The 69,919-nt window shown below is 57.1% G+C and overlaps 1 protein-coding gene across 1 annotated transcript; it reads right to left on the minus strand.

The window, feature by feature from the left end:
* Positions 1-6,440: 6,440 nt before the first annotated feature.
* SRRM3 (serine/arginine repetitive matrix 3) lies at positions 6,441-37,295 on the minus strand. The gene is given in 15 exon segments (XM_045543082.1): positions 6,441-6,669; positions 8,434-8,571; positions 8,676-8,900; positions 9,434-9,795; positions 20,012-20,189; positions 20,552-20,656; positions 21,186-21,236; positions 22,572-22,607; positions 22,731-22,793; positions 23,232-23,261; positions 23,922-24,002; positions 24,084-24,212; positions 31,065-31,166; positions 37,062-37,252; positions 37,254-37,295. Coding segments are annotated over 15 exon segments (1,962 nt in total).
* Between the last annotated feature and the right edge of the window lie 32,624 nt (positions 37,296-69,919).

The raw sequence follows: 69,919 nt of genomic DNA on the forward strand, positions 1-69,919 counted from the left end.
GCCTTGGCCACGCCAGCCACACCCTTGGCAGGCGGCTGCCAACTGCAGCTGAGCCAGCCCCGCCCTCGCTGGCCCAGTCTCAAAGAAAGCGCGAGAGCCTTCTGGCAGCTGCCCGAGCTCCCTGGAGAGGATTGACAGCTGATGGATTGCGCCAGCCCCCAGGCCTGCTGGGAACTGAAAATGTAGGCAGCCTTAATTAGAGAGAATGGGGTGGGGGGCACTGAGTCTTTCTGGAAACGTCTAGACACTGCCTCTCTGGGAGTCCATTTCTAAAAACCCATGTCCAGCCTGCCCCACTCCCTAGGCCTCTGGTTTCTGGCTGGTCTTGGGGGTCACCCCACCCCCATCACCGCTGAAAGGGGGCCATCCCCCACCCCTCCTGCCCTGGCTGTCCAGCAGAAGGAATCTGTCTTGTTCAGGAGTCTGGGGACCTGGATGTCTTTGAGTCTGCAACCCTGGCCAGGGGCTGGCTCCTGTGAGTCATTTTCTGTATCTGCACAATGAGACCATTGGACTGGATGTTCTGTAAGACTCCTTCCAGGGCCATGAATCAACAGTTCTTCCTTCTCTCCTCCCCTCCTCCCCACGGCCCCTGCATCACCCATCCCGACCCTAAACGCTGCAGTCGGGGAGTAGTGACAGACATTCTCTGCTTGACCAAACTTTAGTCAGCCTCCGGGACCTCTTCCTAGGCTCCTCTGTGTTTCCTTGTGAAATCCAGTTTTAGCAGGAAGTCTGCTGAGCTGGTTTTGCAAGAACCCCTCTGTTGTTCCTAAAAAATATTGATTTATGGAAATGCCCCCTATAATGTTAGAGACAGAAATGATTTCAGGAGTTTTGCAGGGCTTTGCCCTGAAGGAATATATGAACGTGTTAGTTCGCATATCAAAAGCTGCCTGGCCTCAGGAGGGCGGCTCAATGGTCAGTAGCAGCTGCATTCCAAGGTGACTCAGTCTCAAACTTGTGGTTTTTGCCTGCTTTGAACCACAAAGCAGGTTTGCATGGAGCCACAGGATGGGAGCTGATCAAAGAAGTGCCGCTGGAGAGACAGACACCTGTGGCTAACAGCACTTAGCCCAAGGGACAGCTTCTGCTGGACTCCTGAATACCTGTCTCAATTCACAATAACTAGATAAAGAAATATGGAGCCACTATGTCTCTGTTCAGCATTTCTGCTAAAGTGATAGTTTTATCTTAGAATTTAGAAGATTGGCCTAGAAAGATTTTGTAATTGTCTGTTCATGTAGACAGAGTTAATTAAGGAATCTATGGAAGACTTTTGGGAGACTTTGAACCTAAAACTTTTGAACTACCTGTTATTATGTAAATCTGTTACCCCTGGCGACCGATCACTGCAGCCATAAATACTGATGTAAAACTTCATTCGGGGCTCCGCAATTTATTGGGATATTATGGGGACTCCTGAGCCCCTTCCTTTTTTTATAAATCTATTCTTTATGAACTGTACCTTCATCTATGTGTATTCTTTTATTTGTATATTCTATTATTTTCTATTTTCTATTATTTCCTCATCCTTTGCGACAACCCATGCCTGAGGGACCCGATTCTTTGCTGGGAGTGTAGCTAACTCCCCGCACCCATTACCCTTGAGACCTGACCACCCTGGAGATCTGATGGGGCTCCTTATCCTCCTCCATCCCCCGGGGGATGTGTGGTCACCCTGGCTGCCTTCAGCTAGAATCCTGCCAGGTGGGTTTAGCCAGAACCCCCCTTGGCCCTGATGTCCCCTCTTAATCATTTTCTACCCACTGACCCCCCTGCTCCTTGGCTGTAAATTCCCAGCTGCCCATGCTACATCTGGAGTTGAGTCCAATCTCTTTCCCCCACTGCAAAATCCCATCGCAGTGGTCCCTGTGCCTATCGTGCTGGTCCTGTCCTTACCATGCTTTAACAAGTGTCATCGAGTAATTGTTTTCTTTAACAGTGGAGGCAGAGGGGAGGGGAGGATGTGGGGACACTCACCAGGCCTGAGAAGTGGACATCTCCTTCCTCTTGGCCCGCTAAGCCTGGGCGTGACTTGGGGCTGCTTTAAAAATCAGAGTAAGATGAAGAAAAGGGGTAGGCAGGTACAGAAGTCCCCCCAAACCTGCCGGAGATAGGGGTTCCTGTCCTGAGATGGATTTGGGAGCCCTAGAAAGTGGGTGCTGGTGGTGGAAGTGCACGGCCCTGAGGCTGGGGCACCCTATGTCCTGGGTCTCCTGAGAGGACATGCAGGTGCCTGGTCCTAGCGCCCGGTTTGCTGAATACTCCCTCAGGTGAGGGAGGCAGGCGGGAGGCCAGGGGGCTTCCAGAAGCATCTCAGAGAGGCGGGGGATGGGGGACACTGGCTGGGACACCCAAACTGGGCATGTGCATGTGGCTTGTTGCCCTGGGTCTGGGGCTGTAGGAAACTGATTGCGGAGAAAGGGGAAAATACAGCCAGGAAAACAGGAAACGAGAAAGCCCTGTCCGGCCTCCCAGCTGCTATGTGTTGGGAGCATGGGGGTGCTCCTGGGGGGGGGTGTCCTCTGAGGAGTGAGAGACCAGGAGAGGACCTGCTACATCCCCAAACCAGAGGAGCATGCCCCAGGCTCCTTGGGTGAGAAATGCCCCCATCCCCCGTCCTTGGTCCCAAGCTCCAATCGTGATTGGAGTTTCCTGTTTTCCTGGCTGCCTTCCTGGTAGTACTTTTCCCTTTCTCGGGCAGAGTTCAAGCTGAGCCCTCAGTCTGTGCGAGGGCCAGGGGCCTGGTACTCTCCCCACCCTTCTCTGGGGAACAGGCACCCCTTCCTCAAATAACAAGGAGGGCGCTGAGGACGAGGGCTTGGGGCTTCTAGGCTGGGACGGACTCTACCCGGGGAGCTAGGCTCAGTCCAGGCCTGTTGGTCCCGGCAGTGTCGTCTTCCTCACTCTCTGTCGCCCTCTCGTGTCTTCTTGCTGCCACCACACCTCGCCTCAGGTCTCAAGCCTCTCCCAAGGTTTCAGGGTTCATCCCCTGGTTCATCCCCTGCCTCCCTCATTCACTCGTTTACTCATTCAACAAACATTTCACAGGGGCCTATTTGGGGGACACAGAGATAAAGCAGGCATGGCCTGGCCTCCAGAAGCTCCGAGCTTTAGGGAGACAGAGACATGCTAATAATGAAATGGCTGGAACACAGGCTGCAGCCCCAAACACAGGCTCCCAGAGGGGCCCAGTGATGGGGTTCAGCACAGCGGGGGGATCAGGAAGCCTCCTTGGAAAAGGAGGTAGCTGGGCTGGGCCTCAACCTGTGAGTGCACCTGAGCCCGTGGAGGTGGCAAGGACATGAACGGGGTACAGCTGGGCTGGGATGTGCTGGAGTCAAGGGCAGTGACGAGAGAAACAGGAGCCAGGATGGCAAATTCCAGGTGGAGCCAACTTGGAGAGCCTTCCAAGGCCCACGAGCTGGTGGACATGGTCACAGGACGCAGGGTCCACAGGCAGGGGTTTCTGTTTCATTCATTGATTACTGTGTCCTCTGAGCCAGGAACCGTGCTGGGCACATAGTAGGTGCTCAGTTAAGTATTTGTGGGATGAGTGAATGAATGGTCAGGTTCATAATTTAGAGCTAGCGGGAAGGACTAGAGAGGGCAAGATGGAGGCAGCCACCAGCGGGGGCGACAGTGGGGACAGGAGCTGAGCTGGGAGGGGAAGGAAGCCCTGTCTTGGGGTAGCCTGGCTGTGGGGTGTGGAAGAGGAAGCCCATTGGGCTGGGCAGTGAGGGAAGGGGCTGGGGCGTGGGGGACAGCGCAGTAGGCAGCAGGGCCCCAAGGCCAATGCTGAGACAGGCTGAACTGTGTGCCGCCAGCCTTTGGGTATGTTTCGTGGCCCCCGGAGATGGCATCTCCAGAGCAAGGCCAAGTGTGCCCTTCTGTAGCCCCAACCCCTTGCCTGGGTCCAGTTTTGCTGAACTTGTCTAAAGAGTTAAAGAGATCACCAGGGCTTCTTTGAACAGCTTCCTCAGGTCAGAAACAGAGCCACTGGCCAAAGGCCATCTCAGGTGCCCCTTCTAGTTGGGGGGAAGACGAACCGGAAGCGGGTTGTGTGCAGGCACAGCCCCAGGCTCTGGGGACTGGACGGAGGACACCTCCCATGTCATGGCTCCCATAGAGAGGGGAGCCTGGGCCATGTCGGCCGCACCCTCAGCAGAGGTGGAACCCCCAAGGGCCCCAGAGGGCTTCAGAGGGTCCATGAGATCCCAAGTCACATGCCAAATCGTGGGCATGTGCACATTCTTTTGGTGAAGGGTTCTCAGCCTTCATCAGATTCTCAAAGGACATGATTTAAAACAAAACAAGGAAAAAAGAAACCAAGGCTATAATCCACCACTCTAAGAAAGGGAAAGGAATAAGGAGGAGGAAGAGAAGGAAAGAAGAAAGAAGGGGAGGAAGAGGAGAATTTGTGTATTTCTTTGGATCTGATAAAAGAAATACAATGGGAAGCTGGGTACAGTGGCTTGAGCCTGTAGTCCCAGCTACTCAGGAGGTGGAAGCAGGAGGATCACTTAAGGCCAGGAGTTCAAGACCAGCCTGGGTGATACAGTGAGACTCTAAAAAACTAAAAGAGGGAGTGCAGTGCTGTAGGCCAGTTCCTCTCCTCGAGCCTAGCCAGGGCCAGGCACTCAGTGTTGTCCCTAAGTGGCCATCTTGAATCCTGGCCTTTGCCAGCCGCCATGCTGATATTTCACTTCCCCTTCAACCAACCCTGTGTGTCACACAGCCAAGTGCTGCTCGGAGCTGTGTTCCGACCACTCTGGAACAGGCCACCTTGTAGGGAGGACCTCTGTGGGTCTGTCTTGTCCCCGAGACACTGCTGAAGCTGGGCTGGGAGGAAGGTCTCCTTGGGTCCCTGTTTTCCTCCCCACTCCAGCCACAGGAAGGTTCTACAGACTCATGTTCAGGATGGGGGACAGACATGCTGGGCCCTGGTTCCTCGGTGCCAGCTCTTCTCTTCGGGGTCCCAAGGAGGTGTCTGAGCCCCTCTCATTCCTCAGACGGAAGAACCCCGGACCCCCGCCCTCTGGAGTCTCCCCGGGTGCCACATTCACAGAGGCCTGGTCTCACCACCCGCCATCCGGGCACCGAGGGTTTTATTAGAGTTCAATTTGTATCCGCACCGCGGAGAAAGAGGAGGGGGAAATAGAGAGAGGGGAACCCGGACCAGACCCCAGCCCCCCTCCCCCCAGAGCCCAGGGCATCTGCCCAGTTGGGCCAAGGAAGACTTTGAGAGATCCCTGAGGGCCCCAGGAGGAGGGGGCTGGGAGCAGCAGAAGAGGAGGGGGCACTGCTTGCCTGTCGATGCCCCGGGCCAACGCCCTCCCTCCCTTCCAAGGGCTATACCACCCCTTCCCTGGGGAGCCTGGGCTGACCATGGCCCCCCCAACCCCCGGAGGAGGTGCTCCCTCGGCAAGCCCAGAGGCGCACGTTATCCTACGCCTGTGACCCTGGGCTGTCATCAGGCCCATGTCCCAGACCCCAGCACAGGCTGCTCTACTCTCTGGTGGGGCTGGGGTGCTGCTGACCTGTCCCCCTCTCCCTGCTCCCCTGGGCCTGCTTGGTCATTGGACTGCGTTGTTTTTTCTCTTTCTCACAGACGCCACCTCCATCTACCCACCTCCTCTTCCACCTCCTGACCTCAGGGTCCGATGCAGCTGTGGCCTGTATCCCTCACCTCTTGCCATGCAGAAGGCCTGGCTGGTGTGGCCTTGGCCCAGGGCATGTGGTGAGGACTGGAGGGGACAGCCTGGCCTGGAGAGGTGGGACCAAAAGTCAGCTCCCCTGCTCCCCAGGCTGGGGCTCTGGGGGCCACCCCGTCTGGGTACTCCTGGGCCAGAGGAAGGGCTTGGGGATGCTGTGGGGCCGGCCACCAGCCCTCAGCCAGGGTCCTCCTGCAGCCAGCTCAGAAGGACACAGCTCCCCAGTGTGGATGGCGGTGCACCAGGGTTTGGCCATCCTTCCGTCTAGTGTAGATCCTGCCTGCCGTACCACCTCCTCACCCTCCCAGTGATAGGAGTGGAGAGTCCCAGGTTTGGCACCTTTTGAGGTGTCCCTGGGTGCACTGAACTGAGGTGAAATGACAGCAGACCGTGGACTCTTGTGCCAACCACCAGCAGCAGTCCCCAGCCTGGAGAGCTGGCATCAAGCAGGAAGGGGGACATGGCGTTCCCTGTGTTCGCAGCGGCTCTTTGTTCCCTGGGTGTGGTGGGCAGGCAGGAGGGAGGGGTGGGCACCCTCGAGAAGCAGCACAATCTGGCTGCTCCTTGCCGCAGGGCGCCCACACTCAAAGTCTTCCCTGGTCCCATCTGCCCACGCGCTGGCCCCTGGGCCTCTTTGTAGCCAAGCGGACCTCCACGTTGTGGTCCTGGGGCCTGCCCCTCGCCTGTCCCTGTGCCAGGGGGCACCAAGCTGGGTCTGTGGGCTCAGAAGCCCCCACTCTCAGAGCTGCTCCGGCTGTGGTCGCTGGGACTGGGGGTCCGGGAGGGGCTGCGCGTATGGCTGCGGGTCTCACGACTGCGACTGCTGTAGCTTCTGTGGCTGTGGCCGGGGCTGGGGCTGCGGCTGTGGCTCCGGCTGGAGTAGTCGCTGCTCAAGCAGCTGGAAGAGGAGGAGGGGCTGGGCCGGTAGTACGGGATGGGACGCTTGCGGGCACTGTGGGAGGAAAAGCACGTTACAGGCCATCGGGGCCTTCATTCAGGCCCCGAGCCCCATCCCAGCAGTGACCAGGGCTTCCTGCCTCAGTTTCCCCTGAGCCCTGGCCTTAGAGACCCCCACCCGCTAAACAGAATTTGAGTCAGTGGTCACTTGCCAGTTCCATGTTGATCATTTTGTTTTCTCATCCGTTTGCAGGGAAAGGAGCCCAGAACGCTCCTAATCTGACTATGTACTGGTAAGTGTTTGTTGAATGAATGAAACTTACACATATGGCCGCCTCACATCAACCAAGCTAAGCAGTGGCTTCTTTGAATGGAGGTGTCTGGGAATATGGCCCAGCCCTGCGTCTCTGTTTGCCTGTCCCCTGTGCAATCAAGGATTTTGGTTTTCTAGGTCTCTGGAAGGGAGCAAGGAAGGGACCCCTGGCCACTGCTGCTGGTGCCCGAGGCCCGTCCAGTCCTTCTGGCCCCACTCCACACTCAGCTACCTCCCGCTGGCCCGGAGTTAGTGTGAAGCCAGGAGGCTACGACCCAGAGGAAAGAGAAGACGGTGGTTAAGGGGGCAACAGTGCCCCACCTCAGGGTTAATTCTGAGGAAGAAAACAGGTGTGCGTTAGTGGGAGGAGGAGGCAGCTTGGGAGAGGGGCTGAGTAGGTGTCAGGTGGAAGGTGTGGGGGGTGTCTGGCCATCTTAGGACCCCCAGCCTATGGCTGGGGTGTGTGACCTGCCTAGGGGTGTGTCCCAAGCCTGGTGGTCTGGCCTCGAGCTTTGGGGTGAGGGGAGGAGGCAGGGCCTTCCCCTCCCTCGGCTGCCTGGATCACCAAGGACTAGGAAGGACGACTTTGAGAATCATGCCCTGCTGGAGCTGAAAAGATGCTCAGGGCACCTGCTTATCATATGGATGTGGCAATCAGGACCCAGAGAGACACACAGATCTTCCAAGGCTGCCCAGCAAGGTGGTGGCAGAGCTGGGCTCAGAACTTGGTGGCCCTCCACTCCCTGCCAGGGTAATGTAGGACTTCAGGGTGATTCCCAGGAAGGCAGACCATAATCTCACCTGGAGACCCAGGCCCAGACCCCTCCAGTCCTAGCAGAGAAGCCCTGATCATGAATTTTGCCACATCGGGTGCACCCTGGGCTGTGTGGGGCAAGTGGGGGGACAGCTTCCTCTGACTGCTGCCCCAGAGACCACACTGCTGTGCCCCCTCCTCCAATTCCCGGGGTTAGTGAGAAAAGGAGAGGCAGACAGACGACAGCTGACCGGAGCCAGACCAGCTCACATGGGCATCTCCCCGGCAGCCTGTGCACAGGGGTCCACCTGGCCCCCAGGCTGGCCACAGGCCACTCAGCAGGCTGGACCTTGAGATGAAGGAGAAAAGGAGACATCATTGTCTGGTGATGGATGTGTGGGGAAGGGCGGGGCTTCGGAGGGGTGGCTGGAATCTTCCAGAGCTGAACTCCGTGCCTGCTGCTGCCCACCCAGACCCAAGTACAGACCCCCGTCCCCTCCATGGGCCCCTCCATGGGCCCCTCCACTTGATGAGGCCCCCCCACCTCTGTCTCTGACCCCCCCACTCTGGCCCCCTCCTCAGTGAGGGAGGCCTCAGGCCTGCGCTGGGCAGGGAACCCACCTGCCCCCCTTCAGCTCCCCGCTCCCTTTGCCGACGCCCCCTCCCCTCCCCGCGCCAGCTTCAGTCGGTCCTCTGAGAAGGGCCCCGGGCCCGAGGCCTTGGTCACCGAGCCGGCCAGCGGCCCTCCATACCTGGTGATGCGCCGCGGCTCCATGAAGCTGGGCGAGTCCCGGCGCCGCTTGCGGATGGGCGAGTAGCTGCGGGAGCGGCGCCGGGCGCGGGCGGCCTCGGCCTCGGCGTGCCTCGCGCGGCCTTCGCCGTCCTTGTCCCTGCGGGGGCGGCCCCAGGTGAGCACGCGGCCTGGCCACCCAGCCCCGCAGCCCGCCCCTCCGCGCGGTCCCGGGGTCGGCTGGGCGGGCGAGCGAGCACTCACCGGCCGAGGGTTTTCTTGGGTGACGGCGAGCGGCTGGCGCTGCGGGTCCTCTGCTCCGCCGAGCGCGAGCGCGATTTGGAGGGCGAGCGGCTGGAGCTCCACGAGCGCGGGGTGGGGCCCGGGCTGCGCGACGAGCTCTTCCCCTCCGGGCCGCCGCGCCTGCCGTGCGCGCCCGGGGACGGCGAGGTGCTGGCGGGCCGCGCGCGCGGGGGCCGCTCCTTCGCCCTGGAGGAGGGCAGGGCACGGGGGTGGGGGTCAGCGACGCGGAAAGTGGGCTTGGGGACGGGAGGGGTCTATGGGGTAGGAGCTAATGGGGGGGTGTCAGGGAGGGACTCCGGTGTGTGTTGGTGGGGACAGTGATCAGTGAGGGGGCAGCGCACAGACGGGGGATCCGTGTAGGGGGCTCAGTAAGGGGAGGGTGTTGGGGGTGGGGGGTGGGGGAGAGTGATCAATGAAGGGGGAGTTCAGGAGGGGAGAGGGAGTCCCGTCGCGGGGGTGACCTGTGGGGGAAGGGGATCAATGGGGGAGAACCCCATGGGGTGTGGCGGATGCTCCGTGGCGGGGTGGGGGTCAGTGAGGGGAAGTGGAACTGGGGGGGGCGTGTCGGGACCAGTAGGGGAAGGAGCCCCACGGGGAGATCGGTGGAGGAAGAACTCCACAGGGAATGGAATACTCCGGGGGGGGGGGGTCGAGACCAGTGGGGGAGGGAGCGGGGGGTGCCAGTGCAGGGGAGCTCCGTGGGGTGGGGGCAGGCTCACCGTTTCCCGTGGCTGCCGTGGCCTCGCTCGGAGCCGGGCTCAGGCCCGGGGCCAGGGGCGCCGCCGCCGCTGCCCGAGTCGCTGCTGGAGCGGGCCCTGCTGAGCGAGCGCGACGACCCCCGGGGGGGCGCGGGCCGGGCGCGCCGGCGGCCCCTGCGTCGGGGCGCGGACGCCGAAGACCGCGAGCGCCGCCGCCGCCGCCGCCGCCGCCGCCGCCTGGCCGCCCCGCCCGCCGCGCGGCCTCCGCGACCCTGCGACGACGGCGCCGAGCGCGGGCTCGGGCTCTGCTTCCCCCGCGCAGGCGGCGTGGGTGCGGCGGCCGCCGCCTTGTCGCGGGCCCTGGGCGAGGGCGAGCTGGGCTTCTGATGGGGAGAGAGGCAGAGAGGGCACGGAGGGGTGGAGAGGGAGACGGAGAGAGCGCCAGAGACGGGAGACAGCAGCGACAGGTGGGAGCAGAGAGAGACGGAGAGACGGAGAGCAGAGAAATCGGAAATCCGAGGGCAGAGGAAGGCGCGCGGAGACACAGAGACAGACAGTCGGAGAGGAGGCAGAGGAGAAACAGAGAGGAGAGAGACAGGGACAGAGACGGGAAGTTAAGAGAAGCAGGGAGGGAAGTGGAGGCAGACAGAGGACGAGAGCAGAGGCAGAGAGAGGACAGGCCGAGCGGAGCGAGAGGGAAAGGGCGAGGGCGAGAGAGCGGGCGGGTGGGGAGGGGAGAGAAGGAGAGAGGGCTTTCACCGGGCCCCGCCGAGGGCTGCCAGTCCCGGAGCATCGCACACACGGTCCCCGCGCCTGCCCTGCCTCTGCCTCTCCTGAATGTCCACCTTCTGGCCTCAACAGTGCAGCTCATGCAAGGTTCTCGGCATGCAAAACACAAGAGGGACGGAGCAGTGGGGGGCGGGGGGCTGGAAGGGAGGGGCTCCAGGACAGGCACCGGGGCTAGCGCTGACCCCCGGCTGGGACGAAGGGACCGACGATTCCCGGCAGAGAGAAGACAGAGCGGCACCGGGAGGCGGGGCCGGGCCAGCCCACCAGGCCGGGCCCCCAGCGCAGGGGGGTGGGCAGGGGATGGAGGGGTCACACGGCACACAGATGGGGTGGGGGCGGGAGGGGGGACAACTGAACTCAAAACTGAACCGAAGAAAGGGAGGAAAAACGGAAATAAAAAACAAAATCCACAAATGTCATTAGATACCAAAATCAAAAACAATGTCTCATCTCCTGGGGAACCTGCCATTTTTCTGTTAATACTTTTCTTTCTTTGTTTTCCGGCCCTGCAGAGAGCTGTGGAGCTGTCAGTAGCACCCGACTGTCTTTCTGTTTCTCTCTTTTTTTTTTTTCTTTTTTTTTTTAAGTTCTGATTTTTAAGTCCCTCTTGGTTAACGTCCACTTACCAATAAAGTGGCACTTCCTCCTTTAGTAGGTAAGGTGTGTAAGAGAAGGGAAAAGTGTGGTAGCATAAGTTCATCATTAGATTCACAAAAATGCAAGAGAGATAGAGAGAGAGAGAAAAAACGCAACCACCCCATTCTAGGCCTGAGAGGAGGCCATGCCGCCTCTGGAGGAAGGATTGGCAGCACCCAGCTCCTGAATGGGCACCTCTTGGGTGACTGCTGGATAGAGATGGCAAATGTTTTCCAAAAGTGGAGGCAGGACACAAAGATTGGGGTACAGAAAACCAGAAAGGGCACCTGGCACGTCAAAAGGGCCTGGCTGGGAACCAGGAATCTGAGAGCCTGTGGCTAACCTCACCAAGTGACCCTGGCCAAGTCACTTCCCCATTCTGGGCCTGTTTCCCTGTCTACAAGATGAGAGGGCTGGCTTTTGCTTCCTGATGTCCCTTCCAGGGCAAATGTTCTAGGATTCTCTGCATGTCCCCGGGCCACCCTCCCAATGCCCCTCCCTGTGCAGAGCTGACCCCCTCTCCTGTCCTTGGGCCTCCATCTACAGCAGTAGCAGCTGATGGCACTTGTCTGTTTATAGGTCTGTTCCTGTCCCCAAGCCATCCAATCACCACCACCAGCTTGACTGTGTGACCTCCAGGGCAGAGTTGGAGTCCGATTCAGCTCTGCAACCTCAGTCTGTATCACAGAACCTGGCACTAGTAAGAACGGTTTGCCGAGGAAGGAAGCAATGCCCTCACAAGGGCCAGGGCCACCTGGGGAGTCCCAGAAGCAGGGTGGGGTCCGGATCAAGCTTTTTTGGCAGGCTCTTTGGATGAGAGGACAAAACTTGCTGCCACCCCTCTGGGCACCTTGCTGCCAGGTACTGGAAGGAGCACGGTTTCCTTGGCATGGCCCCAGGGTTTCCTGCAGAGGGTAAGGCAGTGCCTGGATCTGAGCCTGGGCGTGGAGGTGGGGCCAGGAGGACTGGCGGCTGAAGCAGCCAATGAACAACAGCCACCATGGGTGAGAGCAGCTCCCCAAAGCCAAGGGGGCCATGAAGACCTCTCCTAGGAGAGCCTGGTGGCTCCATTTGGGGCAGAGTGGGTATCACCTGGTACCGAGGTGCCCCCCTGACTCTCCTGATTACCAGCTCACCCCCCACCTCAGGCTAGGAGAGTGGGAGCTGGGTCGTTCAGCCATGGCCCGTCTTAGATGGCAGTTCCATTCCCAGTAGACATCACCAGGAGACCCCTGGCTGCACTGGCACATACCCCTCCACCCTGGGTTCTGTCATTCCGCATTCTTTTCCCTCAAGAGAAGGCAAGTAAGGAGGAAGTCTCCAGGAGCAGCGTATTTGCAGTTTCTGGCCTGTGCCCTGGGTTGTCAAACAGTGTAAGGTGGACAGACACCAGGTGGGGGAGCCTTGGGAGCCAAGGCACGGTGACCCATAACTTAAATTGCCACTGAACCCTCCTTCGAGAACTCTTGCTTGCCACCTTGGCCAGGGGAGCCCGCAGGGTCAATGGGCAGAGCACTAGACCCCGGAATCAGGACCCGGATCTGCGCCAGCTACTTCTGACTCAAGGGAAGGGGCCGGCAGCAGGGGAGGAGGAGCAGGAGCCATGCTCTTCCTTCCCACAGACGCCGCAGAGCCCTGTCGACTTCCCACTGTAGGGCTGGGAGTGGGGTGGGAGTTTTAGGAACATAAAGGGTCTGGGTCATGGCTGCCCACCTCCCTCATGGTGCTGCCCCAAACATGGAGGTCCAAGCCAGGCCTGGGTCCCCTGTGCTGGCCTGGACACTTCCTGCCTGGTGTGTCTGTCCTGGCATCCAACCTCCTCTCCATTTCCCTCTCATCTCCAAGCTACTGGCCTGGCATAGCCATAAATGACAGTAATTGGCAAGGTAGAACATTCTGGAATCAGCCCTGATGCAAGTGTGCTCTGAGACCTTAAGGAAGTGACCTAACTCAGGGGACCTCAGGTTCCCCATTGGTAAAATGGCAGTAAGTGGAGTCTTTGCTGGGTGGGCCCATGTAGGAGCCGGGAGGTTCTTTTTAGGGCACTGACTCATGGTCCCCTCACAGACTGACAGGGCTGGAGCAGTGCAGGAAGGCCTGGGCCCCATGGGGTGTCCCCTAAGGGACAGGATGGCAGAGAATGGGAGGAAGGTACTGCTGGGTAGCGTGGCAAATAGGGCCAACCTCACATCCCTCTCCACCCATTCCTCCAGAAGTTCTCGGGAACAGTCACCACGATCCTGCCAGAGGCTGCGCCTTGTCCTCACCTTGGCTGGGTCTCATTCTTCCCAGGAATTGCGGGAGGATCCAAGGCCAAACACTATGGGATTTCACAGCTGGGCAGGACTGTGGTGGCCAGAGACCTCCAAACATCTCCTCCAGGAAGCTCCTCTTTGTGACTCTTGTTTCACTTGCCTGGATCTCCTCTCTGCCCAGCCACCCCCTGCCTGGCTAATGCCTGCAGCTCCTCCACCCTCCACTCTGGTGCCTCCTACAGGAGCCTCTCCCAACCTCTAGGCTGGGTCAGGGGTCAGGTGCCCTTCTCTATGACCCCACAGAACCTGTTCCTTCCTTCGGTGTGGCCTCTCTCCAGCCCATGCTAGGGCTGGGGCTACCGTGCCGAGCTCCCCACCCACATTTCAGCTTCTCCCCTCCCATCATGCTGCGTGATCTTTGGCAGTCCTCCAGCCCGAGTGGAAGGAGGGCCGCACACCCAGGTCTGCCTGCCTCTCTCCTGGCATGGACGCCCAGATGGGGCCTGGCGCAGAACAGGGACTCAGCACACATCTGCTTAGTGTGTGTGTGAATGAATGAGTGAGTGAAAGAGGGACATCCCCTGTCTCCGAGCCCTGCTCCCGCGAAGTGAGCCCTTCTGCTCCTTGGTACCACTTGCTCCCTGACATTTTTTTCTTTTGCTCGTGTAAGAAATCTTTGAGGGCCAAGGGGAAAAGACAATGAAGAGAGCGGCAAGGGTTGGGTGCTCACCAGGTCTCTGAAGGACAAGGACAGTACTTGGGAGATGTCCCCCAAGGGCTCAGAAAATCACTGCCTCTAACTCAGTGTGTGAGGTCCCACTGGTGGGTCCCTTGTCATAGCAGCATCAGGCTGGGACAGTCTCCGCTGTCAGACCAGCAGCACTTTCCCCCTCGCTGAAGGACCACTTCCTGTCTGCCCTCCCGGCACCACCCAGCTTGAGCGGCTGAAGTCTGGAGCACCTGCCCCTGGGATAAACCTGGGGTGGGGGTGGGGCCTTCTCCTTCCAAAGCTGAAGATGGGGGCCCACTGTGGCCTCACAGTGGTTGGGGGAGCTGAACTTCTGCACCTGCCCCCAGGTGGGAGAGGAAGCAGTTTAAAGGGCAGGGGTGGGGAGGTGGGGTCCCCGGCACCTTCCTCTGACTCTAGTACCCTCAGTGTGGCTGGATGAGCATTGGGCTGAGAGTCACAAGTCCTAGGACCTAAGCCTGGTTCTACCCCAACACCCTGGGGGACCCTGGCCCCTACTGACTGTCCTTTCTGGATCATTCTGCTCTGAGAGACCACATTTAAGCTGCTCAGATTCAGAAGATGCATGACGCGGGGTTGAGGGGGGTGAGGGAGCCCCTGTCTGTGTTGGGTAGTGGCCTAGGTGAGGGACAGTGAGCTAAGCATCCACTCCACCCCCCAAATGACCCCACAGAGAATTTGCTAAGTAGGCCCTCTAAGTCCAGCGCCTGCTCCTGGCCAGCTCACTCCCCACAGTTAATCTGTCATCACACCCAAAAGACGGAGCTGTGAGGTTCAGCCCAGGTGCCAGTTGCTGCCCCAGAGCCTGGCAGCTCCTGCCCCAAAGCTCGGTCCTGCTCCCAGGGAAGAGCCTGTGGCAGCCCAGAGCTTGGTTCGCCCCAGCAGGCCCCAGAGGGTGGGATGGGGGCTCTTCCCTTGTGCCTGACCTCAGCCAGAACTTCCTCCAGGATCTGGAAGCCAAGAGGCCCAGCACAGGCCCCTCCACCACTGCCTACTGCCCAAGTGGGCCCTGAGGGCCGGTGGGGTAGCCAAAGCCCCAGGGGCTGGCAGGGATACAGGGTGAGGGGCTTAGCAGCTATCCAGACAACAGAAATCAAATTGGCTGGACCGTGGCATACAGTTCAGGAAGGGAACACAGACTTGGAATGCTAAACCACACAGAAATGCATTCGGACAACAAAATGAGAGAGAGAGAGGGAGTGAAGGAGGAGTCCGGGACTGGGAGTGGGGGAGTGGAGAGGGACAAGGAGGGCAGGGAGGGTGGGAAGGAGGGAAGATGATCCAGAAGAGTCGTCAGGGGAAAGTCAAGAAAACCAAAGGACAAACCAGGAAACACAGCTTCGCAGCTCATTTGAAGAAAGTGCAAGTTACAAATGAGTAGTCACTGAAATAAATAAAGGAAAGGGAGAAGGAAAAAAACCAACCAGAGCGAGATTGAGAGAAAGAGAGAGAAAGAAAACCACATTCAAACCAAGCAGAGTGGCGGGGCTTATCTGGAGATGGGAGGGGGCGAGCGCACAGCTGAGCTGGGATACCTACCTTCTCAGTGGTCAGGGACAGGAATGCAATAATAAAAAAGAAAAGAAGGTCTCCGCATTGGGAATGCAGAATGGGGAAAGACAGTGACCCTGAACTCTGCTCCCCCTCTGAGCTAGCAGATGGGCAGCCAGTGTGCGGTGTGGCTTTCGATCTAGTCCCAGGGATGCATCGGGCTCTGCCCAGCCATTTCTGTTTGCTTTTTTTTTTTTTTTCTTTTTTTAAACCACGGGCTCTACTAGCCAAACTTTCCTTAACTCTTTAAACAACAGAAAACCTCCAGAGGGCATGCAGGAAGCAGTGGATGGGCGCAGAACCACATGGTGGGCTACGGAGGGGCTGGCAGCATGAAAGAGGCCCATGTCAGGGGAAAGAGATGGAGAGGAAGAGAGAAAGCGACAGAAGACAGACAGACACACAGACAGAGACAGAAACTGGGAGCGAGGGAGAAAGAGAAATGGAAAGACAGAAACAGTGACAGAAGGAAACAGAGAGGCAGGAAGAAGGAGAGAAAGGTGTACCCAGACAGAAAGAAGAGAAAAGAGCAGTTTAAACAAGGCCAGTCAGGGCGGACAGATGGGGTGATGTGTGCATTTAAAAGGGAAGGCAACCACAGATCCAATTTGGGGGAGCGATCCTGCCAGTCCTGCCATGGATCAGCACCATGCCTTTCCCCCCAGCTCTGATGTCACTCTAGCAAAACTCATCCCTCTCGCTCCCTGGCTTTGCCCTGGGAAACAGGAAGAACATCCTGGGAGAAATGCCAAGCTGTCCCCTCCTCTTGAGACTCCCCCTCTGCAGCCATGGTCACTGCTCTTTCCGGAGAGTGGATAGAAGGGAGGCCTGGGTGAGGCAGGTCAGGGCATGCCACGGCTGGGGTACTTCTTGGGGTCACCCACTATGTTATCAAATTGGGGCCAGGAGCAGACACCAGAGGGAGCTCAGGGCCATGCTCATGAGCCTTCTCTGCTGCCCTTGCCAAACAGCAGGTGCTACCTCTGGGGTTCCCCTGACACCTCTAATGCTAGAAACAGGCAGAGCCAAGGCAGGTGGCTCCACTTCTAAGACTGAAAACTTGGCACACCCTTTCTGGCTGCTGTGCTGGGCTTCTGGGAGGGCAAGGCTAGCACCAACCCATGCTCGTAGGGGCTGGTGGGAGGCTGGTGAAGGCACCAGGTGAGACTGGATGGAAGGGCTTGTCCCATGAGGTCGCCTGCTCAGCATCCTATTCTCTCCTCCCATGTTGTGTGACTCTGAGTAGCTCCCTGCCCTCTCTGTGCATCATTATTTATTTCCCCATCTGTATGTGACCAGTGAGGACTTAGGGTTCCCTGAGTTGCTGACTCAGCAATCATATAGAATGGGCTTCTGTAATGCGGGGGCCACAGGTGTGGGCAGACCCCAGCCCAGGGAGTGGAGAGAGCTGGAAGTAGATACCTGGAGGGGTCTGCAGGAGGCAGGCAGTCGGCATCCACCTCCCAAGTCCTCCTCCTCCCGCTCAGGGCTCCTGGAGTGTGCCTTCCATTTCCCACCCTTTCCACAGTTTGGTTGGGGGTTTTGAGGTCAGACTCAGGGGCTGGGGTCTACCTCTAAAAAGCTGTGTGACCTTGAGCCGGTCACTTGACCTCTCTGAGCTGCAGTTTCTCTTTCTGTAAGCAGCAGAACCCAGAAATCCTTTTGGTGTTCAACTCTCATCGCCTGGGATGGGACAACAAAGAGGTTGGAGCCACCACCTGCCTGGCCTCAGTCTCAAGATCAAGACGGAGTGTCTGGCTTTGAAGCATTTACCTGAGCTAAACTCTCTCGGGTGCCTTCAGATCCCTCCTCCAGGTTTCCTAAGGATCCGAGGCCTGACACTGACAGTGCTGAGTGGCCTGTCCCCAACACTGTCCTCACTATACTAAACTGAATCAAGGAGTCACAGCCAGCTCTGGGAAGTTCTCTGGATGACGCAAGACAAGTGTCTTCCCCTCCCTGGATCTCCCAGCCTCTCTCCAAGGTTCTTTATAGATGGGGACACAGTAGCACAGCCTGCACCACTTGTTAATTTCAAAGCTGAGAGAGTTCCAGTGTTTGCCCGGGGTTGAGGGCTGGCTGGTGCTGGTGATTTGGCAGGAGCTGGAGGTGTGGGAGTCATTTCTTTTTAGAGTTAGCTTCCCTTTTAAATTCAGATTATAAAGGAAAAAAGTATAGAGAGATATGTATATATTAATGTTCACTTGAAATTCAGAAACCATCTCTGCATTAGGAGGAAAGGTTCCAATAGTAACACACACAAAAGCAAAATTCAAGAACAACATAGAAGATAGGAAAAAACCCAAGAGATAGTTTGCATTTCTGTACATTACAAAAGGGAAAAGATAATAAAAGGAAAAAGAAATACAAACAAAAACAAAATAACAGAAAAAGTTACAAAAACTTCCCCACCCTCTTCCCTTGCCAGCTAAACAAGAAATGGAATCACAATATTACCACGTTTCAAATGGGAGGCTAAAAAACAAACAAAAACATAGACGGGGTTAAAAAATGTTGAGCTTTTCTTTTTTCATTTCTCTCTCTCTTTTTTTAAAGGTAGCATCCAAGAATACCGCCCCCAGTACTTTTCCCCAGAGACATTTTTTTGTCCATGGTAAAGTCTGTGACCCCACCCCACCCAGAACTAGCCCCATTTAACTCCTCAGAAAGTCTTTTCAGGCAAAGAGGGGACCCCAGTGTGGGTTAGAGGCCTGGGATGCTCTGAATGAGGCCCCAAAGGGATAGGATTTGGGGGGCTGCCTGGTGAAAGGAGGGACAAAGTGCTGTCTCCTAGAAAACTCCCAGGGCCATGCCAAAATAGAGTCCAATTTTGGGAGGGAGACAAGATTGGGGTGCTGCCGAGGCTCTCTCCCCAAGGCTGGAGGCTAGGTCCCCTTCCCCAAGGGCCCTCTCGTGGGGACTCTACCTAGGTGCTGTGGCCATTTTGTCTGCTCATGCCCAGGGCCCTTTGGGGGGGGGGCAGGGAGAGTAATTGCTCAGGCCAATGGGGCCAGAGAGGGAGCTGGAAGTAAGAAGGGCCCTACGTTCAGCCCTGGCGTGAGAGAACCCGTGTCTCTGTGTCTCTGGGGAGGCCCCAGGAGGACGTGAAGCTCTTGAGAAGGTGTTTGGGGCCCTGTGCCCTTAGAGTTCTGTGCCCACGGTGGGTGGGTGGTGAGTGCCTCTCACCTGGGTTTACCCATCCTCTCCAGCCCCTGCCATGACTACCCTCAGCTACCTCTGCGTGTCCTCTCCCACTCCCAAGGCAGATCTGGGGACATCAATGTGACCTTCCTAGCATGGCCCAACCATGGCCCCTGGAGCCCAGGAGCCTGGTGCCCTGTCCAGGTGGGACAGTCTAGAGACAGGTAATGTCCATAAATAAAGATTAACCTTGAGACCAAGAGCCTTTTTTCAGCTGCCCTTGACTTTCCTCTCTGAGGCCGTGGGAGTAAGAGTGTTTGAGAAAAGAAAGGGAGTGAAAGGAAACAGCCAAAAATCAAAATGAAACTGACCAACACGTACATGTTTGCTGCTGAGACCTGAGGTCTGGGGAGGGCAGCTGTCCCCCTCCCTGCTGAGGCTTCTGGGGTAGTCTTCGGGCCTGGGGAGGGAGCTGCAGGCCTCCCACCCCACGTCCCCTGTGCCCACCCAGTGCCCCTGCCAGCACTGCAGCCCCTTCTCTCTGATGGGCCTCACCTCTGTGCTCTCAGATCAACAAAGGGGGATGTGGACCTTCTCCGGGTCTGGGAGAACCCCCCACCCTCGCCCAGCCCGTCCACCTGGGGAAAGGCTGAGAAGCCTGACTTCTCTGCCAGGACCCCCCTCCCCACACACACCTGCCTGTCCTGAAGGATGGGTGGGGACAGTTTTGGGGGTGGTCTTTGTGGGGGTTCTCTAAGGGAGCAATGGACTCAGATGGGAGTGGGCACTCTGGGATTGCCTTGGAGGGACAGCCATGGGAAGTGGAGCCCGCGGGTTTGAGACACCTGTCCAAGTGTGGGCAGTGCCTGGCAAGGGGCTGATTGTCCTTGGAGCAGGGACTGTAGAACTGCAGCCCCGGGCGGCAGCGGGGAGCTGAGATGGGGAAGGGATCTGTGGGGGGAGGGGCTAGTGAGGGGTTGAGGGAGGGGAGGGCGCTCAGAGAAGGGGCGGGGGCTTGGTGGGGAGAGGGAGGCTCAGGGGCCCAGGGGATGCCGAAGGGAGCTCCTGTCCCTTGAATCCTGTTCCTGACTGGGACTCCTACCAATGTCCATGGCCCTCCCACCCAAACATGACCTCGGTTCCTCCCCAGCTCTGCAGCGCCCCGGGTGGTCAACCCTTCTCTGGCCTTCAGTTTGCCAAGCTCAAGGGTGGCCCAAGACTGCAGGTCCCCCTCACCCGGACTCTAGGGCCAGGTGGGCGCAACAGCCGAGCGCACTCCCGGCGGCTCCCGTGCCATGACGCCCCCCGCGGAGGTAGGGGGAGCGGGCACAGGGGAGGGAGGAAGCGGCCGACCCTGAGGAAGGCGTGCAGCGCCCCAGCCCCCCGGACGCACTCATGGCCCCTGCCCTCCGGCGACCGCCCACCCCGCACGGCGCAGCCCGCGGCGCGGGAACCCTACGCGAAGCGCAGCGTACGTACATCGAGCGGGCTGTGCGCCGAGCCGGGGCGGCCCTCGTGCGCTCCGCTCCGCTGCCTGCTGCCGCCATTCTGCTGGGGCGACCCCCATCCGCTGCCACCCGATGGGGAAGGCGACCGGCTCCCGCTGGACCGCTGGCTGCCCGTCTTCCGCCCGTCGTCTCGGTGCCTGGGGCTCAGCCTGCTGTGGGGGCGAGGGGGGATGGGGGAGCCGGCGTGGGACGCCCCCTCTGCCAGCGGCCCCTCCCCGGCACGGGGTCTCCCTGTCACCCGCCCTTTGGCTGGGCGGGAACCTCTTCCGTTTGGACAGACTCCACCTGAGAGAGCCAGCTCCGCACTGCCTCGACTTCCAATTCCCGGCCTGGGCGCCTTCGGACAGCTCTTTCTCCAGGTGGGCGCCAGCACACCCCTGGTAAACTTCTGCCCACCGACTGTCACCAGCCCTCTCTCCAGCCCTTGGGAGTGTTTAATCTGCGAGCCCTTCAACCCCCCAAGAGAAAGCCCGCGGCCCCACACCCCAGCCCTCCCAGCGCCCAGGCCTACCTGCTGGGTGATCTGGAATCGCTGTACTGGGAGGAGAGGGAGGGGCTGTGGGAGCTGCCGCTGCTGTGACGGTGGGACCTCCGGCCTGGGGACTCCGTGTGAGGCCTGGCGTGGGCGAGGGAAATCAGTCTGTACCTAAGTTCTGTCCCCAACACCCCAGGCCCCTAGTTGCCTACCCTCCCCACAGGGATCCCGGTGGAGGCTGCTGAAAACCTCTGCTGACCGCGCCCCCCACCCGTCTCCTACAAGGAACATCAACCGGTTGGTGCTGGGTGCAGCCAGTCTGTGTGGGTCATCTGTGAGAACTAGGAAATTGCCCCCTTTCCTCTAGATAGCGCCAGTCCCCCAAGACCTCCCTCACCCCTCACCTGGTGGGGGGTGGGGGAGAAAGGAGAGCGGAGGAGTCACAAGGACTGAGCTTGGAAGGACCCTCGCTTGGGGCGCAAGAGGCCTCCAAATCCGGTCCCAGCTCTGACTCACCCAGGGCTCTTGGCTTCCTCCCTGGGTCTTAATTTTTCCATCTGGGCGAGGGAGACAGAGTGAGCTACCTTTAAGGGCCTGACTCTGTGACTCTAAAAGGTCAGGTTATCTATGGCGGAGGGGTGGGGGCCTGGAGAGTGGGGAGGGCACTCACCTCTTCCTGTCTTTGTTCTTTTCTTTTCTTTTGCTCTTGGGGCTTCGAGATCTGCAGAAAGCAGAGACCACAGTGATGGTGCAGCCTAGCTGTGTCGGGTGTGGATCTGAGATTTGTTCCTCTCTTGAGCCTGAGCCTCCTCGGCTGGCCAGGACTTGCTCACCCCACGCCACTGCGTTGGCCCCTCTCACTCTACCTCCGTCCTTCCTTGCCCATGATCACCTCCTGTCTGGGCCCCAACTGCAGCCCCCGCTGGGAGTGCCACAGGTGTGTGGCCAGGTCCCAGAAGGAAGGGGGGTGTTGTCTGCAGGTCTGGCAGCCTCGGGCTTCAGGTCTGGGCCAGGTGGAAAGGGTGGCTTACCCTGGCCTTCTGGCATAGGTCTCAGGGCCAGCCCCTGAGGAGCAACTGCATTTGTGCCTGCTGTGCCCACTGCCTCCCGTGCTCTCAGACTGTGGCCCGGCCCTGGCCGGTCACCAGGGAGTTAGGGAAGAAAGGACAGGTGAGCTAGCCAGAGGGTGCAAGCTCCTGTGACCACTGGGTGCATTGGAGCCCACACTGTCCTGTAGGTGCTTGTAGGCAGAGGGAGATGGGAAATTGGGGAAATGTGGAGGGGTGGGTTAGGTGTTTATTAAGGCTCCTCCCATAACTGGCAAGTGGCCCTGGGCAAATTCCTGGGGACAGAGACTGTGCCCCTCTTCAGGGCTGCTGGGAGGGGGTCTGGCTCTGCTGCTGGATGTGACATTGTAACTGTCCTATGACTTCCTTCCCTCTGTGTTGAGAGTTCTACTTTCTCAGCAACCCTTTGCTCCCCCTGGGCCACTGCTGCCTCTACGGGGCTCCTGCCTTTCACCTCCTCCTGTCCCCTCTCCTATCCCAGCCTGAACAGGTCACTGCCCTACTCAGAGCCCTGTGCTGGCTCCCAGCCCTCTAGGTGGAGGCCAGCTCCGTAGCCTGGCAGTCAGGCCTGCCCCCCAGAAACTCTACCTCCAGCCACAGCCCACCCACCCTGCCTCCTACCCACGAACCTTCCCAGGTCACAGAGGTCCTTCTGCCTGGTAAGCCCTTTCCCTGCAAATTCTGGGTCCTGATGCTCCTGCCTTCCCAGTCCTCGGCTTCAGACACATCCCCTGGGCATTGGACCTGCCATGTTGTCTAGAAATTCTTGGGGTCCCCACATCAAGGCTGACTCATGGGCAGCTGAGGGTTGTTCCTCCCCCCACCACTCAGTCTCCCACCCTGCCTGGCTCTGGGCAGGAGGCCCTGGAGTTGGAGGATGGGGCCAGGGAGGCCCCGCACAACCCCTCTCCCATCATTGCTGCCTTTGGGCTTTGGCCCCTTAAGGGATCACTAGCCTCTGTCCACATCCTCCGCAGAGCACCGCTCACCTGTGCCGTCTCTTCCTCCGGGACCCAGAATCAGACCTGTAGGTGATAAACGAGTTCTCTTGAGCCTGCCTTGGGTGGCCCGGGGGACACCTATCGATGGGCACAGGGCATGGGCCCCATGGAAGTGAGAGGAAGCTGGGGTGGGGGCAGTGAGGGTACCTGTCTCGGCGGTGCTTCTTCATGCTCTTCTTCTTCTTGCGCAGGGGGGATGAGCTCCCGCAGCTGTGGACACAGGGGTGGGCTCTAGTGAGCTGGGTGGGGAAGGGTGGCTGGAAATGGCTGGAGAGGCCTGGGTCCCTGGGGCACTGAGGCTGGAGAGGGGACTCTAGGCCATGAAGTCCAACTGCCCCTTGTACATACAGAGTGACCCGAGGCCCTGAGGGTTGCCAAGGTCCCTCAGGGTAGTTGATGGCACTGCCTCTGTTTTCCCCTCGTCACCCTTCCAGACCCCTTGGCATTATAAGTGAGGAGGTTTCAAACCCAGAGGCTCCAAAGGTAGGGGTTATGGCCTTTTGGGGCAAAGCTGGCATGCTAGTGGTGTCCAGGGCCCAGGCCCTGAGGTGCCAGGCCACTTGCCTCTGGAGGGGGGCCTTGGAGTCTCTCCCACCCACAGACAGACCCCCCCAGCCCAGCCAGCCCCTGCCCTCCTTCTTCACTGACCTGCACTCGGACTCTAGTCTCCTCTTTTTGCTGAGGGGATGCCAGGGAGAAAGAAGGACAGACCGTCGGACGGGGTTAGTTGGGGCCCCAGACGCTTGCCAGGGTCTCACTCAGAACAGGAGAGGGGGGACATGGAAATGGGGGATGGCAGATGAGGCCCAGCCAAGCCCCTCCTCCCTGGGCCACTCACCCTTGCGGTGGGTGCAGACCCCTGGGGGAGGGGGGAAGGGAGATGGCAGCAGGTGAGGGTAGCACAGGGGCTGGGGCAGTGGGTCCAGTTTTGGGGGAAGGGTGAGGGGAGGGTGCTTGGTGAAGGGGAGAGGCTCATCGAAGGGGCGGAGCCTGGAGAAGAAGAGAGGCCACGAAGGGGCGGTGTCTGGTGAAGAGGAGGGGCTCGAGGAGGGACGGGGTCTGATCAAGGGGAGTGGCTCGGGGAGGGGCGGGGTCTGGCGAAGGGGAGTGGCTCGGGGAGGGGCGGGGTCTGGCGAAGGGGATGCGGTCCTGAGGGGGAGGGCACTTAGCTGGGGGCGGCACGGTGAGGGGAGGGATCCAATAAGGGAAGAGGGGCTCAGAGCGGGCAGGGCTCACAAAGGCGACTTTGGTGTGGGTGTCCTGTGCCACCGAGGGACTGCACCCCAGCAGGGGCCCCGCCACCCCTTCCAGTCCCCTCCCTCCGGGCGCGGCTCTCACCGGCTTCTGCGGTGGCCGCCTTTCTTTTTCTTCTTCTTCTTGGGAGGCGGCGACGCCGAGCTGCTGGACCAGTGCTTGGTCCTGGGCGAGAAGGGGCGGGAGGCCGGTGAGCGGGGGCGGCCCCGCCGGCCACCCCCGCCCCCCGCCGCGGCGGCCGCTGACCTGTACCCCCGCTGCCCGCGGTAGCAGGCGGCCGGGCAGTCGCAGTCCACCGGGCCGTCGTCCTCGTCGAAGGGCGCGTACTCGAGGCCAGGCTCGGCGCCCTCGGTCAGCCGCGGGGTCTCCGCCACGCTGCCGGCGACAGGGACGCTCACCACCCGCCTCCCGACGGCCTTCCGCCGCCCCTTCCTTGGCGCAGCCCCTCAGGGCCGGGGCCTGGCGGGTCCCGGGGTCCGCAGGCTGCGGCCCGGCTGGGGGGCGGGTCACCGCGCGACCCGGCGGCGGGGTGTGCGGCCCCTGCCCCTAGAGGGCCGGGCGGAGATGCGAGGGACGCACCGGGCGGGTCCCTTACAGGCCCCCGGCCTCAAGGTGCAATATTTTGCAAAAGAGAAAGAAGAGCGTGGAGCACTGTACTTAGCCCTCACTCTTCTAAGTTCTCTCCTCTCAGTGCGTCCCCTCCTTGTCCTCAGTCTCATTAATTGAGCCCCTCCCCCTCACTAGACCCCCGCCGTCGATCCCTGTGCCCCTTAACCCTACTGTCCTATTCCCGAACCCCTCCCCCGCCCCTCCTTTCCCTTACTGACCACCCCCAAAGAGCCCCTCCCCTGGCTTAGCTCCCCGCTACCTGAGTCCCGGACACTGGTCTCTGGCTTTCCTTCCCCGGCCCACTCCCCGAGCCCCCTCCCTGCTGGATGCCTCCCTTCCCCCGTTCCCCTTCTCTCCTCCAGCCCTGGCCTCGGTCTCTGAAATATTCATAGCTTCTCCCCGCCGCCTGCCCCCCTGCAGCCTCCGAGGCCTCGCTGCTTGGCTCCCGCGAGGCTCCCTCTGCCGGGCTGTCCTCATCAATCACGGCCCGGTGGTGGAGGGTGCAGGGCTGCCATGCTTCCTATCCATCTTGCAGAACTCTCTTTTTCACTCAGCAGGGACTGGCTGCATCCTGTCCCTGCTCCAGGCTGTGGAGCCCCCAGCCGTCCTCTGCCGCAGACGCTTGTTCCTGCGGGCCCTTCTCTGAATGCTTCTTTTTCCTAGAGGCAGCTGGGCTTAAGGCAAGAGCACCAGCTTTGAAGCCCAGACAAGCACACATCATGCACTGTCTCTGAGTCGCTGTGTGACCTGTGGCCTGTCTTGCTCCTCTGTGAGCTTCTTCTCCAAGGTGAGACTGATAACTACGTTCCAGGCTGTTGGGAGAATTCGCTGAGGTCATGGGTGCTGTGCAGTTTCTTTTGTTATTGAACAAGCCCAGAATTGTCCCTCCAGAGGCCTGGCTCCAGGGTGATGGGCTCCAGGGTGGTGGCCCCCACCTTCCATTTTGCATCCATGCTGGCTCAGACAGTGCCCTCCCAGGTGAGGCTGAGCCTGGTTTCAGCAGAAGTACCCTCACTCCTGGGCACTGGCCCCCTGGCTCACCCCCTGCCCGCCCAGAGCAAGGGAGGCCAGGGCTTGCATGGCAGAGCGCTAAGGACCTGAGCTTTGGATTCACACAGACAGCTTTGAATCCAGGAAGGTCCACACTTGCAGAGCCTTGAGTCCTTATCTATACAACCAGGAAAAGAGCATCCCAGCGTTGAGGAGAGGGTTAAGTAAGATTCAGTCTGTGAAGCCCCTGAAGTGAGGTCTGGCCCCCAGGTAGCCCTGTTAGACAGAGGGGACTCTGTTGGTGCTTACACACCCACACCTTTCTGGGGAGAAAAGAGTCTGTGACATATGAAAAAGACACAGAGTGAAGGGAGGCAGGGTATAGCTACAGCGTGAAGGAAGAATTTTCGGGGAACCCACTAATGGATATTTGAAGACTAATTTTGTATTTAAAAAAAAAAGAATATTACCAAATATGACAGGGTTAGCTAGTCTTGAGGCCATTCCCAAGAATGCCATTCAATTCCCAAATGTCAAGCTGACCCTGACAGCCTTGAAGTCGCACAGGTAGGAGGGCGGTTTTTCTGGGGTGAAGGAGGAGAGGCTCATGTCACTCCCTTGCCCCTGCAGAGCCAGACACCCCCACATCCCTTCATTTGAACCTCTCCATTCTTCTCCCATGCTCCTTTTCCTGAAGCCAGTGGCCTCCTACCTCCTGTCCCTGTCCCTGTCCCTGAAATATCCAACTCCCTCAGCCTGTCTGGCCCCCACATCCTCCCAGGGGCCATCATCCCCTACATGGCTCCTCAGCCACACACACGCCTGGCACACAAAACATAGTCTTCAGCAAAACTGAAGGGCACCTCGAATATTGTGTGGGTGAGCCGGTGGGAGGAGGGAGCTTCAGCTGATACTGACACAAAAAATGATGGTTATTTACAAAATAAAATAGCTCAGTTTGGGTATTGCAAGATCCCCTCTTTCCTTCTAACTTCCCAGCTTGGGTTAGCCACTGAGTCCAGGCCCTTTCTGAAACTCCTCGCTTATGAACCCCCCTCTCTTCCTGTACCTCCTTACCCTCACTGGCTGCACCCCAACAGGCATCTTTCCTTTCTTCCTCTGTCGTGGGGACAGACCTCCTTACCCTGCTTTAGCTGCTCTCCTGCCATCTGCCCTCCCCAAGAGGGTCCCTCTCATTCTCCTGTCCCTGCTGAGGGGTTCCTTTGCAATCTTGCCTGCTGGGAGCATGGCAAGATAGGTACAGGGTAGGAGCAGCAGGCTCAGAGGGAGGCCAAGGTCTCAGAGCCTTGTCCTGGGAGTTCCAGGGATAAAAATGGACCTTGGCTGAGGCCTTTTCTGCTGGCTCTGTGCTGCTGGTACCATGACATCTGCTTTTGAGGCTCTCCCAGGGCTTAGAAAGAGAAGGTTCTCCAGTGTTTAAATAGTGCTTCAGAGTTCACAGTGCCATTCATAGCCGCTTCCTGATTTACAGAAGTTGCCCCCCCAAACTTTACAGATGAGAAAACTGAAGCCCAGAGAGGGAATGGAACATTCCCTATAGTGTTGGGCCCTTCGGATAGGGCGTGTAAGTTCACACATACAACTGGCTTTGAGAATTCATGTGCAAACAGGACAGCCCTGAATTGGCTGTCTGACCTTCCCTGCTGGAGATGTTAGCTAAGTCAGGTCTTTTAGCTGAGTCGTCCCCTCCCTACTTTATAGATACAGCTGTGGCTATGTGCTCTGAGTTCTAGATTTGTTTAACATTTTATGCATTTTTTTATTATTATTTTTATTTTTTTTATTTTTGAGACAGAGTCTCACTTTGTTGCCAGGGCTAGAGTGAGTGCCGTGGTGTCAGCCTAGCTCACAGCAACCTCAAACTCCTGGGCTTAAGCGATCCTCTTGCCTCAGCCTCCCGAGTAGCTGGGACTACAGGCATGCGCCACCATGCCCGGCTAATTTTTTTTTCTATATAGATTTTTAGTTGTCCAGATAATTTATTTCTAGTTTTAGTAGAGACAGGGTCTCGCTTAGGCTGGTTTCGAACTCCTGACCTCGAGCGATCCACCCGCCTCGGCCTCCCAGAGGGCTAGGATTACAGGCGTGAGCCACTGTGCCCAGCCTACATTTTATGCTCTTAAATTCATGTTTGCTATCTAGTGTATTCCTCATCATGTCTGTGGAGTAGGCTAGGGAGGCGTAGCCCCCACCCCCACCCCCATGAAAATAAACCAAGCCCCACAGAGCTGACCAAAGGGCATCCAGACAGAGTCTGCTACAGAGGGACAAAGACCATATCGAGAGGGAACACAGAGCACCACAGAGGACACATGCTGGACCAGCCGCCATGGGCGCGGCTCTGACCTTGGTGACAACTGTCCATGGCATGCACTTTCGCATGCCAGCAGTTTTACTAATTAACTGGTTTTGTTTCCCATTAGTGAGGAACATAATGGCCCACTGACAGATGAATGGGTCCAGATAGAGGAGGGGGTGGGATTCCAAGCAAAGGGTCTGCCCTCTCTGCTCATTCACTCGGCCAGCACGGGCCTGCCAGGGGCCCCGGGCAGGGGTACTGATGAGGGGAAAGGGATGAATCAGGCCTGGAGCCCCTCCCCTCGCTCCCTATAGTGCAGGGCAAAAATACGACATGGGGCATATTATGATAATTTCTAACCCAGGTACCAGCTCCTATTCTGAGCACTTTACATGTATTTATCTTATTTAGTCATTTACAGCTCAAAACAAGCCTATGATGGGGGGCTTGTTAATATCATTAATATTCCCACCTTTTATTTATTTTGTGATTCTTTTCTCTTTTATATATTTTAATTTTTTAAATAATATTTCTGTCAACTACATTGTCTATTAGCAATAATATTCCCATCTTAATATCATTAATATGTCCATAGGCACAGCGAGGTCACACTATGTATAAAATTAGGCACATAGGGGAAAAAAGGCTGGAATTTGCTCACTGTGTTTGTGTTAGAAAGTAGCTTCATAAGTATTGTTCATGAGTATTGTTTTCCACAAACTTTCTCTCCCAAACATTTTGTTACATTCTCTTTCTTTTTTTTTGAGACAGAGTCTCATTCTGTTGCCTGGGTGAGAGTGCCATGGCGTCAGCCTAACTCACAGTAACCTCAGACTCCTGGGCTCAAACAATCCTCCTGCCTCAGCCTTCCAAGTAGCTGGGACTACAGGCGTGTGCCACCACGCCCAGCTAATTTTTTTTTCTGTTTAGTCACCTGGCTAATTTTTTCTATTTTTAGTAGAGATGGGGTCTTGATCTTGCTGAGGCTGGTCTTGAACTTCTGACCTCAAGTGATCCTCCCGCCTCGGCCTCCCAGAGTGCTAGGATTACAGGCATGAGCCACCGCACCTGGCCAATTTTGTTACATTTTCTAACTATGGAAACAATTATTATTAAAAGTTGTGTATTGGACTGGAAAAAATAAAAAGAATTGATGGTAGTCATGAGAAGCAGGGAAAACATTGTATGTGCTCCAGAGAGGAGAAGAGTTTACTTTTATCCTGGGGTGATCACCGAAGTGGCCAGATGCCAGGTCCACAGGAAGGTACATGACCAATTTGTTACCAGCCCTCCCTCACCTCTGCCTCAGGCCAAGGCAGCCTGGGATTCAGGACCAAGAACAGCTCCCAAGCCTTTGCCTAATCCAGGCAGCCATCAGCCTCTTTAGCTTGCTGCAGTCATTGGAGTAGGATTTTCATACCATTTTAGGCTGCCTAAGCTAGAAGTCTTCTGGTTCAACTCCCTATTGCACAAACAGGGAAACTGAGGCTTTTGGGAAAACTGAAAAGGCCACGCTCTTCCAGAACCAGGGACACAGCAGTAAACAACACCAATAAAGATCCTGTTCACGTGGAACTGACATTCTAGTGGGATCCTAGGCCCCTACTAAGTCTATCCTATCTCGTGTCTTCAGAATATCTTATCGAGTTTCCCTGATCATCAAATTCTCCCTGACCATTGAGTCTTCTAGGCACTGCCTCTTCTAGGAAGCCCTTCTTGATTGAGTGCCCAAGTCTGTCCCCATCTCTTCCCCCACTTAGCATGCACAGGGTGTGAAGACCAAGCAGTTTGAGTGGCTATGCTGTTTCTTCTTGTCACAAGTTGCCAGTAATTCCTGGTTTTAGATTGGGGTTTTGTGTTTCCACCCAGAAAGCAAGGATCACGTCTTCCTGTCCTCTCCTCCCACACTATGAGCACGAGCACGGGGTTAGGCAGGCAGCACAGACACCGAAGGAGATCTCTCCTGATGATGGAAACACTGCAATCTCTCCATGCCACATTTCCCAATGGGTCCTGGTTCTTAAAATCACATGCATTTATTCACATAAAGAGAAGATCAGGACTGACAGAAACGATTTGAGAGTTGTCCACTAAAGGGAGAGTTCCAGCTGGGGAACGGATGTGATCTCCCAGGGCAAAGGGAGGCAGAAGTGGGGAAGAGAACTGAGGACATGGCAGCACCTTGGGGAAAACCAGCCTCTGGGAAGTGGGCAGGAGGAGGGTTGACAGCAGAAGCTGTCAGAGGGACAGGAAGAAACTCACAGAGAACTGCATCTTGGGACCCAGAGGGAAAAGTAGTCTTCTAGAAGGCAACACACAATGACAGCAGATGCCAGAGAGAGGCCAGGGCCTGCAGAGAAGCCATCGGCTGTGGTCAATAGCACCGGGGTGACCATGGCCCAAGCAGGTCATGGGAGTTGTGGGGGAGGAAGCCAGATCCTCATGGCTTAGGGAAGCAGTGGCCATGGGTGCTGCACGCTCTTCACAGAAATTTGGTTGAGAAAGGAGAGAAAAATGTGGGATGGCAGCTGGAGGAGAAAGCAGAGTTGAGGGAGGGACGTCTTTTTTAGGACAGGAATTAGGTTAAGAGGAAGGAACCTGGCAGAGGGAAGAAGTGCAGGCTTGAGCTGGGGGAGGCGGTTGTCGCTGAAGGGGCCCCAAGAAGGTGGCAAAGAAGAATCCAGAGATGGCCTCTCTCCCTCACACAGGGTGGAAGAGGAAAAGGTGGGTGACTTCCCAGGGAAGCTCGGAGGCTATTTGAGAGGGTGCAGTTCAGAAAGCCAGGACCTCCCGGATGTGTAGGTGGTTTGAGTAGCGGCAGAGAGACTCTGCTGTCAGGAGGTATGAAATGGGAGATGCTGGCCCTGCTCTTGTGGGGATCTGGCTGGGGCCTCAATGAGGTGAGTGGTGCAGGAGTTGCTGAGAGGTGCTGTGAGTTCTGGGAGGCTGAAGAGAAGGAGTTGGTGGGGACCAGCCTTGGGCCTTCCCCTCGGGGCCAGAGAGGAGCAGAGATCAGGCAGACTGAGCTTCGGGACTCCTTGTGCTGAGATCTGAGCTTTCTCACCCACCCTTCCCACTTCCGAACCATAAATAGAGCCCAGGGTGGGTGGGAGAGGCCCGCGGTGATGTCCAGGTACTCCTGCCTCATGCGCTGGGCCAGGCCAGAGTTTCCAGTGGGCAGGGTGCAGGCCTTCCTCTTATTCCTCCCCACCTCCTCACCGGAGCCCCAATCCAGCCCCAACCACCTGAGGGAGCAGCCAGACAGGCCTGCACCCCTCTCCCCCACCCCCATGCAGGAGAGCACTCACATGTGGCCCCCAGGCCGGTCCTCCCTGGTGAGCACTCCCTCCTTCTCCATCAGCATCTGCCGGAATGTCCCCACCTTCTGCTGGATCTCCTCCTCCGAATACCTGCGGTGGCACAGGGAAAGTGAGGGCTGCTCTCCTGGCTTGGTTCCCTCCTGCCACCCCGCACCCTGGCTCAGCCCAGCCCCTCACCCCAGGGTCACAAGCGCACACTCAGGCTTGCAGTCACCTGTCTGAGGTCACAGACCAAACCAGGCTCTCAGTAGGGAGGAAGTTCAAGCCCTGCCCATTCTATACCAGCCCAGCCAACCAACCAACCAAACAGACGACCAAATGGAAGAGTTGTTTGGAGAGGTGAGAGGCGGGAGAGAGGAGATGAGGCTGAGCCCCTCCTCCTTGCCCTCCTCCACCCCGGGACAGCCTCCCTCCCACGCTCACACTGCAGTCACTCTTTTGAGACATTTTAGGGGAGAAGCGAGCATCCTGGCTTGCAGACATACACAGCCTTTCCTGCCTTCCTGGCCTCAGGGATATGTGCTCCTTGGGCCAGATGTCAGCCTGGGGGTCCACGAAGCACCCCCGTGTCTGCAGGAGCAAGGCTGCCAAGTGGCTCGCCTGGGGTCCCGGGGCTCCTTTCATTGCTTCCCTCTGCTGCTGGCTTGGGTGGGGGTGGGTGAAGTCTGGGCCCCCAGGGAACCTCCTGACTTCTCTCCTCTCCTCTCCCTCCCTCCCTCCCTGAGCCCAGTCTCAGGCCAGGGACCAAAGTCCAGAATTATCTGCTCATCATCCTTGTTCCCACACCTGGGGTCTGTCATCATCCTCTCTCATTGCATCACTGTGACAGAGGCTGCCCGGCCTCCCCTTCCCTCCAGCTTCTCCCCATCCAGCCAGTGTCTACGCTGCCCCTCGAGGGTCTTTGCTCACACAGCCCCTGGCCCTGTGCCTGCCACACAGCAGGTGCCCAGTGGCTGTTACTGAATCAATCTTGGGGTCCCAGACCCCTCTCTCTGCCCTTCCTGGCCTGCAGGTCATTGTCCTGGACAGAAGACATGGTGGCAGAATAGGAACAAGGGTCTTATCTCTGTCTCTGCTCACCATCCGCTCTATCCCCAGGGCAGGCCCAGCCCTCCCACTCAGCCATCGAAGAAAATGGTACATTGCTCCTTCTCGGGGATCTCATCTCTCTCCTCCCTCTTTCCTTCCACTCCTTCAACAAACATTTGCAGGAGAACAACTTGGCAATTCTCTTCAAAAGCCTTAAAAAAATGAACACATCCTTTGACTCAAAAATTAACTTCCAGGTTTACCCTGTGGAAAGAATCACAGCCAAGCACAAAGATTGGTTCCTTGGATGTTTACAGCACGATGGATTCCCCCCCACCCCGAGTTCGATGCCAGTCTTGCGTTTCCATAGCGACCTGTACCTCTCAGCTCCTGGCAGGTGCTTCATGCTCTAGTAATTATCTGGTGACTGGTCTGGATCCTGCGCTGGCCTGGGGTTCCCTGAGGGCAGGGGCTGGGTCTGTCTGGTTTGCAGCGGTGGACCCAGCACCTGGCACGGTGCCTGCCACCTTGTGGCATCCAAAAATTTTTGGTCAATGAGTGATTGGTGATGGAGAGGCACTGGGGAGTTTGCAGGTTGGGTTTTCATTTTGGGAGGATGGTGCTGGAGGCTGTGCGTGGGAGAAGAGGGGCCGGGAGCAGGGAGGCCAGCGCGGGGCCACTGTGGGGGTCCGGGAGGAGAGGGTGTCGTGAGAGCGAGAGAGCGGTCCTGGGATGGAGGGAAAGGAATGGGCAAAAAACCATCTAGGAGGTTTTGGAGGGAGAATGGCTAGGACTTGGGGACCCATCAGATAAGTCGGGGATGTTTGGATGAGGAGCGCTGCCTACTTCCTAACCAGGTGTCCCCTGATGCCAGCTAGGGTCTGACTCTGCAGGTTCGGGCTGCTGTGTAGCCCACCGCGGGGAGGGCTGGGGGCTGGCCTGGTGGGAGTGAGGGCAGCCGAGCTCGGGCCCTGGCTCCTCAGTGTCCACCTCGGCCCCTGTGTGGGCTGGGGCTCCGGCTCTCAGCCTGGCACCCTGCACTCACTGGGCAGGCCTGGCACAGAACAACTGCTCCCACCTCACCTTCTCCTCTGGAGACTAGCTTGACCTTGTCACCAGCACAGAGACAAACACAGAACACAGACCCTTCAACCCTGCCCAGCCCCCAGCTCACAGACCCCTGGGAGGGAGGCAGAGACTGGCTGGGCCCCTGTGCCTGGGGGTCTTGGCACATGTGAAGACTAGGAGGTGGGAGCAGACCCCAGGGTTTCCCGGAGACCTAGGGCAGCATGTATGCAGGGCCTGCATAGTGGAGGGCTCCTCCCTGAGCCAGCAGGGCTCAGGCAAGTTGACCAACTCCAGCACCTGCCTGCGGGAGCCAGCTGGATAAGGCGGGTGCTAGACTGAACCAACTCAGAGGCTTGGGGCGGGTCCCTCTATGCCCCAGGGCATCTTGCTGGGTGAAGCTGGGCACCCAGGGATGACATCTGGCTATTGGGCAAAGAGTCTCAAGAGTGACCACCACCTCAGAGTCTCCCTCCCCTCACCTATCTCCGGGTCAACCCTCTCAGCTGAGTCCACAGGGGACAGTGATGAAGGGGAGAGGCAGGAGATCTGGCCAGTCCTGTTTGTGAATCCTGGCACCTGCCACTTCCCAGCTCTGTGATCTGGGGTGAGTCCATCTCTTGTCCCCGCCTGGGCGTCTACAGCTGTGAAATGGGAACACAGCCTGCTTCTAGGTCGTCCGAGGATTTAGGGAGGTGATGCATTTATAGCACTTTGCACAGTGCCTGGCACATAGGAGGTGCTCGGTAAATGGTGGCTACTGAGGCTTATTTATCCCAGAGCAGTGTGGACAGAAGCTCCCTGCCTTTCCCTCCTGAGACCCCAGCCAGGTCAGCACGGTACCAGGGCTTTGGGAATCCCCTGGGCCTCCTCTCTCTGCTCTCCCAGGAGGCAAAGGCTGAGAGGGAGGAGGCTGCTGCTACCCAAACTGCTCACTCCTTGAGGAGGTGGCAGAGCCCGTCAACGTAAGGCCATGCAGGAAGCCATGGCTGGCATGGCCAAGCCTCAGACTCAAAGTCAAGGGCTTGTGTGTGTGGCAGTGGAGGGGGAGTAGGGGAGCAATGATGTCTGTCCCAGTGACCCCAGTCTCCTGCCTCCCTGGGTCCTCATTTCATTCTATGGGCCCTGATGGAAGGACATGCCAAATTCATTGTGGCTTTGGGGACTTCCTGGGCCAGTCTCTGGGGCAGAGGTACGGTGACAGGGCACCCCATTTTCAGAGCCGCTTGGAGAGGAAAATGTCGACTTTTCCCTGTCTGTGCCCAGACCCAGTGCTTCCTGGGTCATTGCTCTCTTCGCCACAGCTCTGAGGGGGACAGTGGCCTCACTGTTCCCATTTTACAGATGAGCCAACAGAACAGGGAGAGGGGAGGGCTCAAAGCTCCAAGCTTAGCTAGAGGCAGAGACCTGCTCTGTCACCTCACCTGTGTCCTTCCTTGCAAGAAGGGGCATGGCAAGAAGGTGAGGAGGGGGCCTGGGGGCTGGGCACTGGAGGCTGGGGTGGGAGCCTCACGCCACCAAGCCTGGGGGCTCTGTCCCTGTCCCCACGGGGACTGCAGGCTGAGGCTGCCTGAGAAGGTGACTCCAAGTGCACTATCAGTCACCGAGGATTACCAGCCATCCATCAATATTAAGGAAAGGGATTGCTTTTTAATGGGGCCAAAGAGCGTGTATCGCTGTGACTGGTGGGAATATTTGTCAAATGCCCGAGAATGTGGTAAATAAACGTGAACAAACCAGTGTTTCTAGAAACAGATATTAATGACTTGATTTCATAAAAAAGCAAGGGTCCCTGTGTTTATTGAGCACTTTGTGGGGACTGGCTGGGGGCTGGGCAGCCCTGTTTGGCACCTTCGTCCAAGGACTCACAGAACAACTCCAGAAGACAGGTGTCCCTATTTTACAGGTGAGTAAACTGTGGCTTGTCCAACATCAGGCTAGGGCTGGAAGCCTGGATTGCTGGGTCTCAGTGTGGCTGTGCTGAAGGACAGGGAGGGCAGGGTGGTCACTCATGGGCCCACCTGGGGAGGCTCCGGGCTCAGGATGACCTGAGGGCTGGGGGGGGAAGGGGTCCTGACTGAGCACCTGGAGACCTAGCGGGTGCTTCCTAGAGAGGCGGGGTCCTTGACGCTGGGGGTCTAACACCCAGGACAAGGCCAAATGCCATCACCCTCTGCATGGGGAGGGGAGAGGTGTGGTCAGGAAGGGGTCATGGCGGCCAGTGAAGAGGAGGGGACTTAGTGAGGGGAGAGGGGCTCAGGAAGGGGATGGGTTGGGGAGAGGGGGTCATGGGGAGAGGGGGCAGGAAAGTGCAGAAGGCTGTCCCTGCCTGTCCCCACCCCCCCCACTCCTTGAGTCTCCCCACCCAGCAGCGGGACCTGCAGTTCCATCCAGGTCCTGGGGGGCTCCCTGCAGGAGGATGCCCCCTCCCTGCCCTGCTCAACCCTGGAGTCTCATTTCCTCTTCCCACACCTGCGGCTCATCAAACATGTTTCCTTGCCAGCTGGAGGCCTCCTTTTCCTCTGTCAGTGTCCCCCCATCAGCCCATCCCTCCCTCTCTGCATGGAGTCTCCTTAGCCCCACCTGGTCCCCAGCTGGACATGAGTACCAGGTCCCTGTGTCCCTTTCTTCCCCCTGCAAGCAGCCCTGCCTGGCAGCCAGCCGGGACTCTGGATCCAGGCTCAGCCTTGGCCCTGCCTTCCCAGTGCCCTTCAGCAAGTGACTCTCTCTGTCTGAGCCTCAGTGGCTTCCTGAGCTCTACAGAGATGGTGGCCCATGTCTTAGGGAGCCCAGCAGGCCTCAGAGGGCAAGCAGAGGTGTGGCTTGGAACGGCTGCTGTGCACAGGCTATGTCTGGCCCGTGTGGCTCCAGGCCCCAACCCCCTGTACTGGGAGTTTCTGATTTCTTGACTCCCTGACAGTGCAAGCCTGATGGGCAGGCCTTGCCCCCCAGGTCGGCGCCCTCAGCAGCCAGCCCACAGCTTTCACAGCACTCGGGGCAGATGCCAGAGCTTGGGCACCCACCAGCTTTCCCTGGAGCTGCACTCATGGGGCAGACTTGTTCTCTGTTTCCTCCAGCTCCCTGTGTGAGGGCTGTCTTGTCTCCACTAGATTTGGGGAGGGGGGTCCCTAAACCCTTACTGACTGATGGATATACTGAGTGGTTGGGGATCACCCCCCCCCAGGCTGACAAACTCCTACTCATCCTTCGGGGCCCGTTCAAGTGTCTTTTCCGACACCCTTCTCTCCCCCTCTCAGAATCCCTGCTCTGAGCTCCTGAAGCACTCGGCCCTCTCCTGCCCTGTCCTGTCACCATGATTCTAATCTGTTTTGTGACCAAGCTGGTTATTAACATGCTTGTTTCTGTTCTGAGATGGTGGGGTCAGGGTGGTCTTTGAGGACAGGCAGTGGCTCCAGTCCGGTTCTGGGTCCCCCGCGTGGACCCGCACAGTGCCTGGTTCTGAACCGGACTGGGTGATACCTGAGCCTGTGGGTGTGGCAGCCGCGATGCCTGTGCAGAAGCCACGGGCAGCCCTCACCACACAGCCAGGGCCCATTGCGCTCTCGCCTGGCTGCAGTACCAGCTCCGCAGTGTGACCCACGCATTTTACAGCGGGCTCCAACTGTCACTGATGTTTACAATCCTCTCTCCCCTACTCCACCGGATGTTTCTGGAGGGCAGGGACTGAATCAGAGCCCACTTCAGAGCTTGACACAGAGCAGGCGGTCAAAGACAGCTTATTGATTGAATAAACCAATAAATAAACGAAAAGTAGGCTGGGTTTGCAACGGTTCCGCTCCACCTAGTGCAGACTCTCGGCCCCTTCTCTGGGCGAGTCTCCCGGGTTCGCCCGACTCCGCCTGCGGCCCGCCGCGCCCCCGGCCCGCTCACCCCTGCTCCTCCATCATCTCCTGCAGTTCCATGCACTTGAGCTCTACGCGCCGCTTGCGCTCGTGGTCCAGGATCTCGCGGTGCGCGCGCTTCACCAGGCCCGGCTCCGCGGCGCGCAGCTCGTCCTCCGCCCGCGGCCAGGCCCCCGAGGAGGCCCCGGGCTGCGGGAAGCCGTTCGCTGCGTCGGGCGGGGGACGGCATGCCGGCCGCCCCGTTGTTGACCGTGGAGGACATGGCGCCTGGCCCCGGAGCCGCTGGCCTCGGCCGCCGGCCCTGCAGGACAGACACAGACACGAGGCGGGATGGTCACTTCTTGGCCACCTGCTAAGCTCCTGTGTGCGCGAGTTAATCCTGGAGATTTAAGGGCCCACTCATGGCTCTAATCCGCTTCCCCTCATGCTGCAGAGGGGGGCAGACAGCAGGTTTGCACCTTTGGGTCACACCTCAGGGCATGAGGGAGGTTGGACACTGGGCTTTTTTCCCCTGTCTGTAAGGCAGGTGGATGCAGGCCGGACTAGATGGCCAGTGAGGGCCATTGGCTTGGCATTGTGCCATCTCCAAGGACCTAGCAACTCCCTGGGACACCCCTCTCTGCCTCGTGTGAATGCCTGGGCTGGGACGTGCCGCTTGCATGCCGCACTAACTGCCCAGTGGTGTTTCTAAACCGTTTACACACACGCCAGGCCCACTGTCCCTGGCTGCCTCTGTCCAGGGAGGTCACAGACCACAGGTGCTCCTGCCTCCCAGTCTGCTCCCGAGGCAGCCCTGCAGAGAGAGGAAGACGGAGCTTTCTCCAAGTTCAACTCCATTCCAACCCCAGATGCAGTTCTCAGTTCTCACTGTGATCTAGCTAACATCTCCAGAGCCAACATTCCAGGTGGGGGTCTCGCCCAGATTGAGGCCCACAGGGCTGTCTCCTCCTTTTTTCTGGAAACACTGTTTCTCATGATGTGACCAAAGGTGTCTTTGGCATTAGCTTTCCAGGCAGCCATGTCCTCTTGTAGTCTCAAGGTGAGGTGGGAGTCAGCGTGGCTTAGAGGTAAGAGGCCCTGACTCCACCCTAAGCCCCCTGAAGTAGAGCAGACACACACACACACACCAAGGACTTCTATCTTAACACAGGGGAGGCACCTCCTGAGCTATTTCCATTTCCTTTCTCCAAGGCTCTGCTAGTTGCTAAGCAACAGGGAGGCCTCCTTCCCAGGGAGTGGGATGGGAGGGAGGGAAGGAGCAGAGGGAGGTAGGAAGAGAAGGGGTTGGGCCTGGACATCCCGGGTGGGGCCTTCCCTGCAACTCCTCCCCCAACACACCCTCCCCTCTCTGGCCTCAGTGTGATGGGGTGGGGGTGTTCAGAGACAAGAAACTGGAAGGCAGAAAAGAGAGAGAGGGACTGTGAGAGGCACAAGAGGCTCTGAAGGGGACAGAGTTACAGGAGGTGACAGTGGTGATGAGAACATAAGCTCCTCTCATATGTCCTTCCCCATGAATCCCAAGTCCCTGGGTTCTAGGTTGGGCTCTTCCACTCCTTGCTGTGTGACCCTGAGGATGTCACTGCCCCTCTCTGAGTCTCTGATCCCTACCTGTGCCTGGGAGCATCATCCAGACTCCTCAGGAGAAGGGAGTTCCTGGAGGCTTACAGATCAAAGCTGTTCGAACTCCTTTTGCACCCCAAACCCTGCCGGCTTCCCGCCTCTGTCCCTGGACAAGCCCTGTACCCCGGTTCTGTCAGGCCTTCTCCTGGGACGTTTCACAAGCATCGCCCACTTCCATGCCCCACACAGAGCTCTGGGAGCCCTGCTTCCCACCAGCCTTGGCCATGGTGCCCGGCCTGAGGGTGACCCCTCCATCTGTTGGTCACCTGAGCCAGGGACATGTGTGGAGCTTGGAGACCCTCATGCCCTGGCCCACTGCAGCTCACCTGTTGTCACGTTTGGCCTCTCATCCCCTCTTCTCAACATCGCTCACACTTACCCACCTCCTCCCCCTGTCCATCCAAGCCCTCCCCTCTACTGTCTCATCCTCGCACCTGGCCTCCCTGACCTCGGACCTCCCTCCTCCACTGGCAGCCTGGCAGATTGGCCCAGGAGCAAATCAGGCCATGTCATGCCTTGTTAACAGCCTTCCGTGACTTCCAACACCTTGGCTTAGGTCGGGACGTGGCTATTCCTCCCAGTGCAGCCTCATCCCCTCCAGCCCCACCACATCCATCCTCCTCCCCCTCCACTCACTCGCTGCTCCCTCTCCCTGAGATGCTCTTCCCCGACTCCTAGTTGTCCTTAAAGTCACCACTCAGGCATAATCACCTTCCCCTGTGTCTGGTGCTACCCTCCCAGAGCTTTGCCACTTGCTACTGTCACTGTGGGTTCACAGGTCTGGCTCCCGCTGGGCTGAGGGCAGCTTCGCTTTTAACTCCTAGTGGCAGCCAAGTGCCCAGTGCACGTGGAGGTCAGTGAACGCAGGCAGAACCAATCAAAGACAATTACAGAGGAGACAAGATAGAGGGATACATGGCCCAGTCCTTAATAAGGCCCGCAAGGCCCCTTCGCGTCTGGTGTATGGTGTCTCGTGACTTCATCCCTCATCACACTCCATCCTGCAGCCAACACCCAGCCTGTCGGCCTCAGTCATCCTCCCCCAAACGTGTGCTCTCGCTTCCTCCTGTGTGCCTTTGCCTGTATGGTTTCCCCTCTTCTCCACCTCGGGAACTTCAATTCATCCTTCAGGGCCCGGCCCCAAACTCACCTCCTCCGGGAAGTCTTCCCCTCTTCTGGGAAGGATAAGTCATTCCCTCCTTGTGCTCCTGAAGTTTTTGTCCACACTTCTTTGACATGGCATTTAGACACTGAGGTTCGGTTTGTCATTTGTATCTGACTCTCATTATAGACTGTGAGCTCTTTGAGGGAATGGACCGTCCCTTCATCCTGGCTCCTCAGAGCCTTCCCCAGCACCAGGCAATGTAGGAGGCGCTCTGAGGGTGGGGAGAGAAGGCACTGAGCCCCAGTGAGAGCTCTTGGAGCGGGGACTGAGCAATGCTGCTCTGCACTTCTTCCCTTGGCCCCGGGCGAGGCTCCCCAGCCTAGAACTTGGCCTGAGCTCATGGAGGACAGGGAGGGAAAGCTGGTGGGGGTAGTTCTGAAGTTATTCAGAACTCCAAACTCCAAGAAATTCCAGCCCCAGCATTAGGAGAATGCCTGGGTACCACTGCTAGCTCGCTAGGGTAATCCTTGCAGAAAGGATTGAGGAGGAAGGGAGAGTGGTGTGAAGAGAGGAGACGGGGATGGACTTTCACTAGGACAGATGGTGGATTCTACCACTTTCACCTGGCGAGTTGCAGAGGCAGCAGGCAGGGATCTGAGGCGGGTTATAAACAGAGGGACCCAAGTCATTGCACATGAAGCCCACTTCCTTCCAAGTTGCGGTTGCTGGGCCAGCAGACTAGGGGGGTTACAGCAGGCACAGTGTCTCTCTGTGAGGCATCTGACATTATCTTTTAAGAAATCATCATGAGATTTCATAAGGAGACATGGTGTGGTGGGTGCTAATGTTCTGTACTATTGTAATCGGTTGATTAATTGACCTATACACAAAAGGAGCTGATTAATGGGTCAGCGTCATATTAGATGCAGGTATTTAATGGAGAACCACAGGGCTTTGTCCTCACCCATGTCTGCTCTAATATGTTCACTAATGACTGGATAACATGGATAGCCTGACAATCGGATCCACTGAGGACACAACCTGCCCATAAATACGGAGCCAGAATCTAAAAGGACTCAACAGACTGAGACGATGGAAGAATCTAAGAACGAGAAACAAAATAGTGAGAAATGCCACCTTCTGAAGCTGAGTCCCAAACTAAAATAGGAATGGGATAGACACAGCTTAGAAGCAGCATATTGAGGAAGGATTTGGGGATTTTCAATGATCACAGACTCAATTTTAATCAATATCATGATGTGGCTGCCAAAAGTGCGTGTTATCTTAGGGCATATCAACAAAAATATGATGTCAAGAAGGGGGGATTCTGAGAATATACAGGTGGTCAGAATACCTGTCTTCAAATATTTGAAGGACTGTGGAGGATTTAGGTCAAACCTGGCTGATTCTGCCAAGAAGCTTGTTAAAAGTAGAGATGTCTGGCTAGGGTTGCCAGGTTTGGCAAATAAAAAGACAGGATCCCCAGTTAAATTAAATTTGAATTTCATATTTGGAACATACTTCTACTAAAAAATTATTCATTTTTTTATCTGAAATTCAAATTTAACTCGGTGTCCTATATTTTACATGTCAGTCCTACCTGGGACCCATCCCAGATCTTCTAGACTGAAATCTCTAGGGATGAAATTGTTAATGTTCCCCAGGTCATTCTGATATAGTCCATCTACGGACCAGCAGTTGGGGGGCTGCAGTCTAGAGCAACAATTTTCAAATTTTACTGAACACCAGAATCACTTGGAGGGTTTGTGCCAACAGATTGCTGGTCCCACCCCCAGAGTTTAGATCTGGGTGGGGCCTGAGAATTTGCATTTCTAACAAGTTCCTGAGTAACAGCAATGCTGCTGGTCCTTGGATCACACTAAGAGAAACGGGGCCCCAGCCAGTCTAGGTGGCTCCCGAAGACAAAGCCAAGATTCCTGTAGCATCTACTTCAGCTCAGTCCAAGAAAGAGTTGTCTATTTTGTTTTGTTTTATAACCATTAAAACTCTTTACAAACCAAGCAGTTCATCCCAGGATGAGTGAGCTCCCTATTACAGCAGCTGTTCAAATAGGAGATACACACTACACTATATTCACTCATTCACTGAACAAACACTCACCCAGCATCTACTGTCAACCCCACCTTATTAAAGGCTGGAGATTTGGAGATGAACAATACCCCACCCTGGTCCTCTGGAAGCTCACAGAGTGGCTCAGGAGACCGACAAGTAAACAGCGGTGCAGTGCGATGAGACAGAACTGGAGAAGTGTCTGTCGTCCTGCTTTGGGTGGTCAGGACAGGCTTCCCAGCACGGGTGGGAGTGAGCAGGAGATGGGTACCAGAGCAGGTGCCAAAACTTAAATGGGCGAACTTGGCAGGACTCACAATTGATGGGATGTGGGGTGAGGGAGGTGTCTTAGATGACTCTGGGACTCTGGCTTCAGGGACCAGGTAGATGGTGCAGTCATTTATTGTGATGGGGAACATACAGGGAAAACTGGGTGTGAGCTGAGGGTGAGGGGCTTGTGAGGGCTAAGCAGGCAGATATGGAGTCTAGAGCCATAACCCTAACCCTAACCCTAACTTGTTCTGGTCTTGGGGGGCACTGACACTGTGTTTCTTTGGAGGCAGAAGAGCAAATGGGCAATCTTTTTGCTATCCCTGACTGGCTATGAGACCCTGAATAAGTCCCTTCCCCTCTCCAGTCCCTTCTGTCCCCATTGGACAAAGAGGGGGCTGGACTCCAAAACCCAAATCAAAATCGCCTTTCCTGCTCTGGAAGTCTGGGTAACACTAATGCCACGTGCACACCACCAACCTTCAGCCCCCGCCCTTCCTGCCACGCCAGCCACTCCCGGAGCTCAGCTGAGGCTGTCCTCAAGCACTCCGTCAGCTCCCAAGGGCAAGCCCAGATGCTGGAGCCAGGTAACCCACCTGCAGATTAAGTCAGGAATCTCTAATTTAACGCCTGCCAACAGGGGGCACTCCCTCTTGTGCCAGCCAGGAAGCGGTTAAAAGGCCAGAGGCCTGATTTCCAAGCCTCGTGGCTGGGTCCGCAGGCTTGCTTCCCTCCCACAGGTTCAAGCGCGGGTGTCCTGAGCAGGCCTGGCCATGGACAGGAGGGGCCACAAACTGGATGCTGGTACCTGCAAGTCCAGCCCTGCTGGTGATTAATTGAAGGTGAAACAGCCCATCTGTACTGCAGGGTCTAGTGTGTTCCAGAAACTCAGCTGCTGACAGGCATGGAGACCTCTCAGCTAATGAGATCATCATTCACCCTGGGGCTCAAGGGAGAAGATGCTCAGGCCAGTAGTGCCCTGGCCAGGCCTGGGGGACAGGGGCAGGCTGCAGTGAGCAGTGGAGCACAGATGGGTCCGAGGGAGAGGCCCAACCTTGCCCTGGGGATCCCTGATTTGATGGGGAGACAGGGCTGTGCTGTTCGGGAATCCATGAGAGGAGTGACCTTGGGCATGCAACTTAAGCTCTCTGTGCCTCAGTTTCCTTGTCTGTAAAGCAAAACTAATAATAGCATCCTCCTCATAGGTTTGTTGTAAAGGACTAATGCATGTGAAATGTCATCGCAGTGCCTGGTGTGCAATGAATGGCACTGGTGATCATGATTATTATTTGTCAGTGGTGACCGTCCTGTTTTGGACATGGAGAACGTGAGGAGTCCCTAGAGCTCCAGGTAAAGAAGTTCGTGATGCCTCAGCTCATGGGTCTGGTGCTCGAGAAACTGAGATCTGGGCCTGATTTGGGCGTCATCGTTATATAGCTGCAGACTGAAACCTGAGAGCTAACAAGGTTGATTGAGAAGGGCGTGTGGAGGGAGAAGAGGGCAGAGGCCGGAGCCCAGGGCGGGGGATAAGGCATCATTTGGAGGAACTTAGTGGTGTGACCTAGGCCACTTTCCTCTCACCCCCTCGTGGCCTCAGTAAACTCTTCTCGGCTCCCCATCCCTCTGGCAGCATCTCAGGCCTCCAGCACCACGGAGGGGACCCACACCGCCAACCCGGAGGTCCCCTTTGCTCCTGGGGCTCAGAAGACTTGCCCTGGGGGCAACACTCACTCCCCTGCCCCTGCCCCTGGCAAACAGTAGCTACATCAAGCAGTGGCTATGACACATTGGAAGGTGGGGCTGCGGAGTGATGGCCACAGGGTGAGAGACACCTTATTGGCTCCAAGGTTGAGTCACTCACTCATGTCGCAGCTATTTCTGACTGGCTACGCTGGGGCCCACGAGAAGACAAGAGAGAAGTGCGGGGGAGAAGCCCTGATGCCTATAATGCTGGAACAGAGGACGCACGGCAGGCAGAGACATCTAACAGAGCTGGGGTCGTGTGGGGAGGAGCACAGCTGGGAGTTCTTCCTGGAGGAGAGATCCTGAAGTATAAGTAGGAGTTGGCAGGACAAAGACAGGGAGGAAGGATGTCCTTGTCAGAGTGTGGGGGCGTGCAGAAAGAAGGCTCAGAGAGGAAAGAGGGAAGAGCAGGGGCTTGTGCTCAGCTGAGCCCAGTGGGCCAGCAGGGGAGCGAGGACCAGGCTACCATGGCCTTCAGGGGCAGGCTGAGGAGCTAGAACCGTGCCCCGCAGGCAACAGGGAGCCAGTGAAGTGTGTTGAGCTGGGGAGGTCATGATCAGATTTGCATTTTGGAAAGATGTCTCTTGCAGCCTGGTGTCCTCAGGCCCCTGCCTTTGGGAGAAAGACCTAATCCTGAAGGTCAGCCCTGTCCACATTAACCAGGACAACCTGTGCAGATCAGCAGGTAGGAGAAGAGCCAGCCCTACCTACCCTCCCCCATTCAAATCACTTACTACGTGTGCTTGAGCGACAACGTCAGTGCTCAGTTTCCTCATCTATAAAATGGGGTTAGTACAGGTACCTCCCTCTCAGGGTGGTTGTAAGGAGTGAAGGAAAGAACATATGTACGGTGCAGTGCCCGGGTACTAAACTGGACATGTATTAAGTGCTGGCTGTTTTCACCCATAAACTATGCCAACCAGTCTCAACCACTACAGGCACAAGTTAGACCAGTGAGAAACATAGATCCCACTAAATCAGGACAGGTTTGTTGATAATCACCCTTCCAAACCCGTACAAACCTATGAGGACACTTTTCGCAGATACCAACCCGCATGGACCAGTAGAGACCAGTGCGCAGGGGTCAGAGGACACCGCCCGCAGAGGCCTGGGAGGAGGCGGCTCCGGCAGTGGCAGCGAGAGGGTTAGGGAGCGAGCTTCCTCCCTGCCTGCTTGGAGTCTCTCTAGGGAGGCGCTGGCGCTGCTGTTTGTTACCCAACCCTCCAGAAGACGCTGGGGAGGGGAGGGAGAACCGCTGAAAGCCTTCCTTCCTTTCAATTATTCAGCAGCGGGAGCTTCCTGCCGCCCCTGCTGGAGCCAGAGGAAGGCCTTGGCCAGAGCCCCCAGGCTGGGGCAGGCTGGGGCTGGCTGGGGCTGGGAGGGCTGGTTCCAGAGGGTTCCAGGTGGGCAGGCGGCCTGGCCTGTGGGGGTGCTGGCACTACAGCTCTGTGCCTTGGCCACAGCCCTCGTGGGTCTTCTCCTGTCCTCCCCTGTCCAGCCATGCACCAGGTCCGGCTTTGCCTGGGCAGGGCTTGAGTCATCCTCTTCCCTGCAGTCTTGGCTTGTGCCATGGAATATGGGGGTGACTGGGCTGGTGAAGTTCCCAGGGCTAAGATGGGGTGTCTGGGGCAGGCAAGGCAGGGAGAGCAAGCCTGCTGGCTGCAGAGGAAGCCTGGCAGCTTAGCTGGTGCCCAGCCCGGGCTGGTCCCTGCGCCACGCTGCATTCTGCTCCTCCCAAAAACACACTGGCCCTGCTGCTCCTCACGCCGGACGCCCTTCCCCTTCCGTTCATCCCACAAGACTGCTCAAGCGTCCTCTGTAAGGCCTTTCCTGATCTCCTGGAAGGATGTCTTGGGGGCTGTGCCTCTGCTGTCACCCTCTGGCTACGGCTCTCAGAGCTTTCCTCGTTCTGTCGTGACTGTTAGCTCCCTGGCTAATTGAGGGCTCTCCACGGGCAGTGACTGGGTTGATCCATCTTCATGTGCATGTCTGTTGAAATCCAGCCTGTGTCTGCACTGAAGGGGAGCTCACTACTTGTATCTTACCACTGCCATCTCCAGGGACTTCAGTGGGAAAGGTCCTTGGTCACTGCTCTCAATATGCCCAGACTCTGTGTGTGCTGACATTTGCATGGGACACACTGTCACCCACTTTGTAAGCCCTGGAGTCCAGCTCTGTCTTTGAACAGACAGGCAGGACTCGCCTGGCCCCAGGCTCCTGTCCAGCAGCCCAGAGCCCGTGTCCCTGCTGGCTCTGATTTGGGTCCCCAGGAACAAGGAGGCCTCAGCTGTCTGCTCCCTGCAGAGGGGCCCACAGTACAGTAGGCAAGACAGCCCAGCTGGGAACAGTGCAGACCGACCTAGCCCAGGACAGGCCATACAGAACCTTGTAAATGGGACAGACCCAGCCAAACCAGGAGCCCACAGTGGCTACATGCACAGAGGACAGTGGGGACCCTGCACCGCAGCATTACAGACTGGTGGAGTGGATCCGAACAGGTAATACTGCCGCTGAGGTAGTAGGCCAGTTCAATCCAGTAGACAGACCTACATAGACCAGAGCTGATACCAACTATGCCAGTGGTGTTTTCGTGTCCCCTCCCCTGCGCTCCAGTGGAACGGAGGAGTCCCTCCCCCACCGAGCCCACTGGCTTCCTGTCAGGGTCCTCATGGCCTCCAAGGAGGCTGTGGCCATCGAGCTGGGGAAGAGTCCCTGCGGTTGCCTGAGCTAGATGGAGGTTTGGGGTGGGGGTAGGGGATGTTCCAAAGGAGCAGCTTCCGCTCAGCCTGAGAAAGAGCAGTCTCACGCTGAGATGTCACTGATGGGCTGGGCTGCTGGGGAGGGGGTGATTTCTGTGTCCTGGGGAGGCCTTGGGGAGGTGTCGTGGGGAGAGCCACCTGTGTGTCGGGACCGTGTCCTCTAAGGACCCTCCCACGCTGGTCTGGAGGGCTGACCCTGCAGTAAAGTCGGAGGAGCCTGTGTGCTCTCCCCAGCTCCCAACACCTCCTTCTCCTCCCCCCAGGATCAGACAGCCCCCCTCTTGGGCTCACTCCAGGGAGCTGAGTGAAGAAAGGCAAGATGGGCTAGAAGCTGTACGATCAGATCTCTTTTCCTTTCTGGGCCTCAGTTTCCCTCACCAAGTTTCCCTGGACCAAGTGTCAGGGACCCAGATCCTAGCAGGGTCAGCGTAGGGCTGTGCTCTAAGTCCCTGGTAGTCTAAGATTGAGAAGAATGAAAATCAGGTGGTGATGTGCCCCCCTCCAGACCTGTCAGCAGGAAGGGTGTGTGCTGGACAGACAGACAGGCCCCTTCCACCCCCTGGGGAGGGTGACAGAGAAGCCAGGGGCAGCTGCCTCCGCTGCCCACACAATCTCATTATGGAAAATTCCCTCTATTGACTCAGCTCTAATCAGGCAGGCTGCCCGGGGCATCCCCCCAGGTTTCTGCTGGGCTGGCTGAGATCAAAGAGAGCCGGGCTGGGGGCTGGAGCATCGCTGCCTTTCCCGTCGATCCAGATGCGCCTCTCGTTGCCAGGCAACAGCCTCCAGTCTCTCTCGGTCCTTCCTCCCCCAGGGGCGGCACGATTGGACAGTAAAGGGGGAAGGAGAGACCCCACATTTCCCACCCATGTCTTCTTCCCTTACCAAGCTAGAAACCTCTGTTACCAAGCCAGGAGCCCCTTCTCTCCAGAAAGCACCCCCCATTTGGGGGGCTTGATCCTCCCACCTAAATGGACCTCTTTCCTCCTCACATTTGTATGCGCCTCCTATATACTTGAAATCCTCACTTCCCTGCTCCATACAAGCACCATCTCAGGAAGACGGCCAGGGAGTCACCATTTAGGAAACTGAGGCCCAGAGATGGGAAGGGACCCTCAGAGGGTCAGTGCCAAAGTCAAGACAAGACAGCAGGCTCCCAACTCCCAGCTCAGCATCGGACTAAATGCGGGAGCCATTTGATCTTGCGAGAATGGCTCTGAAGACAAATTCACACTCCCATCTTTGAGTGGGTTGGCTTTTTTTCTCCCCGAAACGTAGGATGCATTTCATAGTAGTTTTTTTTTGTTGTTGTTTCAAGTGCCATAATTTAAAACTGTGAGTTGTGTTTTAAAACAGGCATAAAAATGTACTGTGGGTTTTGGGGGCTGTAATTGACTAAATAATGCAAATCTGATTATTTTATCACAGTTTAATATTTTGCATATTTTTATCTACTTTATACTGCTCATCTTCACTTTTTTTGTTTTTTTACTAAATATATGAGCGTCATCCCGGCAGTTATGTGCTGACCTACTTATAGCATAGCTTATTTAGGATTTTAAGGTCTCTCCCCCTCCGAGGTCTTTACAGCCATTGGAGATGCACGAAGGAAAGTTTCTTACTCTTCCTCTGGTGTCTGTGAAACCCTTATTTATGCCACCAAGGCGGAAGAAGAGGTGAGATGCTTCCCAGGGTGCGAGGGGCCAGAACTCAGGAGTCCGAGGCTCCCTGTGCGCTGCCCGGAGGTGCACAGCCACTGGGCAGCAGTTCTGGTGCCCTTGGACCTGCCACTGCCTGCCACCTGCTCACCTCCAGCTGTGCGGTGCGGTGCGGTGACAGCCCCTCCCCGAGTCCCCTGCACAGCACCAGTCATACACTTCAACTCCGGGAAGCACAGCTTTTCAGGGTTCTTGACAAATGGTAGCCAATTAATGTCAATTAATCTGATTAGCTTAAATAGTTAATTAAGCAGTTAATTAACAACATCATTGACAATAACCCATGGCTCCTGAGGGACACCGGGTGGGAGGCAGGAATGGGGGGTAGGCTCTCCTTGCTCTGGGGGGTGAGCCCCTTAAGGTCAGACTGGGAGCGGGAGCTTCTTATGCAGCGGCCTCTCCTGGTCTCCACCCTGCCCCATGTCACCCCAGAATCTTCATCGGGGCATCCACCCCAGCCCAGCCGCAAGCCCAGCCCCGGCCCCAGGCCAGGGTCGAGAGGGTCTGATTTCTGGGGGATGGTAGCCGAGGAGGGGAAAAGACCTCCTGTCTGGGAAACTGTTCCACCCAAAGTCCCAGAGAGGGGCCCCTGTTTCTGTTGCCACCAGCCCTGCCCCAGACCAAGCACCTCATAGCTTTATAGTCCTGCTCAGGGCCATGGACTCCCCAAGATGCAGAGCAGCCCTGGGAGGGACCTGCCACCCTTCAGCCCATCCTACAGATGAGGAAACTGAGTACCCCCTAGATGCTAGGCCTGTGCTTGCACTGGTGACCTGCAGCACTGAGTCACATGGGGTCCCTGCCCTCAAAGAACAATCAGTCGGGGGCCTTACAGAACCTCTGTGCAGCCTCTGGGGTCCTACCACATTTCAGCTGGGTGACATTGTTAACCTCTCTGTGCCTCAGTTTCCTCAGCTACGACCTGCCTACTTTATAGGAGGTCGTGGGGACTAAAGGAGTTGACACATGCAGCAGGGCCCGGCACGTGGGAAATGCCACATGAACCAGAGGGTGACGACAGTCAGGATGGAGTGCACGTGGGGCCCAGGAAGGAGCAGCACCGGGCCCCTGGGCACGCAGAAGGGGAGAGCTTGGAGCAAGGCGCTGCCCAGGAGGAGTCGGAGCAGAGCCTGAAGCTCATGGAGGGAGAGGCAGAGGGAAGAAGGACACCCAGGCACAGGGAACCTCGTGTGCACAGCGACGCGGCCCCGGTTCTCAACTCCACAGCTACGGTCACCTGGGAGCTACAACAAACACAGACCCCTGGCCTCTCACTCAGAATCAGTTATTTGGGTGTGTCCTAGGATCTGCGTCTCATGGACCGTTCTAGAAGTCCTGGAGCAGGTATTCCACACATAGGGGCCGTGGTAGCAGTGGTTCTAGGTGTTCGGGCTGGAGAGGCCCCAGACTATGTGACCCCTGTCCTGAAAACACAACACAGGCCCATCTGTCCAACTGTGCTTGCCCTTTGGGGTGACCTTCCCGGGACAGCCCTGGCAGGGCGCTTATCTGCTGGGAATGGTCCTTGTGTTCTCCCCCACCCACAGGAGAAAGGCCGGACTGCCTCGCCTGGCACTGAGGCCCCCTCCAGCCAGCCTCTCTCTCCAGCCCCGACTGTCTAGCCTCCCTATATCCCAGTGCCTGGTGCTCTTTCCTCTTCTCTGCTCCTCTCTGCTCCTGCCAGAAACGCCCTGCCCCTTGTCCCTCCCCCTGGCAAACCTGCACTCAATCTGTGAGGCCCATCTGCGAGGCCAGCTCCAAAGCCAGCCAGGCAGGCAGCCGTTCTTCCCACCAGGGCAGCCCTTGGGACGCACCATGTGACCCCTAGTCTGTCCCAAAGCATCCCCTGTTTGTGGGCCTTGCTCTTTTGAGGGCTGCTCAGACACAAGGACTGTGTTGCTCCCCACTGCCCCTCTGCGCCCGCTTTTCGAAAGCAGCGGCCATTCACAGGCATGATCACAGCTCACTGCAGCCTCGAACTCCTGGGCTCAAGCGATCCTCCCACCTCAGCCTCCCGAGTAGCTGGAACTACAGGTGCACGCCACCACGCCCGGCTCTTGATGCCTAGTGCAGGGCTTGGGGGTGACAATACCAATGGAGCTTTTAAGTTCAGAGGAGCTGCTGAGCAAGTGTTTGATGAATGAATGAATGACCGTCTCTACTTTCGGATGTCCAAAGAGCAGAGGACAGAGGAAGACAGCATCCAAGAGGCAGAGAAGAGGAGGTGTTCTGGGGAGAATAATGAATGGGTCACAAGGACCAAGAAGCATGTGTCAGACAGGGCGGGGGGGGGCGGGACACAAGACTGCCTAGAGGCAGGACCCTGAGTGTCCCAGCTTCCCTCCCTCCCCAGAAGCCCTCCTGGTGTCCCGATGGGGGAAAGGATGGCTTAATGGCCCTGCTGATCCTGAGGTCCCCTCCTCCAACCTAGGGTTCTCTGTTCGACACAGGGCCTGTGCCATCAGCTGGGGACGGGCATGCCCACCTCTCCCTGTGTCCCTGGGTGAGCCGAGCCTGCAGCACACACACACGCACTCTGCTGTCAAATCTCCCAGAAGTGCGTCTCCAGTACCTGTCCCCTCTTCAGTGGTGCCGTCACCTCCTGCCCAGATGAATGCAGTGTCCCTGGCCTCTCTGCCCTTGGTCTCTTTCTCTCCCCTCCCCCACGCACCCCACTGCAGCCAGAGTGGGTTTCCTGAAGAGCAAATCTGACCATTTCATGACATTGCTCCAAAGCCTTCTATGACTCACTGCTTTCCAAATACATTCCCAGCTCTTACAGTGGTTTTCAGGGTCCTTCGAGGCCTGACCCGCCGACCGCTCCCACTGGACTGCCCTCCGTTCCTCGGCACACCCTCTGTCCTCTGTGCTGTGGCCACCTGAGATAATTCAGCATCCCCTTGATCCAGCCAGGGCATGTCACACCTCTGTGCTGTTGCTCGTGCCATTCTCTGGAGTGCCAATCCTCTGCCTTCTCTGTCTGACACCCTGTCATTCTTTAAGGCCCAACATAAATGTCACCTCTCTCAGAAGCCTCTTCTGGCTGCGACATTACCTTGGACAACTTAGTTCTAGCCAAACCTCAGTGGGTCGTCACTGTCACTTCCCACAACTGCCTTCTTTTCCCTCCAGTCTGGGAGCCCACCAAGGTCTGAATCAGTGTCTGATTCTCCTGTGTGTTCTCAGGGCTCATACTGGGGGCAGAAAATAGGAGGCAGCGAGTAAATGTCGATGTACAGTCTTCCCCACGCAAATGGTGACCACTGTCGCACAGGAGTGCACCGGGCTTTACCGTTTCCTGGGTACTTTCAAACCCACAATCCGAGTCACTTCTCATATCACACCTGGAGGCAGGTATTATGATGCCCATTTCCAGAAGAGGAAACAGACCCGAGGGTGGAGGTCGGGGCCCAGCTGAGATGACAGTGCAGGAGATTGGGAATCACCTGATTCCGGCTCCGGCTCCGAGTGCTGCTTTCTTCCGGGGTCTGCTTGGATCCAGGCTCTCACCCTCCCTGGGGGTACGTGACATTCTCAGGCCCTCCTTCCCCAGCAGCCTTGGCCACACCCCACCTCAGCCCCTGGAGGGGGTACTGAGGAAGCAGGTCGATGTCACACTCTGTTCCGGAAAACCTGTTCCCCACCATAAAGCCATCCTCGCCAAGGGAACCCCACACCAGCAGACCCCAAAGGTGTGCCCGCCCAAGAGGGGCAGGGCAGGGGGAGGCGCTCTCTGCTGCTCTCACTGGCTCCCTGGGAAGCAGCCCCACCCATGCCCAGTCTTTATAAGGCCATTTAAAAGGATGCTTTTTGAAGAATCTTTAAGGACATCAGAGAATGCTCATGACAGAGTGAAAGATAGGATGCAGACCCCCCAGCCGCACGTTCCCGTTATTTAACTCTATGCGTCTGTGAACACATGGAAAACACCCCACTAGAGTCACAGTGGTCATCTCTGGGTGGTGGGATCACTGGAACTTTTATTTTCTCCCTGGTTTCTGTATCTCCCAAGCCTTGTACGGCGAAGCCGTGCCATTCTTGAAATCAAAAGAATTCAGTACAACTTGGTCTTTCCTGTCTCCAACCTGGGACATTCTGGGGAACGGTGGTGGGGAGGGGGCTCAGTGCTGTAGCTCCTCGACTGAGGAAGCCGCCTGGTTCCTGGGGTCCTCATCACCCTCAGAGGCCCCGGCAGGACGCTGAGGGAGCACAGCAGCTCTGCAGTGGGCAGGAGGCCAGGGCGGGGGCGGCAGAGGCTGAGGCCAGGCTGACTGCCCAGGAAGCAGTGCCGCAGACGGACGGGCTGGCGGCTCTAGGCTACGGGGGAGTCCTTGGGGGTTGGGGGCTGCTCTAGAGCCAAGGCACACAAGGCCACTGAGGCCTTTCTCTGACTCTCAGCCTGGGTAACTTGGGAGTGGCTCACCTGCCCAGGCCCCCTAAGACCCCCGTTCTGGAGGACAAGGGGCGCCCAGGGCTGAGCCTCTGGGGATGGAGGCGTCCTCCTCCCGTGCTCATGACCTGAAGAGGGTGGCGGGCAGGAGTCTGGAGGTGTCAGCAGGTGCTAAGCCACAATGAAGACATAGGCTGGGCTAGGCTGGGGTCTGCTGTGGCTGGTAATGAGACCCTCCCTGTCACAGGCCCTCTGTTCCTCTGGGCCTCCTGCTCTCTCTCTGACCACCCCCTCCTTCTCTCTGAACCCACTGCCCCTTACCAAGTGCCCCCTCCCCGCCCCTCCCCACCAAATGCCTTCCCCTCCTCTGACTCCTCCCCTCTCTGGACAGGAAAGCTGCTTTCCTCTGGGCACCACCTCCCTGAGCCCCTTCCTCCTCCCTGAGCCTCAGGCCTGCATCGGGGCCCTCCTCATCCCCTCCGCCATCACACCCTGCCCTCTCGCTGAGCTGCCCTCTCCTTCACCAGCCAAGGAGTTGGAATTGAGAAGGAACTTCTCCTCCATTTCTTGCCGCCCCTCCCCTCTCAGCTGGAGCGGTTACCATACTGACCCGAGCCTCCTTTGGGCCCTGCCTCCTCTCTGTAGAACACCAGCTGCAAAACCCCTTCTTCTCCCCCAAACTCCAAGAATCAGCCTCCACCACTGCACCCCTGCTGCTTCCCTGGACCTGTGTGTGTGCCTTGGAGGCCTCCTGGCTCTGGCGAACAACTCTGGGAGGTGTGTGGAGGGCATCTTCAGTGTCCCTGCTGGTCACCTCAAATTCTGGGCCAAAAGGCCTAATCCTGGCTCAGCCAAAGAGTCCTGGGATCTCCAGGAGAGCCACTGGGCCTCTCTAAGCCATATTTTCCCCTTTATTTAAAACCCCAAGTCTGTAGGTGGGAGGGACAGGTGGATTTGAAATCTTAGCTCCAACTAACCTTTCAAAGCTTGAAACACTGCAGGTGACTTCTATCTCTGCTGATGGAATCACAGGCTTCCCAACACTTAGAGGGAAGAGAGATTTTAAAATTTGGTGCTTACAGGGCCTTCAAGTGAGGGGGGTCATCTAATTCAACCCCATCATTTCATGGTTAGGGACACGGAGGCCCAGAGATGGGAAGGGACCTGTTCAAGGTCATACAAGGAGCCGGAATCAGAGGAGGGCCCAGAAAGAAGGTCCTTGAACTCCTGTCCTGGAGTCCTTCAGCTGCCTCTACCACATGCCACCCCCCGACACCTGGTGGCCCACAGTGCCCGGGAGACCCTCACCTGGGAGAGCATGGAGAATTGAGGGCAGAGGGGTGTCGTGGAAGCCACCCTGGGCCCTCAAGGCAGTGGGCTTCGGGTGCACCAAGACCTTGCTCTGTGACCTTGGGAAAGTCACATCACACTTCCAGGCCTTATTTTGCTCCTCTGTGAAAGGGAAACAGCAGCACTTTTGGCACCAGGTAACGTGAGGATAAGATGAGACCATGCATGTGAAGTGGCAGGCCCATGGGCAGGGGCTCAGAGTGTGTGTAGGAGTTAAGGAAGAGGCTGGGCCCCTGACCTCCTCCTCAGTGCCTGGCTGGCTGCTGGGACAGGAAGAGCTATGATTTTGTCCATGGGGACAATAAAATGTGGGGGGAGGAGGGGAGAAGTCAGTAGGGGAGGCTGACCCCGGCAGTGCTGGCACAAGGGGCCATCTCAGGAGGTGACAGTTAGCCACTCAGAAAGGAACAGGAGGCCACGGGCTTGCCGAGGTCAGCGAGAGGCTGGCAGGCAGAGGAGACGGGAAGAGGGTGCGGCAGTGAGCAGATGGGCTTGTCAGACCCAGACTCCTCATTTGGCAGGCGTGACAGCAGTGGTGGCATCCAGCTGGTCAGTTGAAAACACAGTCCACCTCCCAATATCCCAGTGACCTTGGGGGAGTCACCTCCTCCCTGCACTGCACACCTCACCCTGTGCCTCAGGCTCCCCACCTGTAAAGCTGGCATCATGAATCAAGACACGGGCACCTAACTGGGCCTTGACATCAAGAGGTTGAGACAGGTAACCGCAACACTTCTGCCCCAGGGAAGACAGCTCGAGTGGCTTCATGACCTTGGAAAGTCACTCAAGCCTTTTTTCTCAGCTATGAAATAGAGACGATGATACCTTCCGTGTGAAGCTTTTGTGAGGATTAGCTAAGCCAACTGTAGCATGTGCTTAGCACGGAGCCTGGTACAGGGCCCTCAACCAATGTCCTCTAAGAAGAGAAAGACGTGCTTCAAACACTGCTGAACACTTGTCCACCTTTATCCAGCTCCTCTTTAAGAAAGTCTTACTTGTATCTATTTGCTAACACTCATCCAGCATTTTTTAGCTTAAAAGTAGTTTCCCATCCATTACCTGGATTATTTCTTTCAACAGCAAAGTAGATATTGTTAACACTCTACCTGTTTTACAGATTTGGAAATAGGCTCAGAAAGGTCAGGTGGCTTGTCTGAGGTCACATCCCATGTCTCTCTGACTTCAGAGTCCATGAAGTCCCCCGGCCCACCCACCTCCACCTCTTAAAATCCAGTTGACTCTTTAGTCACTGTTTAAGACTACCTCCTCCACCCCACAGGAGAGTGGGACGGGGCATCAAGTTAAGGAACCAAAACGCTGGTAGTGTGTGGGAGCAATTTCCTCTCCAGCTTCGTCCTATTTCTGGCTGAGGAAGAATCTGGCACAAGCTGGGGCCATGACCTTAAGATGCCCCCTGGACAGAGGAACTCAACAGCCACTGCCCTGCTCTCTGTCAAAGTAGTGTGCCTGCCTTTTCTCTCGACATGGGACAAAAGACCAGCTCAGGCCTCTGATGCCAGAGTGAATGAGGCCTTAGGGGAGGGAGAAGTTACGGCTGGGACAGGGCACAAGCGTTGAAGTGCCAGGTCAGACCTCCGTGCCCTTGTCTTGCTCACCCCAAGCCCACTCCCACAGTGGACCTGCCGCCAGAGCGGGAGCTGCAGGAGGCTTCAACACCGTCCAGGCGGGAGCCCTGGGAGGGAGGGGGAGGAGGATGCAAGGCAGAGCCTGCGTCTGTTTCCTCAGCTCTCTTCCTCCCCAGGAATTCGCTCTGGGGCTGGGCCCACTCTGGGCTCTAGAAACTCTTTCTGGGCACCCAGGGGGGCCACAGAGACATCCCCCCAAACTCCTATGAGCTATTTTCTCTTCTGTGTCCTTCATTGTCTTCCCAGTGTGAGACTAAATGCCATCCTGTGTGAGACCCAGTTCTCTTTGCCAGCTCGTGTCTCCCCAGGGGCATTTGGGCAGCTGGGAAAGAGGCCAGACTGTCCCCTATGCCGGCACCCCCTGCTGGACAGAGGCGCAGCATGGGGGGGGGGCCTGCTCCCCACACCACACCAGTGACCAGCATCTCCACAGGGTCCTTGCGTCGGTCTCCCCGTTCCCTGGGGAGCAGGTCCTTCTCCTCGGCGGGGGAGGGCGATTGCACTGTGGTTGAGGATCTCCCTGGCACCCTCACAGATCGGGTCATGGTCACTGATGCCCAGGGGAGTCCCGCCCGCGACCCCGCAGGCTCCTCTCCTTCTGCATTCCTCTCGGTGAAATGAATAACGTTCCTCGCCTCTGTCCCCCGGGTGCCTCGCACGCCCGGACAGACACTCTAGCAGTCCCCCATCACCGCCCCTCTGCTCCGGGGCCTGGGGCTCCGGCCGGCTCGGCTGGGGAGGCCCGAGGATCGACCCAGCCCCAGCCCCTGTGGGAAATGCCCCCGCCCCACCAGGGGCTCTCACCTCCCCGCTGACCGCCGCGCTCTGCCGGGCGCTGGAGCCAGGCTCTCCGGTCCCGCTCGTCCGGGCCGCCTCTTGGGCGCAGCTGGGCCGGGCAGCTCCGCGGCCCCGCGGCCCCGCGCGCTCCGTCCCCGCGGGCGCCGCCGCCGCCGCTTGCTGAAATGCTGGACAGCGCACCACCACGGAGGAGGCCTCCCCGCCCGCCCGCCGGCCAGAGCGGCGCGGCCCCGGCGCCCACAGCGCCCTCCGCAGGCCTGGAGGGCCGCCCGCAGCGGAGGCGACGGACTGGGCGTCGGGGACGTCTGTCCCCCAGCTTGCGGGTGACGCAGGGGGCACGCCGGCCCTGGGAGGCGCCTGGGGCAAGGGAGGTTACTAGTTTGGATCTGGGAGGGACACTCAATATGCAGAGTCCTCGCCAGGACACTATCCGCGCAGCCAGTGTCTAAGAGGGCGTCAGTCGGCCGGGGGACACCCCCAGGATGTCCCTGTCACTGTGCCTCCGGTGGCCGGACCGAGGCCGGGCAGGGTGGGGTGAGAGGATGAGAGATATCCCAACAGGGAAAGAGGTATCCCAAAGAGAACGGAATCCTTGGGCCCTCGATGTTGCTGGGTTGGGAGTCTGGAGCCAGGAGTTCAAGTCCCCCTTTGGTTACTCTCGGTGACTCTGGGAAGCTTGTCCGTCCTGCAGCTCCCCCACCCCCACCCCGTCCTTTCAGGGAGCGGCTGAGAGGAGGAAATTAATTCAGGGCCGGGCCCGGGGATGGGAGCCCAGAGACGGTTCCCTGGAAGCCTGCAGCGCGGAGGCCCCTGCGTCAAGCCTGTCTGCGATGTCCCGGTAGCTGTCTCAGGAGGCAGGGCTGGAAATGCCAGAGCAGGCAGGACGAGGGGGGAAGGCAAATGAGACGCCTGGGGTGCAGGTATTTTTTTTTTTAATTTTTTATTTTATTTCGCCCAGGCTGGAGTGCACTGTGGCACAATCATTGCTCACTGCAGGGGGCTTAAGTGATCCTTGAACTTCAGCCTCCTGAGTAGCTGGGACTATAGCGGCAGCTATTATATCCGACTAAGTTTTTAAAATTTTTTTGTAGAGATAGGGTCTCCCTATGTTGCCCAGGCTCCTTTCAATCCATCCTCCCACCTTGGCCTCCCCAAACATTGGGATTACAGCCATAAGCCACTGGTCCCAGCCTTGGGGTGCAGGTTTTGAGAAGCATTTACATGACACTAAGAGTCATCCCAGGGTCTGTGTGTAGGTTTGTTGTGAGTCTGTGTGTGGGTTTATGTGTGTGCATTATGTGTGTATGTACCCATCTGTGTATATGTGTCTGTGGTCTGTTTCTGTGTCCATGTCTTTCTGGACTCTGTGACTGTGTGTGCCCTCACCTCCTCCCCTCTTCCTTTCCCCAGGTTTCCTCTCCTCCCCGTGTCTTTGAAGTGCTTGCATGTGTGTGTGTGTGTGTGTGTGTGTGTGTAGAACCTTGAGCTGCAGGCCCTTGCACTATTTGTAGAACAAAGGTAGAGGTAGGGGAGAGGGGTGGGCTACAGCTGCTGCTGCCAGCACTGCAGCCCCAGAGCCCCAGGGGCCAGCCCTCTGCTGGTCTCCTGCCTTCTGGCTGCATGAATATTTCATTTGCTGGGGCTTTGGGCTGGCCTAGCACCAGTCAGCTTGTCTTGTCGCTCCACTTCCAGGGAAGGGCTGCCCCTCTGCCTGGCTGGGCCTCCCAGGGCAGAGCAGGGAGTAGGCAAATCAAAGCTAACAGATGCCCTGGGGGCCTGCGGGCCTCCTCTGGCCTGAGGAGCCATGGCTGGGTGTGTGGCAGGGACGGAGGGAGACCAGACGAGGTGCAGGGACATGGTGTCACCTCAAAGTTTTATGAAACCTCACCACATTGATTTGGTTCCTAATCAGCCCTGGCCTCAACTCTGTTTGGAATTAGTGCCTGGGAACACTTTGCCCCAGCTGGGCATACCTCCCCCTGCCCTCCCCTCATACAGCCCCTGCCTCCCTGGTTTCCCAGTGGGAGAAGCTTCAGGGGAGAAGGGGGTGGGGCTGCACGCTGGCTGCAAGCACTATCCCCCAGGGGCCTTGGGGCGCTCTATTCTACTAGACCTGGGATAGGGGAGCCCTGGCAGCCTGGACCATCTCTTGGTCCCAATATTCCCCCTCGCCCCTTGCAGCCCCTTGCCCTGGCTCATAGGGACAGATCTCTACCTTGGTTTGCCTTCCCAGCCTGCTAATTTCCCAAAAAGTGTTCCTTCCCTGTGTTATTCATTTCAACAAATGGTGTCACCATCTGTGCTGGTTTTTCTCTGTTTGCTCCTCTGGGTCCATTCTCCACCCTTCTCTGCCCTGCTCTGGGCCTTGGGAGGCTGCCTCTACAGACGGGTTACCCAGCCTCCCTTGCTCTTGGCGGCTGGTTGGGGTCATCCAAGGGGAGCATCACCCGGAGAGTGGAGGGTGGGAGGTGGGGCAAGGGCGGTCAGGTGTTTATTCCCCTGCTGAATTTCTCTCCAGCGCCTCTCCTTCTGGCCCATCTCTGTAGTACCTGAGGCCCTAGGTGGCAACAGCTTCCCGCTATTTTAAGTCATTGGCTGCTTCTCTGTCCCTTGCTGGTCCACTCTCCTCTGTGCAGCATCTCTTCAGCAAGCTCTCTTCAGTTAAACCTTTGCAAGGTGCTGTCTGCTCCATCCTGGGTCCCTGAGCCACGCTCCTGCCCTCCCCCAAGTTTGGTCTCTAAGTCAGAGCCCTGTGGGTCCGTGAGATCCCCCCTTCTCCCTGCAGGCCATCATCTCCTGGAACTGTCCCCTCTTTCTCACTGCCAGGGTGTCTGCCTGGGCCAGGCCTAGGTACTGGCCCCCTGCCCATGCCCTCCTCCTCCCCAGTCACTCTCCCTCTGAACATACATCTCTGCCCAGATGGTGCTTGACCAGCTAACCCTTCTGAGACCTCCCTCGCCATCTAAACCAGCATCTCCCTGCTCAGCACTAGTCTTCCCTCTTACTCTCTTTAAAAATTTTTTTATTGTAAAATATGCACAACATAAAATTTGCTGTCTCAACCATTTTAAGTGTACAGTTTAGTGTATACTTTGCATTGTTGTGTAACCATCACCACCATCCATCTCCAGATTGAAAATCTGTATCTGTTAAATCTGTGGTCCCCAACCCCAGGGCCGAGGATCAGTACCGGTCCCTGGCCTGTTAGAAACTGGGCCGCACAGCAGGAAGTGAGCTGCGGGGCCAGTGAGGGAAGCTTCATCTGTATTTACAGCCACACCCCATCGCTGGCATCACCGCCTGAGCTCTGGCTCCTGCTGGCCTCCCCACATCCGTGGAAAAATTGTCTTCCATGAAATCAGTCCCTGGTGCCAAAAAGGTTGGGGACCGCTGCATTAAATACTGTGTATCTCCTCCTTCCCCCAGCCCCTGGCAACCACCATTCTAATTTCTGTCTCCATGAATTTGACTATTCTAGGGACTTCATATAAGTGGAAGCATACAGTATTTGTCCTTTTGTGACTGGCTTATTTCACTGAGCATAATGTCTTCACGATTCATCCATGTTGTATCCAATAGGACAGGATTTCTGAAGAGTGTCCCATTGCATGTGTGATACATACAAGGTCCATTCATCTGTCAGTGGACACTTGGGTTGCTTCTGTGCTTTAGCTATTGCGAATAATGCTGCTCTGAACACGGGTGTGCAAATATCTTGAGACTCTATTTCCAGTTCTTTTGGGTACATACCCAGAAGTAGAATTGCTGAATGACATGGGAATTCTGTTCAATTTTTTGAGGAACTGCCATACTGTTTTCCACAGCAGCTACGCCATTGGACATTCCCATCAGCAATGCACAAACGTCCCAATTTCTCCACATCCTGACCAACATTTGTTATTTTCTGTTTTTTTAAATAACAGCCATCCTAATGGGTGTGAAATAGGATCTCATTTTGTTTTTATTTGCATTTCCCAAATGATCAGTCAAGTTGAGCATCTTCTCTCGTGCTTATTGGCCATTTGTCTATCTCCTGGGGAGGACCTGCCCTTAGTTTCATCTTATCCCCACCTGTCACACTGCTCATCCTCTGGGTCTGGTTCTGTTGTCACACTCTAGACCTTGAGCTCCACGAGTGACTTTGCTCACTGTTGTATTCCTAGTCCCAGTACCTAGTAGATGCGTAACCAGTGTTTGTTGATTGAATATCTAAATGCCTCCTTTGAGGCCTTCTCAAACCATCTTCTGCCAAGCCTCCCCCCAGGCCAAAATTTTGTCTGTCATATTCTGCCATTTGTATTACGAGGACAACAGTGCCACGAATAATCCTTTCCAAGGAAGACGTGGGACCCAGATTCTGACCCAGAGCCCTACGCTTGGAGCAGATTCATGCTTTCCAATTTGCCCCATACCTGGACTCACCTGCCTTCAACCTGTCGCTAAATTTGGCCTTGCCCTCTTCCCCATCTGCTCCCCCCCCAGCCCTGCACCCCCTACTGGTTCTTGTACTTGCTGTTCCCCTCCTGCAGCACCTCTCTTCATGTCCCTTGTCCTTTGACTCTCACTTACAGGGTGACCTCCCCTTCCGGGTGGCCTCATGCAGGGGGGAGAGCAAGAAAGACCCTGTGACGAGAGGCCAGGCAGGGCTGGCATCCTTCACCCGTCAGAGTGTCCAGGCTGGCCTTGACCTCAGAATTGGCCCTGCCCTATTTCTCTTCTTCTGCCCTGTCTTTGTCACCCTCTCTCTGTGCCATTTGTGTCTAGAACATGAACTCCACAAAGGCAGAGCTGGCTCGTGCTACCTCCGTATCTCCCCCACTGGCACCGAGGAGGCGAGAATCACTGCTCGTGGAATTGAGTTGTTTGGTTTTCTGCCTCTTCTGCCTCCAAGCTGTTCTCTGTCCTTTCTCTCCTTTTTTTTTTCTTTTGCCACTTCCTCCATCTCAATATACTCTGCTCTCTTTTTCTTTGGCTCTACCTTGTCTCTTCCCACTTGTCTTCCCGTATGAAGTGATGTAGACTTGCACCTTGGGGGCACTTGGCCTTGGAGTCGGTTCCTCTTCCCAGGCTTCTCAAAGTGTCTCCTGGGCCCGTGCATCAGAACCACCTCAAGTGCCTGTGAAATGTGACGGAGCCTGGGCCTCCCTGAGACCTACTCTGGTGGTTACGTATCGCCGTGTGACAAGGACTGTGCTCCAAAACTTAATGACTTAAGGCAACTGCCCTTTCATGATATCTCACCGTTCACAGGTTAGAAATTCGTGCAGAGCTAAGCCAGACACAGAAAGGCAAACATCACATGTTCTCACTCATATGTGGAAGCTAAAAAATATTGAACTCATGGAGATAGAGGGTAGGATGATGGTTACCAGAGGCTAGGAAGGGTGGTGGGAACAGAGGAAGAAGAGGTGGTTAAACGGAAATGAAAATACATTAGAAGGAGTAAGATCTAGTGTTCAGTAGCACAATACAGCAATTATAGTCAACAATTTACTCTATATTTCAAAATAAGTAAAAGGGTGGAATTGGAATGTTCCTGACACAAAGAAATGATAATTGCCCGAGGTGACGCATATTCCAATTACCCTGATTTGATTATTACGCATTGTATGCTTGTATCAACATATCACATGTGCCCCATAAATATGTACAACTATTATGTATCCACAGAAATTAAAAGTTCAGCCTGAGCAAGAGCAAGACCCCATCTCTACCAAAAATAGCAAATTAACTGGGTGTGGCGGTGCACACTTCCAGTCCCAGCTACTTAGGAGGCTGAGGCCAGAGGATCACTTGAGCCCAGGAGTCGGAGGCTGCAGTGAGCTATTATGACACCACTGCACTCCAGCCTGGGCAACTGAGTGAGCCTCTGTCTCAAAAACAAAGTAAAAAATTAAAAAGAGAGAAATTTGTTCAAGGCTTAGCTGGGTGACTCTTCAGCTCCACAGCTCCACATGCCATCAAATGGGGGTCCCTTGCTGGTATTCAGAGGATGGATGGCTTGTGGGCTGAAAGGCCCAAGGTGCCTTCACTCACCTGTCCAGAGCCCTCGTGGGGGTGGCTGGGGGGTTGGGCTTGGCTCCATCTCTCCCCCTCGCTAAGGAGTCTCAGCCTGTCCACATGGTATCTCCAGCAGGGGAGTCAGATTTCTTCTATGGCAGCTCAGGGCTCCAAAGCAAGTATTCCAAAAGAGAGGAAGTAGATGTCACCAACTTTCAAGTCTTAGGCTCAGAAACTGGCACGACAACACCTTTGCCATTTTCTGTTGGTCAAAGCAGTTGCAGAGCCCGCCCCCTTTAACCCAGCCCTCCCCCACTGGTATTCAAAGGTGGAGGACACAGATCTCACTTCCTGATGGGAGGAGGGCCATGGCGTTGGTGGCTGTCTAATCTGGCATGCCCACTGAATCACACTCCTCAAGGTTGAAGACGTAGTGCTCTGGCCCTCACCTGCCCTCGGGCCCAGGCTCTCCTGCCCAGGCTGTCCCCTGGCCAGCACGCCGCATGGCCCCCTCGCCAAGGGCTCAGATGCTGTCATGTTCCCCAACAGTCACTCGACAGGCCCCTTCCTTCACCAGCCTCCCCGAAGCTACACACAGACACTTTTGTGGGGACATGTGGGTATGACACAGGAGGATGGCAGGATTCAGGCATGAGCCACCAGCAGACATTTGCCAAAGATTCTGTACCAGGCATGCAGTAGATGTTGAATTACTGCTTGATCTTGTGCTCACTGCAGAGAAAAGCCTGCAAGGCAAAAATAGTTCCTTGAAACTGTGCAAAAGCCATCAGGGCACATCAAGGACAAGAGGGGACGGTCTGAGGCCTCCTGGCCTTGACCCTCCAACAAGTGACAATGAGTGAGTGCCTGGTGCCTTCCTGACTGATTGTGGACCAGGACACTCTGAAGGCATTGCCACTGCCTTCCTGACACAGGTGACGTAGGAGATGGATCAAGGTGCCTAAAACATCCTCCAAGGAGGCTACGGGACCCGCAGTCTGGGAGGTGCTCCTGGAGGGAGCCAGACAGTGGGGAAGCTGCAGCTGACTCCGTGGGAGGAGGGGGTCTGGAGGCAGACTCGGGCCCTGAGCCCAGATTTGCTGCCTATTAGTCGTATGGACTTGGGAAAGTGATTTCAGCCTCACTGAGCCTCAGATTTCACCTGTAAAATGGGGCTGATAACACCTGTCTCTGAGGGCTGTTAGGAGGCCCCCAGCAAACAAGGCTCTTTTTCTAATTATTATAGATCCTCCCACGGTCATAGCCTGGAGGGACTTGGTGATGCAGGTGGAAGGTCAATGATATTTTAGTGCCTTTTATCTGGGAGAGTGACGAACCTGGACCTCTGGGTCCCTCCCTGACCTGATACCTCAATCGCCCACCCTTTGCTCCGGCCCACCAGTGCTGTCAGCCTCTCTTCTCTCACCTGCCCCCCTTCTCCCCGGTGCCCCCTCAGTGCTCGCACCTTGCTGGGTATACACTGTATTTGGGGGCCCCGGGGGCCACGATGCCCCACTCTGAGCCCACCCAGGCCTCCTCCTCCCCGCCTTCTCCCCTCCCCCAGCACATCTCTCGGCCTCTCTGCAGAGCCTGGGAAATTGAGGAGTCCCTTGTGGCACACAGGCAGGGCTGACCTTGAAGTGGATCTTTAATAAAAAATGAGCAGAGGCAGCAGCTCCCCGCTTCCCGGCCCCCTGCACTTCCCTCCTCCTTCCCAGCCTCCCCTCTTCTCTCCTTTGCCTGCAAATCCACAGTGAGGGGCTGTGGCTCTGGGTTCAGCATGGCTCTCATTAGGGTCCTTGTGAAGGGTGCAAATCCTTGGGATGTGGGAATGTGAGGGAGGGAGGCTGTTGTTGGGATCTGGGGATGTGGTGTAGGAGGGGAGGGGGCAGCACAGGGCTGTGGGCTCTGCCCGCTTCTGCCTTAGAGCTTCACGTGGGACCCCCATCCGCGCCCGCCACCCACCTCCAAGGCCTCACACTGTCCCAGTGGTTCAGCCCCCATCCCAGCCTGACATCATCCTAGCTGCAGTGGGCGGCTATCAGAAACAGCCTAGGCCTCACCCCTTTGGGGGGCCTGGAATCAAGTCCCCTGCAGACCCAGGTCCCCTCTCAGCCTGGGCCCAGCCAGTGTGCTCCTTCTCATTACCTCCAACCCTCATTGTGAGCCCTCGAGGTGAAGATCATTGTCCCATCCTGCAGACGAGAACACTGAGGATTGGTGCAGTTCAGAGCTGGTCCACAGTCACCCAGTGCATACACGACCTGGGCAGTGACTTGAGCCAGGATCCATCCGTCTGACCCAAAGCCAAGCTTGCCCCTGAACCTCTGGTCTCAGGGTCCTGCACCATCTTATCTCTCTTCCCTTAGGTCTGCAGCCCAGGCCCCTGTCCTGACCAGGGCACACAGCTCCTCCTCCTTCCCAAGCCTGGAACCCACCCAGGCCCTCATAAGTGGGTCCTGCTGGAGGGACAGACCTCCCAGAATGAGGTCACCAATTTGCTGGCTCCTCAGTAGGTTCCCTTCCTCCCTCGGACCTCTCAGAACCCTGGAGCTTGAACCCCCCTGAGCCGTCCACATGGTGGGTGTGTGACCCTGGCTGGCCCAGCTACTCTGCGCAGGCCCCTAGGCTTTGAATGGGTCTCATGGGAGGTGCAGGTGAGTGTGTGTGCACAGGTGAGTGGACATAGTGTGTGCACGGGGCATGGGGAAAAATGAGTGAGAATAAACTTATGAATGATTTTGTAAATGAATGATGAATGAATGAATGAGGATTCATTCAAATGGATAAGTGAAAAGCATTGAGTCAGTGAACTTCACCTGCCAGGCAAGGCTGAGGCAGGAGCAAAGACACCATGTCCTCCCTGAACTCTCCCTCTCCATGAGGCCCACTGTGACAGACTTGTCCACCTTCCAGAGAGGAGAGTTGTCAGTGGGACGAGAATGCCCACTCAGGGACTACATCTCCCAGCATGCCTTGTTGATGTGGAGATGGACCGGGTGACTAATTCTCACCAATGGGATGGAAGCAGAAGTGACCTCTTCCTGGAAGAGCCCCTAGGAAGCAGACAGGCCTTCTCTCTCTCCTCCCATAGGCTGCTGGCCCAGTGCACTCCAAGGCCCTGGGTTGGGTGAGGAGCCACAAGATGGAAGGAGCCTGGGTCCCTGAGTCATCACATGGAAGAGAGCTGCCTGCTGACCAGGAGCATCAACTTAGGGCTGCTAGGGAATGAGAAAGAACATGTAGTGATAAGCCCCTGAAATGTTGGGGTTTATTTGTTATAGCTGCTAGCATTGCCCTAAGTAACACACTTGCAGAAGCTAATTATTTGTCATCAAGCTGTGTTTGGGCAGAGGTCCCCTATAGACTTGGGCCAAGGAACTTAGCCCAGAAGTCACTCAGGCAGGGGCCGTGGAGACCCTCAACAGGCATCTGTGGCCGGGGCCCGTCAGGACCTTCATCCTTTGCCTGCCAGCAGTGGGGACAGACAGCATCACCTCACAGCCCTCTCTTCTCCCCTCTCATGATTCAGGGAGGAGTTAATGTTGCTCCCGGGTAGGGGGGAGGGACTCAGGGCTTGGTGTTAAAAATGACCAAAACTCATCTGTAGTGTCTGAAGTCAGGAGAGTAGTTATCCTCAGGGGGTGCTGCCCAGAAAGGGGCACAGGGAAGGCTGGTCACATTCTGTTCCTTGAGCTGGGTGCTGGGTACATGGCTGTGTTCAATTTGTGAAAATTCACGGAGCTGTGTATATATGGTTTCTGCACTTTCTGTATGTGCCTCATACCTCAATCAAAGTTTCAAAAAACGCCCAGGAGAGGGAAGGTTAGGGTGAGGAGAGGAAAAGGATGGGAACGGGAGGGAATGGGGGCAGAGGGCAGAGGGTGGCTCTGCCCCTCACCCGTGGCTGTGGCCTGGGGTACACCTCTCTTTCCTTGGTCACCACCTGCTCACTATAGCCCCTTTACCCCACACTGGGGACCTACTGTGTCCAGGTCCACTGGGCAGGTGCCTGGCTTGGGGACCCTCACTCCCAAGGAGTGTGCCATGGGCTCTCCTTGGAGGCCCGGAGTACCATACCTGGGTCCACGTGTTCCGACTGGGGACAGGGCCACAGCAGAGGTGGCAGCTGAGGCTGCCTCAGAGAATGTGACCCAGTTTCATCTCCCGCATCATCTGCCAACAGAATAGATTCAGTCACCTGAATCCACCACACACACACACACACACACACACACACACACACACACACACACACGTGTCAGAATCACACACATCTGCCACATACCTTATATTCATGTCACACATGCTCCTACATGCCCCCCACCATGATGCACTGTCTTCACACCCGCTGCATCCACCCCTCCACGCACACCTGCAGGACCACGCCCACACCTCCTCCTCCCTGCCAGACTCAAACCTCAGACACACACCACATCCACGCAGCTCCTCAGGTACAGAGTGCACACACTCTCCTGTGCGAACACAGCCACCCACACAAGAGCACCATGCCCAAATACACCCACCAACACATTAGACCCTGGGACAGAGGGAGCTGGAGATGGCCTGCCCGTGAGAGGAGCACACCCACTCTGACCCAGAGCCTCAGGTACACAGAGACAGGGGTCGATGGAGGGAGGGTCCCTTCATGGGGTGCTAGCCTGGGCCCCCATCTCTTCTGTGAGGCCTTCCCTGATGGTCAGGGGGGCCCCAGAGAAGCCCTCCCTGAGCAGCAGAAATCCCCCCTTCCGTGTAAGGATAGATAATGCATGTCCTTGCGGGATCTGCCAGAGCCCGAGGCCCTGCCCCAGCTGGGGTGGCAGCCCGAGGGAACCCTGGGGGAGCTGCAGGATCCCTGGACTGCACCCTGGGCCTGTCCACTGGCAGCCTTGTTCTGGGGAGAGGGAGGCTGGCTTGAGACAGGCTGTGAATGTGGGACAGGGAGTGAGCGGGGTCTCTGGCACAGGCCCGTGTGTGTGTGTGTGCGCGCGCGCACGCGCGCATGTGTGGTATGCACCGCGTGGCTGCTATAAATACGGTGTGTTTAATTGCACACTAGCAAAAAGCCTCCCAAAATGCCCTGGCGGCGGCAGGGCCCCTTTCTCCCCAGTGGCCCTGCTTAATTACTCCTCCAGGACCCCGGAGAGGCTGGATTTGCCTCCTGAGCCAGAGGCCGGCTCGGACAAAGCCCCTGCCACCACCCTTACAGTGGGAGCCTCCCCCGAGCCCCAGGAGGGCCCTGGCCCCCAAGTGAGGACGATCACAAGGACAGTCACCATCTATTGAGCACCTCCTCTGTGCTGTGTGCTTTGTCTATGTGATCTGCTCAGCAAGCTGGGGGATGGGTGTGACCATCTCATTCTACCGGTGTGGAATCCAAGGCTCAGAGAGGTTAGGTAATTCCCTCAACACTCCACAGGAAGAGAGCAAGGTCTGGGGTCTGCAGTGAGGTGACCTCTTGTTGGCCCTCGGCGACCTCATCTTCCAAGATGTCCTTCCGCACTACTGTAGGCCAGCTGGACATTTCCTTCTGGAAGGTTCTGTTGCACTGGGAAGCATGGAGTCAAATTTATAATGTAGGATGGTGCCATTTATAATGAAACTTCGGTAATTCATGTTCTGTGTCCACATCTTCACTCCACTCAGCACCTCCCCTTTAACTCTTTTTAAACCTGCCCATGTTGTGCTTCGCTTGCCCAAAGCCGGGCCACGGGGAGTGGTGGGCTCACTGGGCTGGTTTCCAACATGTCTGATACACACATGACTCATTATCCACGTGGTAAATGTGCCCAAGTCATATTGGCTCCCCTTGGAGAGGCCTGGCCCTCCCATGGCTGCTGGGACAGTCCCACCCCCTCCAACAGCCAGGCCGGTGACCCCACTCCTGTCCCCTCAGACAGGGACTACTCAGGGCTCAGAGAGGATTCGTGTCCCACCCGCCACTCACATGCCCTGTGACCTCGGCTCCTCTTCACTCCGAGCCCCAGTTTGCTAACCACCCCACCTCACACCCATGCCCAGGAGTGTAGCTGTCCCATGAAGGTGGCCGTGGCTGGCTGTGGCAGCCCCTCCCTGCTTTCTGCTTTGTAACTTGGGGTGAATGACCTTCCTGGTGGATAGAACGTTCTGGGCAAGGACAAGGTGTCTGCATGCAGGCACTTCCGCAGGTTTGCTCCAAATTGGCAGTGGCAGGAGCTGGGAGGCCCCCTCCTTCCTGAGCCGGATCTTTCGCCCAGCCTGGGGTACACCCGGCATCAGTCACCGCTGTCCAAGCTCACAGAGCACACCCCCAACACGCCCCCCTCCCAGTGCACACACTCCCCACACGCAGAATCACCCCCACCTCATGAAAGGAGCATTTCCACGCCCCCTACTCTGGCCCCACCAGGGGGCCTCCCGTGGGGGCTGCAGTGGAGTCAACCTAATTCCGGGCACAGTCTGCCTGGCACAGCAACCAGCTCACAGCCTGACGGGGGGGAATACTGAGCCGGCAGGAGCAGGGGAGTTATTTTTAGGCAGTGAGGTGGGGTCTGCCGTGGAGCTGGTGGCTCAGGGAAGAGGGGGCTTCACGGAGTGATGGGGGCTCAGGTCAGGGCGACAAAGAGGGTAGCCTGGGTGTGGCCTCTCCCCAGAGGGACCAGGCCAGCTTGGGGCTCCCATGAAGTCAGGGAGGGCCCAAGAGCAGAAAAGGGACCTGCCGGGGCTTCTGGCCCGAGCTGCCCCCTCTGGGCTGAGCCTTCAGTGGGGTTTCTGGGTGGGGTCAGGGGTGGGGGCAGTGGGGAAGGGTGAGATGTCTCTGAAGTGGGCAGAAGGCTCTGTTGTGACCTGACTGTCCCTCTCAACACTCACAGAGAGACAGACAGATGCACACGGGGGCGGGGCGCGGCGCTGCACGTCAGGCCTCTGGGAGCAGCAGGGCTGAGGCTTCCTGGGGCACAGCAGCCCCCTGTGAATGGCTGGTCCCTCCATCCAGGCCCCCGATCTGGGGTCACCCCCCACCTCTATAAGGTGCCAGCTCCCAGCAAGGGACAGAGCAGGATCCCTCCCACACCTTAACCGGCTCCCACCTTAGTCCCGAGATTGGGAAACATGTGAGACATCAGAACCAGGTGTGCCAGGAACCCAAGGGACCCAAGACTCCGCTCTCAGGAGCCAGAACCAACCCACACAGGGGGCTGCCCCATGGTGGGGGGCTACTAGGGAAGCACTGAGAGGCCCAGAGGCAGCCCTGAGCTCCCCAAAGCCATGCAGTGCCTGGCCGAAGCGGGAAGGCTCCACGGCCAGGCTGCCTGGGTTCAAATCCCGCTCCTCTTCCCTGCTGTGTGATGTCAGACAAATTACTCAACCTCTCTGGGCATCAGCTCCCTTGGCTATAGGATGGAAATGCTGATAGTACCTACTCTACAAGGTTGTGACT

Source organism: Lemur catta, chromosome 2 (assembly GCF_020740605.2).
Source record: "Lemur catta isolate mLemCat1 chromosome 2, mLemCat1.pri, whole genome shotgun sequence".
Classification (NCBI taxonomy): Eukaryota; Metazoa; Chordata; class Mammalia; order Primates; family Lemuridae; genus Lemur; species Lemur catta.